At 37.5% G+C, this 70,000-nt stretch overlaps 1 protein-coding gene across 1 annotated transcript; it reads right to left on the bottom strand.

The window, feature by feature from the left end:
* Window positions 1-30,048: 30,048 nt before the first annotated feature.
* On the bottom strand, window positions 30,049-68,715 carry LOC133561219 (GTP-binding protein 1-like). Its single transcript, XM_061914547.1, has 14 exons — window positions 68,622-68,715; window positions 68,179-68,359; window positions 58,409-58,520; window positions 53,395-53,575; window positions 53,133-53,316; window positions 52,898-53,062; window positions 48,889-49,012; window positions 48,710-48,824; window positions 45,116-45,260; window positions 39,903-40,085; window positions 39,659-39,794; window positions 35,418-35,596; window positions 35,236-35,349; window positions 30,049-30,558 (listed from the first exon to the last, which is right to left on the bottom strand). The coding sequence occupies exons 2-14, from the start codon at window positions 68,353-68,355 to the stop codon at window positions 30,445-30,447; spliced, it is 1,929 nt and encodes a 642-aa protein (XP_061770531.1). The 5' UTR covers window positions 68,356-68,359; window positions 68,622-68,715; the 3' UTR covers window positions 30,049-30,444.
* Between the last annotated feature and the right edge of the window lie 1,285 nt (window positions 68,716-70,000).

The following is a 70,000-nucleotide window of genomic DNA, read 5'->3' as shown; positions in this document are numbered from 1 at the left end:
AAATCCGAGTTTGAATCCGAGCTAATGTCGCTATATCTTGCTGTGGTATTCCCATTGTTTGTTTACATTGGCAGCACTGGGTGACGTCACAGGGAAATGGCCAGTGTCTTCGCAGAGAGCGAAAATAAGGTACTTTAAAGCTTTATTTAGGGATATTCCGAGACCGGTAAAATTTTGAAAAAAAACTTCCAAAAATATAACAAGCCACTGGGAACTGATTTTTTTATTGTTTTTAACCCATTTGAAATTGTGATAATGTTCCCCTTTAAGTTTTATGTCGTTTCAATTGACTTATTCTGCAAGTCCCGCTGCTCCGAAAGGAAGTTCAATGCGAGACAAAGTATTTTACCAAGACCTGCCCCAAGAGCTTAAACCGTCCACTAATTTGAGCAAAGTTAACCTTGACAATTTTACAGCCCTTGTACTTACTAATTTGGACGGTACCACTGTGTAGATCCTGTCATACCCCCCCCCCCCACCACCTAAAATCAAGTGGCTCTATTTCACTTTCTAATATTGGAACTTCATCTATGGCTCCTGTGTGAGCCTCAGGATGACTCCTCAGTTGATTTCATTGGATTTCAAGCGAGTGAGTTCCCCAGGTTGAGCTCATTAGGTATGAACCCTCTTGCTCCCGGCGTCTTATCTCATCTCTATCAGTCCGCCGACATCGACACGGAGCCACTAAAGCAAATGTCCCCTCTTCTTTCACACTCATTTGGTGATTCCGCCAGCAGTCGATAATACAGAGTCCCCTACGGACGGACCGCCTGCTGAACGGACTGAACCGCAGAAAGAAAGACTGACAGTAATATCGATACACGTCGCCATGGACACTTACTCCATATCCATGGGAAATACGTTAGCAAAAACCTTGAATTATTTATTTTTTTTCTTGGTATGGAAGCACCGCGGTTGATTCTTTGCGTAACCCTGATTCTCGTTTCTCTGCTGGGGTTCTAGAACTGATTTTAAAATTGTACTCTTTGCTTTTTCAAACTTTGAATGGACCCCCCCCCCTCCCCCCCTCCCAAGTACAGTGGGGCCAAAAAAGTATTTAGTCAGCCACCGATTGTGCAAGTTCTCCCACTTAAAATGATGACAGAGGTCTGTAGTGTTCCTCATAGGTACACTTCAACTGTGAGAGACAGAATCCGAAAAAAATTATCCAGGAATTCCCATTGAGGGAATTTTAAAGAATTTATTTGTAAATTATGGTGGAAAATAAGTATTTGGTCAATAACAAAAATTGAACTCAATACTTTGTAATATAACCTTTGTTGGCAATAACAGAGGTCAAACGATTACTGTAGGTCTTTACCGGGTTTGCACACAGTAGCTGGTATTTTGGCCCATTCCTCTATGCGGATCGTCTCGAGAGCAGCCTTTAAATAGACCAGTTGATCTGCCGCTTCTTTTCTTTTTTTCTCCTATGTCCCCCTCCCTCCCTTGTGGAGGGGGTCCGGTCCGATGACCATGGATGAAGTACTGGCTGTCCAGAGTCGAGACCCAGGATGGACAGCTGGGGACATCTCTACGCTGCTGATCCGTCTCCGCTTGGGATGGTTTCCTGCGGACGGGGACTCTCGCTGCTGTCTTGGATCCGCTTTGAACTGAACTCTCGCGGCTGTGTTGGAGCCACTATGGATTGAACTTTCACAGTATCATGTTAGACCCGCTCGACATCCATTGCTTTCGGTCCCCTAGAGGGGGGGCGGCGGGGGGGGGGGGGGGGGGGGGGGGGGGGTTGCCCACATCTGCGGTCCTCTCCAAGGTTTCTCATAGTCAGCATTGTCACTGGCGTCCCACTGGATGTGAATTCTCCCTGCCCACTGGGTGTGAGTTTTCCTTGCCCTTTGGTGGGTTCTTCCCAGGATGTTGTAGTCGTAATGATTTGTGCAGTCCTTTGAGACATTTGTGATTTGGGGCTATATAAATAAACATTGATTGATTGATTGATGTTTTGGGGCTGTCACCGAGCAACACAGACTTTCAACTCCCTCCACAGATTGTCTATGGGGTTGAGGTCTGGAGAGTGGCTAAGCCATTCCAGGACTTTCAAATGGTTCTTACGGAGCCACTCCTTCGTTGCCCGGGCGGTGTGTTTGGGATCATTGTCATGCTGGAAGACCCAGCCACGTTTCATCTTCAAAGCTCTCACTGATGGAAGGAGGTTTTGGCTCAAAATCTCACGATACATGGCCCCATTCATTCTTTCCTTAACACGGATCAATCGTCCTGTCCCCTTAGCAGAAAAACAGCCCCAAAGCATCATGTTTCCACCCCTATGCTTCACAGTAGGTTTGGTGTTCTTGGGATGCAACTCAGTATTCTTCTTCCTCCAAACACGACGAGTTGAGCTTAAACCAAAAAGTTCTATTTTGGTTTCATCTGACCACATGACATTCTCCCATGTAGATAGATAGATAGATAGATAGATGGATAGATAGATAGTACTTTATTTATTCCGTCAGGAGAGTTCCTTCAGGAAAATTACAATTTTCAGCACAATCCCATTCAAGATCAGACAAACATTACAGGGAGACAGAACAGGATCGCTGACGGGTCTGCCGGCTTCCAGCGCCCCTTACAAAAAAGATGACATACAGGTAAACAAGGGGGGGGGGGGGGGGGGGGGTGGGGGGGGTCTTAGCCTAGGCCCTGGAGTGGGGGTGCAGACTGAGGCCAAGGGAAAAAAAAAAAAAAAAAAATCATCACCATTTGCTCTCTGGCAAACTTCAGACGGGCCCGAACATGCACTGGCTTAAGCAGGGGGACACGTCTGGCACTGCAGGATTTGAGTTTTTGATTGATTGATTGATTGATACTTTTATTAGTAGATTGCACAGTACAGTACATATTCGGTACAATTGACCACTAAATGGTAACACCCGAATAAGTTTTTCAACTTCTTTAAGTCGGGGTCCACGTTAATCAATTCATGGTCCCTGTCGGCGTAGTGTTACTGATGTTAACTTTTGTTACTTTGGTCCCAGCTCTCTGCAGGTCATTCACCAGGTCCCCCCGTGTGGTTCTGGGATTTTTGCTCACCGTTCTCATGATCATTTTTCGACCCCACGGGATGAGATCTTGCGTGGAGCTTGCCTATTGTAGATTCACTCTTTCTAGTTTGGTGCAGGTCTACAATTCTTTTCCTGGTGTCCTTCGACAGCTCTTTGGTCTTGGCCATAGTGGAGTTTGGAGTCTGACTGTTTGAGGCTGTGGACAGGTGTCTTTTATACAGATAGCGAGTTCAAACAGGTTCCATTAATACAGGTAGCGAGTGGAGGACAGAAGAGCTTCTTAAAGAAGAAGTTACAGGTCTGTGAGAGCCAGAGATCTTACTTGTTCGAAGTGAACAAATATTTATTTTCCACCATAATTTACAAATAAATTCTTTAAAATTCCTCTTTTTTCCCCACATTCTGTCTCTCACAGTTGAAGTGTACCTATGATGAAAATTACAGACCTCTGTCATCATTTTAAGTGGGAGAACTTGCACAATCGGTGGCTGACTAAATACTTTTTTGCCCCACTGTACATCAGGTTCAAACACTGATGACATCTATTAAACGAGACAAGAAGCAAGGAAATAAACAGAGACAGAACTCAATTTGGCTCAATTTGAGGAGAAAGGTCTGGTCTGTCCTCTTGCACAGTTTCTCAGCAGGCTCCGGTGAAAGATTGCCTGCCTCCTCCTTTATTTGGACTTTCTCCGACCACATGACCACAGCCGCTTGCAAAAGGGAAGTGGGCCGCAAACAGCGTTGCTTTTGGTTACAGAAGAGTTCAAAAGAAAAGGTCGTAAACGCTTCACGGAAAAGGTCGTAAAACAGTTCAAAGAAGAGGTCCGTAAAAGACTTCGGAGAGAGGTTCGTGAAACAGTTCAAAAAGACGTCGCCTGGAGGGGAGTCTGGTCCTGCTTCCTCTTCGCTTTTGTAGTCCTTGGGTCAGACTATCTTCCTGTTTGATTACAATGCATGGAATAAACAGAACACCTTCATTTTGCCCCCCCCCCCCCCCCTTAATGTAACACAAAGTTTTTGTGATAACTTAGAAACAATTATTCTAACAGACCTATGCTCCGAGGGCCCAGTTCCAACTTGTGGGGCCTAAAAAAGCGAGGCTTAAAACTACAGGAACTCTCTGTTTTTGGCCCTGAACTTTGGCCCCACTGGTAAAATTTTTTTACTCTCGTCTTAAAACCCACTTTTATTCTCTGGCTTTTAAATCCGCCTGAGTCTTTTATTGAGTAATTATTTTCTATTTATTTGTTTTATTGTTTTATTCTGTTTTATTGATGTATTTTATTATTCTTTTGTGTTTGTTTGTTTACTTGTTCCATTTCAAATGCTTGTAATTGGATTTCTTTTTATTATCTGTTTTATGTGCAGCACTCTGGATTGACTGATTGAAACTTTTATTAGTCCAGTATTTAGTCCATTTGCTTCCATTTACCCCAGAGTTACAGTAATTTGCTTTCAAAACCAAAGAAAATTTTACGATTGTTTTTTTTTTTTTTTACAGACTTACTAGTTGCGTTTGAATTTGAGATCCCTGCTCTACGTTCCAGATGTGACTTTTTTGGTGTTCTACGAAAGGATAATCTTGGTCGCCGACAGGTGCCTAGATGGCCCAGGTGGGCCTTGTTAACTAATTACCTGTCGCCTTCATTAGCAGCAGCCAGATGAGACACATTGTCAAATAACTCGGTACGTGACACTTGTTAACTGTTAGCATGCAAACATTAGCATGCTAGCAAGCTAATATTAGCATGCTATTTTATATATATATATTTTTTTCTGTTTTTTCACTTTCGCAGCACCATACACCTTACAGTCGTGTTACTTGATACGTGAGACATGGTAACTGTTAGCATGCAAATGTTTGCATTCTAGCAAGCTAATATTAGCATGCTAACTTTTTTTTTGCTGTTTTTTTTTCCACTTTCGCAGCAGTGTACAAGCTAATATTAGCATGCTATTTTATATATATATATTTTTTTCAGTTTTTTGCTGGGGTTTTTTCCACTTTCGCAGCAGCGTACAAGCTAATATTAGCATGCTATTTTATATATATATTTTTTTTCTGTTTTTTCACTTTCGCAGCACCATACACCTTACAGTTGTGTTACTTGATACGTGAGACATGGTAATTGTTAGCATGCAAATGTTTGCATCCTAGCAAGCTAATATTAGCATGCAAACTTTATTTTTGCTGTTTTTTTTTCCACTTTCGCAGCAGCGTACAGCCGTGATACGTGAGACATGCTAACTGTCAGCATGCCATCGTTAGCATGCTAGCAAGCTAATATTAGCATGCTATTTTTTATTTATTTATTTTTTTCTGTTTTTTCACTTTCGCAGCACCATACACCGTACAGTTGTGTTACTTGATACGTGAGACATGGTAACTGTTAGCATGCAAACGTTTGCATGCTAGCAAGCTAATATTAGCATGCTAACTTTTTTTTTTGCTGTTTTTTTTCAACTTTTGCAGCACCTTACAGCCGTGCTACTTGATACGTGAGACATGCTAACTGGCATCATGCCATCGTTAGCATGCTAGCAAGCTAATATTAGCATGCTATTTTTTATTTATTTATTTTTTTCTGTTTTTTCACTTTCGCAGCACCATACACCTTACAGTCGTGTTACTTGATATGTGAGACATGGTAACTGTTAGCATGCAAATGTTTGAATTCTAGCAAGCTAATATTAGCATGCTAACTTTTTTTTTGCTGTTTTTTTTCCACTTTCGCAGCACCGTACACCATACAGCCGTGCTACGTGATACGTGAGACATGCTAACTGTCAGCATGCCATCGTTAGCATGCTAGCAAGCTAATATTAGCATGCTATTTTTTATTTTTTATTTTTTTTCTGTTTTTTCACTTTCGCAGCACCATACACCTTACAGTCGTGTTACTTTATACGTGAGACATGGTAACTGTTAGCATGCAAACGTTTGCCTGCTAGCAAGCTAATATTAGCGTGCTAACTTTTTTTTTGCTGTTTTTTTTTCACTTTCGCAGTACCGTACACCTAACAGCCGTGCTACTTGATACGTGAGACATGCTAACTGTCAGCATGCCATCGTTAGCATGCTAGCAAGCTAATATTAGCATGCTATTTTTGATTTTTTTTTTTTTTCTGTTTTTTCACTTTCGCAGCACCATACACCTTACAGTCGTGTTACTTTATACATGAGACATGGTAACTGTTAGCATGCAAATGTTTGCATTCTAGCAAGCTAATATTAGCATGCTAACTTTTTTTTGCTGTTTTTTTTTTCCACTTTCGCAGCCCCGTACACCTTACAGCCGTGCTACTTGATACGTGAGACATGCTAACTGTCAGCATGCCATCGTTAGCACACATGCTAAGTGTTACATTTTGATGTGCTAATGTTTCAGGCTAGCTCTATATCTCATTTTGTGCAGCTACACCTAAAACTCACGGATTCGGACACTAGGCACCAACTTAAAAGTACAGCGGGTTCCGGCGACCCCCGGACAGGGGTCTGGGGCACAGATAGTAGGCACATCAATATTTCAAGTTTTTTGTAGTTTTTTAGTTTACATTCTCATAACCCGTACACTACAAGGGTAATGTATTCGTGTTTTGTTATACTTCCCGGTTCAGCCTGCTGAATGCCACCTCGTTGCAGGCTTGTGTTTCCTCGCCTGGTGGGGTGGGTTGGGGGTTGGGGGGGCAGTCAGCAGTTAGAAAAATAATAGCGGTGAGACGTTAGTCCATTTTCAAACATAGTGCCAATAAAAACAAAGTATCAATTTGTATAAAAACCAAAGCGGAGTCAAAATAGCAGCAATAAAAAAAAAAAAACAAAGCTATCTGGCGTCCTCGGAGAGACGATTGTACTTTGCTGTGATGTGTTCCGAAAGTTGCACAAAGTAAAGCTGGCGGACATTGCTCGAAAACTTTTCTTAAATTTATTTTGCACCCAAAAATTTTGACCACATTTAGAGAAAAACGTGCCAGAGAGAGGCTCAATAACTTGTTGTTATTGTTGTGTTTGCTTTTGTTGTTGCCTTTCTCTCTCTCGTCCCCACAATTTCCGCCTCTTGTCTTCCTTTTTTTCCTCTTTCTATCCCCTCCCGGCTGCCAGGAGAGCCCGGAATTCAGGGCATGACACTGTTATACCCTGTTATACACTGCTTTTTCTTTCCAGCAAAATGTCTTTTCTGTGTCTCTGTCTCTCTCTGGCTCCCACTCCAACCCCAAACAACATGTCTCAATCCGGCTGCTGCTAATAAAGGCGATAGGTGATTAGTTAACCAGGCCCACCTGGGCCATCTAGGCATCTGTCGGCGACCAAGATTATCCTTTCGTAGAACACCAAAAAAGTCACATCTGGAATGTAGAGCAGGGATCTCAAACTCAAACGCAACAAGTTAGTCTGTAAAAAAAAAAAAAAAAAAATCGTAAAATTTTCTGTGGTTTTAAAAGCAAATTACTGTAAATTGGAAAAAAAAATGTAAATTTTTTCTGTTAAAATTCTAGTGCCATTTTTTTTTTTTTTTACAGAGTATTACTAATATATCGAAAAATTTGGGGTATTGAGCTATCACTTTTTTTTTGCCCTAAAACCTTTGTTCGAAAAAAGGCACCACTGAAGATTTTTGCGGTAAATTCCTGGAGACAGACCTGCCAAGTTTTTTACAGTGTGACTCTTTACAGTGGACATGCCATCAATTATTATTATTGGTACTGTAGGTCACTCTGATTATGTTTTACATTTGGTAGCTACCCTTTGGGCAAGCTTCCGCAGTCACTGGGTCCATGCTGACGACTTCTGTTTTGTTTAATCAGCCGTTTTACTGCCTTGTAACAGACACTGTTTGACAGCAATTTAGGTATGTAAATAAACATTTATAAAATAATTATTTGTAAATAACCCATTTCACAACGTATACAGTATATCTGCGGCTTATAGTCCGGTGCGGCTAATATATGGAAACATTTTTAAAAAATAATACAATTTAGTGGGTGTGGCTTATCGTCTCTATAGTCTGTTAAATGTCTGTTTGGGCATCCCTGGTCTATACAGTACCGTCATCTAATGTGATAATAAAACGAGATATAACAACTGGACAGCACAGTTATCATGACCAGCTCATTTTTTTTAAAAACATATACATTTATTAATAAACAACTATTATTTAGTAACATACAAAAAAGTAGGGAAAATTGGTACAAACTTTGAGTCGCGGCATCAATTCACAATGTGAACACTCTTGTGAACAGTCGTAGAAATGATCCGGATCAGCCTCAAAATGTACTTGAAGGAAGGAAGGAAGGTTGATAAAAGTATGAATGTCTGTTTTAATAATATTAACTTACAATGGCATTCTTTTTGTTTTGTTTCTGCAGCAAGTGGGTCCATGCCGACGACTTCAGTTTTGTTTGATCAGCCGTTTTACTGCCTACACTGTTTGACAGCAATTAAGGTATGTAAATAAACATTTATAAAATATAACTAATTTCACTACGTGTGTAGTATATCTGCTGCTTATAATATATGGAAACATTTATTTTTTTCAAAAATGTAGTGGGTGTGGCTTATTGTGTCTATAGTCTGTTAAATGTCCATCCCTGGTCTATACAGTACTGTGATAAATTACAACTAGACAGCACAGTTATCACGACCAGCTCATTATTAAAAGAATATTATTTTATTATTCAACAACTAACATTAAGTAACACACGCAAAAGTACGGAAAATTGGTACAAACCTTGAGTCGCGGCATCGATTCCCAGATACCGGGAATTGGTACTGTATCGGTCCCAATGTGTACACTCTTGTCTGTGTTCATGATCTTTGCACACGTACATAAACATAAACAGTCGCCGAAATTACCCGGATCAGCCTAAAAAAACCCTCATAAACGTACGAGTTTCTGTGTCAGTATTATTATCCTACAATGGCACTATTTTTGTTTTGTGTCAGTTTCACAAATTCCTCAGTAAATTCACCAAAAAACAGTTAGCGGGTCCATGCCGATGACTTATGTTTTGTTTGATCAGCCGTTTCACTGCCTTGTCACAGACACCGTTTGACAACAATTAAGGTATGTAAATAAACATTTATAGAATATTTCTGTGTAAATAAGTCATTTCACAACATATACAGTACATCTGTGGCTACGATATGGGGGGGGATTCTACAATTTAGTGGGTGTGGCTTATCGTCTCTATAGTCTGTTAAATATCTGGGCATCCCTGGTCTATAAAGTAATGCCAATGTGATAATAAAACAAAATATAACAACTGAACAGCACAGTTATCATGACCAGCTCATTTAAAGAAATTAAAATAAAAAATATTAAACATTTAACGCACAAGTAGTAACGTAAGTAAGTAAGTGTGGAGAGGCGGAGCCGACAGAGAGGCAGGGCACGCCGGAACCCGGCTCAAGATGGCGGCGAGGAGGCAGGGATGGCGAGCGAGCGGTGAGGCGGGGCGTGCCGGGAGCGACGCCACAATCGAGATCAGGTGCACCTGAATAAAATTAATGAATCCTCTCGCACTGTTTAAAAGGGCGGCAGCGGCGAACGTCGGGGAGAGAGGCAGAGAGACTACGACAGAACGAGACGAAGCGCATGCAACCCGGAAGAGCGCGAGGGGCAGACGACGCGGGCGGCTGAAAAGCAACCCGAAAAAGACTTCTTATTGGAAAATTAAGAAAGTCAAAATTGCTCAAAGCCACGTCCTTCCTTGGTGGTCCTGGGAACCCGCACGACGGTGAGAGTCCTTCACAGTAAGTAACGCACACAAAAGTACGTAAAATTGGTACAAACTTTGAATTGCGCCATCACTTCCCAGATACCGGGAATTGGTTCTGTATCTTTGCATACGTACATAAAAGTAAACAGTCGTAGAAATGATCCGGATCAGCCTCAAAATGCACTCGAAGGACGGAAGGTCGATGAAAGAATTATGACATTTGAGAGAAGTGTTGTTTCCAGGCTCATGTCTTCACTTTTATACGTGCTTTAAGGATGACGGTTATTACTTGTCATGTGGTCGTGAAAGCAACGCACCTGCTGGAGGGAATTGTGGGGGGCGGAGTCTGGGCTAGCGGAATTAATGTCGATCTCTAGTGCGCCGCGACAGACGATGGAAAGTTACGCCCTCCCGCCGCCGCAAATCAGCCGCGCGAGCGTTAACGATCCGACGGCGACTCGTGCTCGGGACTCTCGTCAAATAGTCGGCCTGATGGAAAAAAACGAAGAGCAGAAGGATTCATCAGCCACTCTGGCACACTTGTAATAGTTGGCCGCCAATCTACACACACACACACACACACACACACACACGCACACACACGTATGTTAGACATAGATGTCAAGAGAGACATGACCGCCACTTAATGCTCCCGCCAGGCTGTGAAAAGAATCCAGCCCATGTTGGAGAAGCTTTGATGTCAAGTCCTCTCACACTTTTGGGAAACAATTACCACAAAGTTAGATATAAAGGTGACTATTATTCAGATGACAACTATCAAACAAAATCAAGTATTTTCAAAATGTAGGAATGTAAACAACACATCTGCAGTATAGAACTTCTGGTACGACCGCAGATGTTTACTACCTGCTCACATGCTCCTCCCCCCACTGATGACCTTAAATAGGCCACGCCCTCACACATCCCACACACAGGAAAAATAATTGTTCTAACCAATCTTCTACCATCAAGTAAGTCTTTAATAACTGACTGTAAACATCATGTAGTATAAATGATGCACACATGTATGTGTACATGATGTCTTACATACATATATTTAGTCATGCAATCAAACATTCAGTCATTCATACATACATACATTTATTTATACATACATTCATTTATTCATGCATACATATATTCATACATTCACACATACATACATACATACATACATTTATTCATACACACATACATACATTTATTTAGTGATTCAGTCATTCATACATACATACATTCATACATACATAAATTCATTAATAAATATATAGATGCAGTACATACAAACATATATTTAGTCATGCAATCAAAAATTCAGTCATTCATACATAAATACATTTATTCATGCATCCATACATTTATTCATGGATCCATACATTCATTCATACATACATACATTCATATATAGATGCAGTTATTCATACATACATACATACATACATACATTTATTCATTCATACATACATACATTTATTCATACATAAGTTTATTCATTCATACATACAAACATATATTTAGTCATGCAATCAACATTCAGTCATTCATACATACATACATACATTGATCATACATACATACATTTATTCATACATGCATTCATTCATACATACATACATTTATTCATATATATATACATACATTCATTCATACATACATACATACATTTATTTAGTCATTCAGTCATTCATACATACATACATAAAACATTTATTCATACATATATACATACATTTATTCATACATACATACATACATACATTTATTTAGTCATTCAGTCATTCATACATACATACATAAATTCATACATACATACATTCATTAATAAATATATAGATGCAGTTATTCATTCATACATACAAACATATATTTAGTCATGCAATCAAAAATTCAGTCATTCATACATAAATACATTTATTCATGCATCCATACATTTATTCATACATCCATACATTCATTCATACATACAGACATACATACATTCATATATAGATGCAGTTATTCATACATACATACATTTATTCATACATACATAAGTTTATTCATACATTCATACATACATACAAACATATATTTAGTCATGCAATCAAACATTCAGTCATTCATACATACATACATACATTTATTCATACATATATACATGCAGTTATTCATACATACATACATACATACATTTATTCATACACACATACCATTATGCACACATACATACATAAATACATACATACTTTATTTATACATGCATTTATTAAAACATACATTCATACATACATAAATACATTTATTCATTAATATGTACGTTTATTCAAACACATACATGTTATTCATGCATACATTCTGTCTTTCAAACATGTAATCATACATACATACGTGTATTTATTAATTCAATCAAACATTCAGTCATTCATACATAAATGTATTCATACATACATTAATACATATATATCCATGTTGTTATTCATGCATACATTCAGTCATTCAAACATGTATTCATTCATACATACATACATACGTGGATTTAGTCATTCAATCAAACATTCAGTTATTCATACAAACATACATTTATTCATACATTCATACATACATACATACATACATCTATTAATACATACATACATACATACATTCATACATACATACAAACATGTAGTTATTCATACATACATTATTCATTCATACATACATACATACATACAAACATACATACATTTATTTATACATTCATACACACATACATTTATTTATACATACATACAAACATACATTAATTCATACATACATTCATACATACAAACATTAATTCATTCATACATACATATATTTATTTATATATACATACATTTATTCAAACATACATACATCCATACATTCATTCAAACATACATACATACATTTATTCATACATACATACTTATATCTAGTCATTCAATCAATCATTCAATCATTCATACATACATAAATGTATTCATACATATAAACATATAATTAGTCATGCAATCAAACATTCAGTCATTCATACATGCATATATTTAAACATGCATCCATACATTCATTCATGCATACATACATTCATTCATACATATTTAGATGCATTTATTCATGCATCCATACATACATACATACATTCATACACACATACCTACATACATATATTTAGTCATTCAATCAAACATTCAGTCATTCATACATACATACATTTATTCATACATCCATACATACATACATTCATTCACACAGATATAAATGCAGTTATTCATACATTTATTCATACATACATACATATATTTAGTCATTCAATCAAAAATGCAGTCATACATACAGTACATACATTTATTCATACATACATACATACATACATTTATTCATTCGTACATACATACAAACATATTTTGTCATGCAATCAAACATTCAGTCATTCATACATACATTTATTCATACATACAATTATTCATACATACATACATACATACATACATACATTCATACATACACGTATTCATACATACATGCATTTATTCATTCATGTATACATGCATATATGTATTCATACGTACACACATTTGTTTATACATTGATAAATACATACATCTATGTATACGAACATACATACATTCATTCATACATACATACATTCATTCATACTTACATACATTTATTCATGCATACATACATACATACATACATTCATTCATACGTACGTACATACATGCATTCATTCATTCATACATACATCCATTCATACTCATACATACATAAATACATACATTTATTCATTCATACATACAGTAATTCATACATACATACATACATACATTTATTCATACGTACATACATGCATTCATTCATACATCCATCCATCCATTCATGCTCATACATACATAAATACATACATACATTTACTCATATATACATACATTTATTCATTCGTACATACATACAAACATATTTAGTCATGCAATCAAACATTCAGTCAGTCATACATACATACATACACACACTTATTCATACATACATGCATTTATTCATTCATGTATACATGCATCTATTTATTCATACGTACATACATTCATTTATACATTGATAAATACATACATTTATTCATACATACATTTATTCATACATTCATACATGCATACATACACTTATTAATACATACATGCATTTATTCATTCATGTATACATGCATCTATTTATTCATACGTACATACATTTATTTATACATTGATAAATACATATATTCATTCATACATACATACTTACGTACATTTATACATACATACATACATTCAGTCATTCATACATACATTTATTCATACATACATGTATTCATACATTCATACATGCATACATACACTTATTCATTCATGTATACATGCATATATTTATTCATATGTACATACTTTTATTTATACATTGATAAATACATACATTCATACATACATAGATACATTTATTCATACGTACATACATGCATTCATTCATACATACATCCATTCATACTCATACATACATACATACATACATTTATTCATACATACATACATACTTACATTCATGCACACATACATACATACTTTATTTATACATGCATTCATTAATACATACATTTATTAATACATACTTACATTTATTCATGCATACATACATTCATTCATTCATACATGTATTTTTGAATACATACATACAATATTACATACAAACATTTATTCATTAACACATACATTTATTTATACACACATAAATTCATTCATTCATACATAAATGTATTCAAACATACATTTATTCATACATATATACATGCAGTTATTCCTACATACTTACATACATACATACTTGCATACATACATACATATATACATACATTTATTCATACATACATATAGACATTCATACATACATTAATTCATACATACATTTATTCATACAAACATATGTTTAGTCATGCAATCAAACATTCAGTCATTTATACATGCATACATTTATTCATACATTTATTCATGCATCCATACATTCCTTCATACATACATACATTTATTTATACATATAAAGATGTAGTTATTCATACATACATACATTTATTCATACAAACATACATATATTTAGCCATGCATTCAAACATTCAGTTGTTCTAACATATATTTATTCATACATGCATACATTCATTTATACATAGACATACATGCAGTTATTCAAACATACATACATGTATTCATACGTACGTACATACATACATTTATTCATACATACATACATATATTTAGTCATTCAATCAAACATTTAGTCATTCATACATACATTTATTATCTATACATGCATTAATTAATACATACATTTATTCATACATCCATACATATAGTAATACTTTCATAAATTTACTCAATACATACAATTATTCATACATACATACATACGTACAAACATTTATTCATTTATATATACATGTTGTTATTCATGCATACATTCAGTCATTCAAACATATATTCATACATACATACATGTATTTAGTCATTCAATCAAACATTCAGTCACACATACATACATTTTTTCATACATACATACATTTATTCATTCATACATGTATTCATACATACATACCTTAATTCAAACATAAATTCATTCACACACACATTAATACATATATACATTCATATATACGTTCATACATATATACATTTATCCATACATACATGTTGTTATTCCTGCATACATTCAGTCATTTAAACATGTATCCATACATACATACATACAATCATACATTTATTCATACAGATATACATACATTCATACATACATACATTTATTCATACATGCATTCATTCTTACATACATTTAATTCATATATACATTTATTCATACATAGATTTATACATACATACATTATTCATACATTCAGTCATTCAAACATGCATTCATACATACATTTATACATATATTTAGTCATTCAGTCATACATACATGTATTCAACATACATATGTACATGTATTCCTACATACATCATTGATTCATACAAACATTTATTAATACATACATTTATTTATTCATACATACAAGTATTCATTTATTAATTGATATATATTAATACTTGCATACATTTGTTCCTACATACATTGATTTATTCATACATTCATTCATACACACATTACATACATTTATTAATACACACATACATATATACAGTGCATACATTTACGGCGTGGTGCAGTTGGGAGCCATGCCAGCAATCTGAGGGTTCCTGGTTCAATCCCCACCTACCAACTTCGTCACGTCCTCTGTGTCCTTGAGCAAGACTCTTCACCCTTGCTCCTGATGGGTGGTGGTTAGGGCCTCCCGCCATCAGTGTGTGAATAGGTGAATGTGGAAATGGTGTCAAAGAGCTTTAAGTTCCTTAAAAAGGTAGAAAAGCGCTACACTAGTATAACCCATTCATTTATTTATTCATACATTTATGTATTCATACGCATATAAATTATTAATTTGTACACTTATTTATTCATACATACATAAATGTATTCATTCATACATACATTTATTTATACATAGATACATTTAATCATACATACATACATATACTTATTCATACACACATTTATTCTTACATACATATATTTATTCATTCATACATACTGTGCATACTTTAATTTATACATACATGCATGTATTCATACATACAGTCTGTCATTCAAACATGCATTCATACATACATTTATACATATATTTAGTCATTCATACATACATTTATTCAACATACATATGTACATGTATTCCTACATACATACATTCATTCATTCATACAAACATTTATTAATACATACATACATTTAATCATTCAATAAAACATTCAGTCATATATACATACATACATTCATTCATACATATATACATGTATTCACACACACATTTATACATACATTTATTTATTCAAACATACATTATTTATTCATACATATATACATGTATTATACATACATTCATACATACTAACATACATTTATTCATTCATACATGTGTTCATACATATACGCATTAATTCATACATACTTACATTTATTCATACATACTTACATACATTATAATCATTGACATACACATACATACATTTATTCATTCACACATACATTTATTCATATACATATATACATGAATACATTCTCACATAAACTCAGTCATATATTGTCATACATTTATGCGTGCTTACATACTTGCATTTATTCGTACATAAATACATACATACACACAGTCTCACATACATTCAAACATACATACATGCATTTATTCATACATAAATGCATACATTCTGTCATAAATATACATACATAAATGTTTTCATACACAGATTATTTAATAAATGTATTATTACAGTATATACATATTAGCCAAATACATTCAACACACAATGAATTTGACGCGGTAGACTATACTCTCTATGGTTATTGTCAATAATAAACATACATATAAACACATACATACAAACATACATACATACAAACATTCATATAAACATACATGTATACATATAAACATACATACATAAAATACACTTACATATAAACGTACATACATAAAATACACTTACATATAAACGTACATACATACTGTGGAGAGGCGGAGCCGACAGAGCGGCAGGGCACTTTGGACCCCTGCCCAAGAAGGCCAGGCACGATCTAGTTCAGGTGTGTGGATCGCGCACCTGTACACAATCAGTGAATCTCCTCTCGCTGCATAAAAGGGCAGCAGCAGAGGAGGGTGGAGGCAGAAGGAGTTGGAGAGTCCGTAGCAGCGTCTGAAGAGTGGAAGCAACAGAGAGAGCAAGACACGAGAGACAGAGAGCGAGCAGCAGAGGGATACGGGAGACGCCGCCGAAGAGCGACATGACCGCAGACGAGCTGGATTGAAAAATAAAACAAGTCAAACCTGCTCAAAAGCAATGTCTTTCCTTGGTGGTCCATGCAACCCGCACGACGACAGCGAGTCGTTCACACATACGTATAAACATACATACATTCAAACATACATATAAACATAAAAACATACATAAACATACATACATACATACATAAATATATACATACATATAAACAAATATATACACAAACATACATATAAACATAGGAACACAAATACATTTAAATATAAAAACATGCATATAAACATACAAAATACATACATATAGACATACATACAATCATACTTATATACATATAAACATACATACATGAATATATACATAAATATAAACATACATACAAAGATACTTGTATACATATATATATATATATATATATATGTGTGTATATATACAAGCATACATATAAACGTACATACATATAACCATACAAACATATGTACATACATACATACAAACACATATATACATACATATGTACTTACATACATATAAACATATATACAAAAATACATATATACATACAAACATACATACGTACATATAAACATACAAATAAATATACATACATGCATACATGGAACCATACAAATATATATACATACATAAATATTAAATACATACATATAAACATAAATACATACATACAAACATATAAACATACATAATTACATACAAACATACATACATAAATATATACATACATATAAACAAATATATATACAAACATACATACATACATATAAACATAGGAACATAGATACATATAAATATAAAAACATGCATATAAACATACAAAATACATACATACAATCATATGTATGTTTGTATGTATTTACGTATGTAAATAGATAAACATACATGTAAACATACATACATACATACACTTTTACATAAATACATACACATCCATAGTTATATACATACATACATACATATATATATATATATATATATATATAAACATACAAATAAGAATACATACATATACACATACAAACATACATACATACATGCGTACATATAACCATACAAACATATTTATACATACATACACATTCATACATATAAAAATACATTCATATGTACAAAAATATAAACATACATACATACTGTACAAATAAACATACACACCAACATACATACATATAAACATACATACATACATATAAACATGCATACATATAAAATACATACAAACATACATATATTTATACAAACATATAAACATACATATATATACACACTTACATAAAAACCTATGAACATACAAACATACATAAGTATATACATACATATAAAAATACATATATACATACAAACATACATACATATACACATACAAAAATACATACATATAGACAAACATACATAAATATATACATACATATAACATACAACCTTACATAAATATAAACATACATACATACAAATAAACATACACATTTACATATAAACATACAAATAAACACATACAAATATATGTATGTATAACCATACATACATACATTCAAACTTGTATACATACATACACATAAATACATATGAACATATATACAAACACATATATACATACATATAAACATGCATACATATAAACATACATACTTATGTACATACATACATACATATAATTATATATACATACATACATACATGTAAATACACAAACATACATATAAACATACATGCATACACATACATACATACAAACATATAAACATACAAACAAACATACATGAATATGTACATACAAACATGCATACATACATATAAACATACATACATATAAATATACAAACATACATACAAACAAAAATACATATATGCATACATACACACATACAAAAATACATATAAACATACATACATATAACATTTAAACATACATACTGTACATGCATACATATAACCATACATACATATACACATACATACATATGTATAAAAATACATACAAACCTATAAATATACATACATACATATAAACATACATACATACATATATATATACACATACAAATATGCATTCAATAAACATGCAAACATACATACTTATAAACATACATACAATCATACTTGTATAAATACATATATACATATAAACATACAATCATACTTGTATACATACATACAAACATACATATAAACACATGTTTATACAAACATACATATAACCATACAAACATATGTACATACATACATATAGACATAAATACACATACAAACATACATATAAACATACATACACATAAACATACATACATACATACATATAAACACATACATACAAACATACATACGTACATACAAACCTATAAACATACATACTAACATAGTTATATACATACATACAAACATACATACATATAACCATTTTAACATATATACACACATACATTCAAACATACATACATACATTTAAACATACATACTGTACATGCATACATATAACCATATGTACATATATACATACATACATATGTATAAAAATACATATAAACATAATATATACATACATACAAACCTATAAACATACATACGTATAAACACATACAAACATATATATAAACACATACATATAAAGTTACATACACATAAACATACATACATATAAACACACATACATACATACAAACCTATAAACATACATACATACATACATATAAACATACATACCAACATACATACATATAAACATACATATAAACACATACAAACATACATACATACATATACACATACATATAAATACACAAACATACATACATACATATAAACATACATACAAACACATACATATAAACATACAAACATACATACATACATATAAACATACATACATACATATAAACACATACATAAACATACATACATAAACATACATACATATAAACACATACATATAAACATACATACATACATACATATAAACACATACATAAACATACATACATATAAAACATACATATAAACATACAAACATAGTAGAGATGTAATAACATGCTACAGTTGATATTACTTTTTTAACTTTTCAAAATCCGCCAACACTAATAACTGCACTTTGATCAACTCACCGACCGACATGCTGACATGAAAACAAGAGCCATTAACGTCCTTCCCCATTGAGAAAGCACATACCACAAACTAAACTTATACAAAGACATTACTGCCTGGGCACCCACTGTGACAAACTTTGTCCTCATTCAGTCATACATATTCATTCATTCACACACTTTCATGCCTTACGGGTTCTAATTTGGGGGTGGGGGGGGGGGGGGGGATGGTGAAAGAGGCGGGGGACAAGTTGCCTGCAAGAAGGGTCAGCTGGGCTGTAACGGCGGCCATGAAGAAGCTCTTTTCACGCCTGCTAGAAGAACGCCACCTTGCCTTTGAGGTCTCTTTATTTATTCATGCCCATCCTCCGCTGGCGTTTACGCTCGTCAGCAAACTTTGCTAGCATCACACTGATGAATCCTGAACACGGCCCGCTACTGTCCACTCAGCACTTTCTCACTGTGTGTGTGTGTGTGTGTGTGTGTGTGTGTGTGTGTGTTCTGGCAATTCTGACTTAATGGGGACATCGCTCTGTTTACACACTCACCTTTAGGGGACTTCAGACGGTATGGGGACCTAAAAAAAAATATGTCCCCTAAAGGGAAAACCTTTTTAAATGATAGCCAGATCCATTCTGAAGATGCCTAAGTGATTTTCAAAATGTGTGTGAATTATACAAAATGATTTAAATTTGGTCCCCATGAACCATATTAACTCTTTTTCCCCAGGGTCCCCAGTAAGACTGAACCACACATTACTTCATCAATCCAGAGATTTAAAGACGTGTATGAGCTAACTGGGCAGTGGACATTTTACCTCCTTTTTTTTTATGCCTCCACAACCTGTAGAAAACGGTGGTCCCCACAAATCATGAACAAAAACTTGGTGCCCATTCCAAATGATAACCAGTATGTGTGTGTGTGTGTTCATTCTGGCAATTCTGACTTAATGGGGACATCGCTCTGTTTACACACTCACCTTTAGGGGACTTCAGACGGTATGGGGACCACAAAAAAAACCCGTCCCCTAAAGGGAAACCTTTTTAAATGATATTCAGATCCATTCCGAAGATGCCTAAGTGATTTTCAAAATTTGTGTGAATTATACAAAATGATATAAATTTGGTCCACATGAACCATATTAACTCTTTTTACCCAGAGTCTCCAGTAAGACTGAACAGCACATTACTTCATCAATCCAGAGATTTAAAGACGTGTATGAGCTAACTGGGCAGTGGCCATTTTACCAACTTTTTTTTATGCCTCCACAACCTGTAGAAAGGGTGGTCCCCACAACTCATGAACAAAAACTTGGTCCCCATTCCAAATAATAACCAGTATGTGTGTGTGTGTGTGTTCATTCTTGCAGTTCTGACTTAATGGGGACATCGCTCTGTTTACACACTCACCTTCAGGGGACTTCAGACGGAATGGAGACCTAAAAAAAAATCCATCCCCTAAAGGGAAACCTTTTTAAATGATAGTCAGATCCATTCTGAAGATGCCTAAGTGATTTTCAAAATGTGTGTGAATTATACAAAATGATTTAAATTTGGTCCCCATGAACCATATTAACTCTTTTTCCCCAGGGTCTCCAATAAGACTGAACAGCACATTACTTCATCAATCCAGAGATTTAAAGACGTGTATGAGCTAACTGGGCAGTGGCCATTTTACCTCCTTTTTTTTATGCCTCCACAAAGGGTGGTCCCCACAAGTCATGAACAAAAACTTGGTCCCCATTCCAAATAATAACAAGTATGTGTCTGTGTGCGTGTGTTCGTTATGGCAATTCTGACTTAATGGGGACATAGTTCTGTTTACACACTCACCTTTAGGGGACTTCAGACGGTATGGGGACCACAAAAAAAACCCCTCTCACACCATTAGAAAGTCCCACTCTCACATTCACCCTCCAGTGGAATAAAAACATATTGTTTCCTCTTTATATTGTTCTATTCATTAAGTGCCACCGTGCCCGTGGGGGTCCACTGGGCCAGATGTAGAACTATTTGTGTGGGATTAGGACACACTTAAGCCACTGGACCCTTACACAACCATGCCACCTGCTGGCCAACTAGCATATCACACACACACAACACCAAGTGCCGTTACTAATAATTCAGAGTCAAATAGAGATGGGAATTGGGAGCATATCAAGGGATTCTCCTTTAGGTGAATAACTAAAGCGCTAATAGCCACATTTTTTGTTTACTTCGATTAGTTGTTTAATATTCTCGGCTCTTTGAAAAAACATTGTTTCAGTTGGAGTTTGTGGAAAGTTGATTACATTTGATGCACCTGTAAAATATATATATATATATATATATATATATACATATATATATATATATATATATGTGTGTATATACATATATATATATATATGTATGTATATACATATATATATATACATACCTTTGCCACTTTAAAGTCTGCTATTGACATGTCAACTATTATTATTATATTTGTATTTTATGTAAGAGAGAGTCGACCATTTATCAAATGTATTTATTGATTTTGACCAATAATACAAAGTCGACCATTTATCAAATATATTTATTTGTTTGTACAGTACATAAATACATGTTTCAAATGTATGTGTACAAAGGACACAGAGTGGATCACCAATCACAGCAAACACCTGTTGCAACTTTCCTTGTTTTTCTATCAGTTGGCGCCCCCCAGTGGTGATGTGAGGCAACGACAAGAATATGACGAGTATGGACAACAACATTAAAACACTCGCATGCCGAGCAGCTAAAAACAGGAACTGCCTTGTTTGTTCAGATCCTGTTCGTCTCTACTCCACCCGGGACTCGAACCTGGGTCTTCCAGCATGAGAGAAACGAGCGTTTGACATGGTGGCCAGCACTGCTCTTGAGGTGGTCAGGGACCCTAACCGAGGAGTAACTCTACTCTAAACCTTCAAACCCTGACTTCCAAGAGTAAACCCAAACCATAACCCAAATTAAATATAGAAAGTCCAAAACACAAACCCTAAGATGCAAACCAAAACTGCTACACCTTAAAACCAGACAGTCAAATATCACATGGACAAAGATAAGACCTTTTGGAGTAAAGTTCTCTTAATATATATATATATATATATATATATATATACACACACACACACACATGCGAATATTTATATATATATACGTGCATATATTTAAACATATATACACGGATATATATATATATATATATATACACATATATTCACACGCATACACACATACAGTATATATTTATAATTATATATATACACGTGTATATATACACACATATATATGTTAAAATATGTGTATGTATATATACATATATACACATATACACACATATATATATATATATATATATATACATACGTGTGTATATATATATATATATATATATACATATATATATATTTATACATACATGTAAATATATATATACGCGTATATATTTAAACATGTATATATATATACACACACATGTATTCACACGCATACACACATACAGTATATATTTTTATATATATATATATACACGTGTATATATACACACATATAAATGTCAAAATATGTGTATGTATACATATATACACATATACACATATATATTGTATAAATATATGTATATATACAAATATATATATATGTATATATATACACATACATACACATAAATATGTACACATTTATAAATATATGTGTGTGTAAATATGTGTATATACATATATACACATTTATACACATATATATATATACATATATATACACATGTATATATATACAAATACATATACACACACACACATTTATATACACACACACATATATATACACACACACACATATATATGTGTATATGTATGTATACATACACATATATATATACATACACATATATATATATATATATATATATATATATATATATATATATATATATATATATATATATATATATATATATATATATATATATACACACACACACACACACACACACAAAAAGTGTATGAAAAATAATGTTAGCACAGTGGCTAACATGCTAACGCTGCATTCATAAGGAGAAGACAATCCTGCATGAAAAGGTTGAGGGAGTACAAACAGGAACAAAAACAAACAACCAGCAGATCAACTTGTCATCATTCAGCAGTTCATTAAATGTTATTCATAGACTGAGGAACTTTTTATCCACGTCTTTGTTTACCAGCTCATCCAGGCGACTGATTGGATTCGCCGTCGCACCAATCACACTCACAACAACAACACTGTGTGGGTCTCACTCTCTCACTTCATCATTGAATATTGACTCTATATTCCACTTCCTGTCTCTCTTCCTCGGGTCTTAGTCCTCAGTCCCACTAAGAAGCAGGACTGGGCTTTATTCAGGACTTAGACCCGCCCGGCTCCTGGTCTGGGAGGTGTCCCGGTCCAATATATCTCATACCATGTCCCAGACAAGCAACCTGGCATCTTTCCTCATACTTCAGTCAAGTCCTTTACAAGTAATACGCTAGCAGCTACACCGCAGCTAAGCACACAATAGCAGACAAGCTAGACATAGGTAATGATCATTGAACACTATTCCACATTTGCCTCTATAAACACGTTCTAAATCATCACAGTTGCATATTTCTAACACGTTAGAAAGTATCCAGTAACAAGCGTGTCCGCATCAATCAATAATTGTGACTACTAGGTGCCGCCATGAAAACAATTACCACTCCACTTCCTCTTTAAGAAAGCTAAGTCCACCGTAGACAGTAAATAATAAACAGGTTAGTGTTTTTAATACCTATTTGATTATTTCACTTTTCTAACGTTCCACACCACTAAATAATACAAGTATGTATGATATCCATCCATCCATTTTCTACCTATTGTCCCTTTCGGGGTCGCTGGAGCCTATCTTATCGGATAATAGTATCGTATCGGAAGGTAAATCCATTGAATCGGGACACGTGTAGTTAAAAGTTAGGGTTTGTTTGTGGTAGAAACCTTTGAACCCGTATCAGGGGCCCCGTTGGGACCTAAACATGTCTGAAACTTTTCCCGGGGGCCAATTTTCTCATGGTGTTTTTTCCAAGTTGAGACCGTTTCTGTTTTTTTTACATAATACCAGACATTAATAAAACGCGATTTAGGACAAATATGCGACCCCAAAAGGGACAAGCCGTAGAAAAAATGGATGGATGCTTTAAATAGGGACGGGTACCGAACCCAGTACTTTATTTTATTTGACACCATACGGAATTCGCACCTGACGATCACTCCAGCGGCACTGAGAGCGCACTGGGCCAAAGCACCCCTGGGTAACGTTGCAATTTCCATACAGACTCCAAAAAAAAAAAACGCTCCCGACGTTAAGTCAAGTAAGGCTCCGCTTTTCGAAAAATGCCTCCGCTATTGACATGCTACTGATTAGCATTAGCGATTTCACACGGCGATTTCCAACAAAACGCCTTCCTAAAGTGTTTGTGAAAACTACAACTAAGATGCACATTACAATCCAAACAGGACAATACTTACATAATTAAGACTTTGTAGGGCGCAACAAAAACCGCACTGATTAGCCACCACAAACCATACACTACTTTTGCCAATGTTATTGCAACCAAATACTTGCAAATGAGACTGATCATAAACAAATACAAAAACTGGACAGCAATTATAATCATCTTTAAATTTAAATTAGATTTTATTATCAAAAACAATGATTTATTTTTTAAAAAAAGTAGCAAAACACGCTATGGTTGAGTAGCGGTATGGAATCCCATATACCGTATCAGTTCACATGTGCAAGTTGCAATCAAACAGCACAACACTTACAGAATTAACACTTTTTAGGGCGCAACAAAAGACCGCACTGATTAGCCACCACACCACAAACCATACACTACTGCAACTTAATGACGTTCTTGCAAATGAGACCGATAATAAACAGATGTAAAAACTGGACCGTAGTTATAATCAGCTCCTATCTAAATGAGATTTTAGATATATTATAACAGCACAATACTTACAGTATAAACACTTTTCGGGACGCAACAAAAGACGGAAGTGATTAGCCAACACACCACAACCCATACACTACTGCCACCTAATGTCTTGCCAGTGTTATTGCAACTTAATGACATACTTGCAAATGAGACCGATAATAAACAGATATAAAAACTGGAGAGCGGGAATAATCGGCTCATATTTAATTGAGATTTTATTATCAAAAACAATGATTTATTAACAAAAGTAGCAAAATACGTTACGGTTTAGTATCGGTACAGAATTCCAGGTACCGTATCAGTCCACATGTGCACGTTACATTTAAACAGCAGAATACTTACAGTACTATCACTTTTTAGGGCGCAACAAAAGACTGAACTGATGAGTCAACACACCACAAACCGTACACTACTGCCACCTAATGTTGTGCCAATCTTATTGCAACTTAACACTGGCAAATGAGACTGATCATAAACAAATACAAAAACTGGACAGCATTTATAATCAGCTTTAAATTTATATTTGATTTTATTATCCAAAACAATGATTTATTGAAAAAAAAAGTAGCAAAATACGTTATGTTGAGTAGCGCTATGGAATCCCAGGTACCGTATCAGTTCACATGTGCAAGTTGCAATCAAACAGCACAATACTTACAGTATTAACACTTTTTAGGGCGCAACAAAAGACTGAACTGTTTAGCCAACACACCACAAACCATTAACTACTCTTACCAATGTTATTCCAACCTAATACTTGCAAATGAGACTGATAATAAACAAATATAGAAACAGGACAGCAGTTATAATCAGCTCATATCTAAATGAAATTTTATTATCAAGAACAATTACTTATTTTAATTTTTAAAAAAGTAGCAAAATACGTTACGGTCGAGTACCGGTATGGGATCCCAGGTACCGTATCAGTCCAAATGTGCACGTTACAATCAAAACAGCACAATACTTATAGTATTAACACTTTTTAGGGCGCAACAAAAGACTGAACTGATGAGCCAACACACCACAAACCATACACTACTCTTGCCAACGTTATTGCAACCTAATACTTGCAAATGAGACTGATAATAAACAAATATAAAATATTGGATAGCAGTTATAATCAGCTCATATTTAAATGAGGTTTTGTTATCTACAAAAATGTGTTATTTTAAAAAAGGTAGCAAAATATGTTATTGTCGAGTACCGGTATTGAATCCCAGGTACTGTATCAGTCCAAATGTGCACGTTACAATCAAAACAGCACAATATTTATAGTATTAACACTTTTTAGGGCGCAACAAAAGACTGAACTGTTTAGCCAACACACCACAAACCATACACTACTCTTGCCAACGTTATTGCAACCTAATACTTGCAAATGAGACTGATAATAAACAAATGTAAAATATTGGATAGCAGTTATAATCAGCTCATATTTAAATGATGTTTTGTTATCAAGAAAAATTTGTTATTTTTAAAAAAGTCGCAAAATATGTTACGGTCGAGTACCGGTATTGAATCCTCAGTTCAAATATGCACGTTACAATCAAACAGCACAATACTTACAGTATTAACACTTTTTAGGGCGCAACAAAAGACTGACCTGATGAGTCAACACACCACAAACCATACACTATTCTTGCCAATGTTATTCCAACCTAATACTTGCAAACGAGACTGATAATAAACAAATATAAAAACAGGACAGCAGTTATAATCAGCTCATATTTAAATTAAATTTTATTATCAAAAACAATTATTTTAATTGGAAAAAAAGTAGCAAAATACGTTACGGTCAAGTACCGGTATGGCATCCCAGGTACCGTATCAGTCCAAATGTGCACGTAACAATCAAAACAGCACAATATTTACAGTATTAACACATTTTAGGGCGCAACAAAAGACTGAACTGTTTAGCCAACACACCACAAACCACACACTACTTTTGCGAATGTTATTGCAACCTAATACTTGCAAATGAGACTGATAATAAACAAATATAAAATATTGGATAGCAGTTATAATCAGCTCATATTTAAATGAGGTTTTGTTATCTACAAAAATGTGTTATTTAAAAAAAAGTAGCAAAATATGTTACGGTCGAGTACCGGTATGGTATCCCACGTACTGTGTCAGTCCAAATGTGCACGTTACAATCAAAACAGCACAATACTTATAGTATTAACACTTTTTAGGGCGCAACAAAAGACTGAACTGTTTAGCCAACACACCACAAACCATACACTACTCTTGCCAATGTTATTGCAACCTAATACTTGCAAATGACACTGATGATAAACAAATGTAAAATATTGGATAGCAGTTATAATCAGCTCATATTTAAATGAGGTTTTGTTATAAAGAAAAATTAGTTATTTTAAAAAAAGTAACAAAATATGTTACGGTCGAGTACCGGTATTGAATCCTCAGTTGAAATATGCGCATTACAATCAAACAGCACAATACTTACAGTATTAACATTTTTAGGGCGCAACAAAAGACTGAACTGTTTAGCCAACACACCACAAACCATACACTACTCTTGCCAACGTTATTGCAACCTAATACTTGCAAATGAGACTGATAATAAACAAATGTAAAATACTGGATAGCAGTTATAATCAGCTCATATTTAAATGAGGTTTTGTTATCTACAAAAATGTGTTATTTTAAAAATAGTAGCAAAATATGTTACGGTCGAGTACCGGTATTGAATCCTCAGTTCAAATATGCACGTTACAATCAAACAGCACAATACTTACAGTATTAACACTTTTTAGGGCGCAACAAAAGACTGACCTGATGAGTCAACACACCACAAACCATACACTACTCTTGCCAACGTTATTGCAAACTAATACTTGCAAATGAGACTGATAATAAACAAATATAAAATATTGGATAGCAGTTATAATCAGCTCATATTTAAATGATGTTTTGTTATCAAGAAAAATTATTTATTTTTAAAAAAGTTGCAAAATATGTCACGGTCAAGTACCGGTATTGAATCCTCAGTTCAAATATGCGCATTACAATCAAACAGCACAATACTTACAGTATTAACACTTTTTAGGGCGCAACAAAAGACTGAACTGATGAGCCAACACACCACAAACCATACACTACTGCCACCTAATGTCTTGCCAATGTTATTGCAACTTGCAAATGAGTGATAATAAACAGACATAAAAACTGGCCAGCAGTTATAATCAGCTAATATTTTTTAAAATTTGGTTTTTTTATCCACACAAAAGTAGCAAAATATGTCATGATTGAGTAGCGTATCGGTCCAAAAGTGCATGTTCCACGTCCCTAACGAGCGACGGCCGTCAATAAAAACATTGACGTGGCAAGTTTTTGCAGCAGCTTTATTGAAAAAGGATTCCCATCACAAGCGTTTAATTTAAACGGCGTGATTGGCACCTCAACACACACAACATTCTTCTTCCCTTGTCGTGAAGAGAGAAACTAAAATACAGATTGTCCCGGCTTGTGTTTTCTCGCACTCGCCAGGCAGCGGTCGAGCTTTGCCGGCGCGTCAGTCGGCTCTTTTTAAAAAAAAAAGAGGGTGAGGTTCCGTTCTACTAAACACTGTGGAGGCATCGTTCTTGTTTGGCGGCGACACCGAGCGAGCAAACGTCAGCCTGAACCTTTGACCACGTTCTAGAACCACTTTGCCGAGTTTTGTGAGCGAGAGAGAACGGAGGCGAACACTTGCAAGAAAAAAAAAAGGGTCTGGGCTCACTTCAAACGGCGCTCGCCGATGCCGGGACCGCTGGCGGCGTGTTGGTGGCGTTGGCGCCGCCCTTCCCTCGGTGTCGCTGGCCGCCTCGTCGCCGTCCTCCGCCTCCGGACTTGAGCTGCAGGGAAAGTCATCATCACGTCTTAGTGTCTTCATTCTGGGCTTAGCAATACAAAAATATCCCATTCTTTTTCTAATGACACTTTTACAAGACTAAAAGTAGAGATTGGTTCCATTTTTTCCCTCATAGCGGGCCTTCAATTTTGTTACATGGTGTAATGATAAGTCTGACAAGTAGATGGCAGTCACACATAAGAGATACGTGTCGACTGCAATATGACTCAAGCAAACACCAAAACGTTACATGTTCCATTGAAAATATAGAACATGTACACAGTGCTCAAAATTACATCAAAATGTTTAATTACAACTTTGGTAAGCTATGAAGCCGCACCGCTTGATGGATTGTGCTGTGCTTCAACATAGGTGTGTTATTATGGTGTGCGTATAAGGTGAGACGCATTATCTGGCGTTTTGTTTCGCAATATTATGCAAAAGCGACTTTTTTACCTTCTGGTACCTGCTGATCTGTATTTGGGATCTGCATGAGTCCCGAGAATTTGCTCGCGTCCGCTTTTGTAGTCGTAGTTGATAAGCTATCTTCTTGTTATGTGACATTCATCCTCCTCTGTTGCCATTTCTAATATAAAGTAGTGTCAAGTTCTAACTTTTATCCGCCAGTAAACTCACAATGAAAGCACTAAAACATACCGGTGTGGTGAGTTTACATTATCCACCCAAGGAACTTTAGCTATTAGAGAGTTCCTGTCGGACTGTTTTTCACGGGACACATTATTGGCATAGATGAGGAGATACTGCCCCGTTATTGATCGAAGTAAAGTCTGAATGTAATTAAAACAGTTAGCGCCATCTTTTGACACTTCTTCCACTCCCGTCCTTGCACGCTACACCGTCAACAAAGATAATTAGGGATGCACCGAAATGAAAATTTGTGGCCGAAGCCGAAACCGAATAAAATTTGAGCGCTTGGCCGGAGGCCGAATACCAAATACCGAATAATAAATGCAGTTTTTCACAACTTTTTTATACTGCATAAATAGCCTAGAATACATTTTTAGACATCTTTTTCAAATAAAGTAAATTTGTATTGAATATTGTCTATCTGTGTTGGCCCTGCGATGAGGTGGCGACTTGTCCAGGGTGTACCCCGCCTTCCGCCCGATTGTAGCTGAGATAGGCGCCAGCGCTCCCCGCGACCCCGAAAGGGAATAAGCGGTAGAAAATGGATGGATGGATGGATATTGACATTTTTTTAATATTCCAGTAGCCTTTGCCTTTCAAAAAAAGCACAGTTTTTCATTTATATTAGGCCTTCAAACAAAACATGCAATCCAAAAAAAAATAATAAAGTGCATTAAAGTGGATAAACCCGCAACAAATGAATTATTGTCCTTTTGGCAAAAGTCTGCTTAGCCACAGTAGATATGCCAATAATGTAAACAGAAGGCTCAAGTAAATCTCAATTAAGTGTGTGATTGTAACCTCATACACTTATACAGGTAGCCTACACAACAGGCTAATAATGTAAACAGAAGGCTCAAGTAAATCTCAATTAAGTGTGTGCTTGTAACCTCATACTCTTATACAGGTACACAACACATCCCAGGCCAGAACAGATTTGTCAATAACAGTACTTCAGCTTCAGAATAAAAAAAAGGAAACTAACTATGTATAAAACAATTTGAATTTAACACTGCACGTTGGTTGATTGCGTCACCGCGTCAAAAAATTCCGTCTTTGCGTCACACGCCACTATTCGGCCTTGCTTTTGACTCATTCCACCGAAGGCCTAATGTGGCTTTTTTTGCCATATTCGGCCGAATATATTCGGTTACCAATTAATCGGTGCATCCCTAAAGATAATAATAATAATAATGGATTAGATTTATATCGCGCTTTTCTATTGTTAAATACTCAAAGCGCTCACAAAGAAGTGGGAACCCATCGTTCATTCACACCTGGTGGTGGTAAGCTACGGTAAGAGCCGACTTATTACCACATCTGACGGAAGCGTGGCTGCCAGTTTGCGCCTACGGCCCCTCCGACCACCACCTATCATTAATTTACCAGTGTGAGCGGCACCAGGTGCAAGAGTGAAGTGTCCTGCCCAAGGACACAACGGCAGCGATTTGGATGTCAATAGGTGGGAAGCGAACCTGCAACCCTCAGGTTTCTGGCACGGCTGCTCTACCCACTACGCCATGCCGCCCCAAAGATGACGAGGAGAAGACGCTGCCGAAGGTGAGCCTCGCAAATAAGACCCGCCCACAAAACGGCGCATCCTGAAGCGATTGTCAGAAAGCGGCTTGAAGATGATCCGTCAAACGTCATCTATGCTAGTGTTTTTCAACCACTGTGCCACGGCAATTCACCTATTTGGGCTAAAAAATTTTTTTGCAAACCAGTATTTATAATCTGCAAACGATGAGTGTTGTCTAGAGCTCGGCTGAGTAACCATGTAATACTCTTCCATATCAGTAGGTGGCAGCTTTTATATAATTGCTTTGAAGATGTCGGAAACAGCGGGAGGCAGGGTGCAGGTAAAAAGGTGTCTAATGCTTAAACTGAAAATAAATACAAGCTGAGTGCCCTTAAGAAAAGGCATTGAAGCTTAGGGAAGGCTATGCAGAACTAAACTAAAACTGAACTGGCTAGAAAGTAAACAAAAACAGAATGCTGGATGATAGCAAATGGCGTCCACAAAGTACATCCGAACGTGACATGGCAATCAACAATGTCCCCACAAAGAAAGATAAAAAATACTGAAATATTTTTGATTGCTAAAACAAAGTAGATGCGGGAAATATCGCTCAAAGGAAGACATGAAACTGCTACGGGAAAATACCGAAAAAATAGGATCGCAAGACAAGAACAAACACTACACACAGGAAAAGAGCAAAAAATACCAAATAAGTCAGGGTGAGACAAGAGCTATATTGATGCATGCTTGGTTATGGTTTATAGTCATATCCAAAAATTGCAACAACGACTTTTTACTGTCAAATAACTTTAGTTTCTTAGTGATTACCGCTGGTGGTGTGCCTCTGCATTTATTCAACGCAAAAACATGTGGTTGAAAAACACTGATCTATGCAACATTTTGACCAAAGAACCACCATTACAGGAAGTCTTTTACATTTAGAAAAAAAAATCATAGTAATACGACTCCTTAATCACATAATTACACAGCATCCTTGACATCTGTGTTGCTGAATCTTTTGCAATTTGTTCAATTAATAATGGAGACGTCAAAGAAGAAAGATGTAGGTGGGAAGCGGTGTACTGCGGCCGGCTGTAGCAACACAAACACAGCCTCTGTTTCTTTGTTTTCCTTGCCCTTATGTGGGCCTACCGAGGATGTCGTAGTGGTTTGTGCAGCCCTTTGAGACACTAGTGATTTAGGGCTATATAAGTAAACATTGATTGATTGATTTGTTTACATTCCCTAAAGATGACAGTGAAGCTTTACTACGGAACAGAGCGGTCAAGCGAACATGGTTCTCTACTGAGAAATTTGTGGTAATAAGTCGGCTCTTACCGTAGACTCGTGTCGTTCCTCCTGCAGCTGTGACTCTCTTGCCTCCTCCGTGGCTTCCCTCAGAGACACCGGCGGTCACCGCACCCCTCCGACTTTCCGGTACGACTTTATAATCTCACTAAAACACTAGTAACACAATAAGCAGGTAAGGAATTTTCCAGAATGATCCTAGTAAATGTGTCTAATAACATCTGCATCGCTCCCACTGCCCTCTCTTTTTTTTCTAGTCCTTCACTCTCACTATCTTCATCCACGAATCTTTCATCCTCGCTCAAATTAATGGGGAAATTGTCGCTTTCTCGGTCCGAATCGCTCCCACTGCCCTCTCCTTTTTTTCAAGTCCTTCACTCTCACTATCTTCATCCACGGATCTTTCATCCTCGCTCAAATTAATGGGGAAATCGTCGCTTTCTCGGTCCGAATCGCTCTGGCTGCTGGTGGCCATGATTGTAAACAATGTGAGGATGTGAGGAGCTCCACAACCCGTGACATCACGCGCACATCGTCTGCTACTTCCGGTACTGGCAAGGCTTTTTTATTAGCGACCAAAAGTTGCGAACTTTATCGTGGATGTTCTCTACTAAATCCTTTCAGCAAAAATATGGCGATATCGCGAAATGATCAAGTATGACACATGACCGTTTAAATAATGCGCCTTATAGTCCGGTGCGCCTTTTGTATGAAAACACTCATCGCCAGTGCGCCTTTTAATCCGGTGCGCCCTATGGTCCGGAAAATACGTTACGGGGGCGGCATAGCTCAGTTGGTAGAGTGGCCGTGTCTGCAACTTGAGGGTTGCAGGTTCGATTCCCGCTTCCGCCATCCTAGTTACTGCCGTTGTGTCCTTGGGCAAGACACTTTACCCACCTGCTCCCAGTGCCACCCACACTGGTTTAAATGTAACTTAGATATTGGGTTTCACTATGTAAAGCGCTTCGAGTCACTAGAGAAAAGCGCTATATAAATATAATTCACTAATTCACTTCACATGGTCCTCATCAAACAAGCAGAGTTGCAAAATCTCCAGACTCATCCGGCATTTTTTACACTTTTCCGTACAACCGGGTGTTACTTTTTTAGAGGATTAAAGCCAAATGGAGGTTAAATGCCAACATCTGTCGGCGTTATGAAGAGTATCGTGCATGACATCCATTTCAGGCGACAGCTGGTGCTCACCGTGAGTGACGCCGCGTTGGGGCTGAGCGGCCGGCCCTCCTCGGCGCTCTTCTTGCCGGCCAGCATCTTGGCCTGCTGCGCCCTGGCCGCCTGGGTGTTGACGGACTGCAGCAGCTGCAAAACAGGTTTTCTTAAATATGGATATATCTTAATCTTTCACAGAGATTGGAGGGAGACGCTACCTTCATGATGGTGCCCACAGCTTTGGTGCGCCCCTCTCTGAACACCAGCTTCTGGTCGCAGTGCAAGTACTCGGGCGTCTTGATGAAGCGGAAGTGGACCGAGGCCTTGTCGCCGGTCCTCAGGCAGTCTTTGTTCATGGTCAGGATGGTGGCGGTCTGACGGATACTTCCACAGTGGACTGGCGAGCACGCAAACACCTCGTTAAGTTTGGTTGCAGTTTCACTAATTCCTCAGTGTATTTATTCAACAAAATATTAAAATCTGGCCGGGATCTTCAGCTCTCGCTGGATCGGTTCGCAGCCGAGTGTGAAGCGAGCGGAATGAGAATCAGCACCTCCAAGTCCGAGTCCATGGTTCTCGCCCGGAAAAGGGTGGAGTGCCATCTCCGGGGTTGGGGAGGAGACCCTGCCCCAAGTGGAGGAGTTCAAGTACCTAGGAGTCTTGTTCACGAGTGAGGGAAGAGTTGATCGGTGCGGCGTCTTCAGTAATGCGGACGTTGTATCGATCCGTTGTGGTGAAGAAGGAGCTGAGCCGGAAGGCAAAGCTCTCAATTTACCGATCAATCTACGTTCCCATCCTCACCTATGGGCATGAGCTTTGGGTCATGACCGAAAGGATAAGATCACGGGTACAAGCGGCCGAAATGAGTTTCCAGGTCTCTCCCTTAGAGATAGGGTGAGAAGCTCTGCCATCCGGGAGGAACTCAAAGTAAAGCCGCTGCTCCTTCACATGGAGAGGAGCCAGATGAGGTGGCTCGGGCATCTGGTCAGGATGCCACCCGAACGCCTCCCTAGGGAGGTGTTTAGGGCACGTCCAGCCAGTAGGAGGCCACGGGGAAGACCCAGGACACGTTGGGAAGACTGGCCTGGGAACGCCTCGGGATCCCCCGGGAAGAGCTAGACGAAGTGGCTGGTGAGAGGGAAGTCTGGGCTTCCCTGCTTAGGCTGCTGCCCCCGCGACCCGACCTCGGATAAGCGGAAGATGATGGATGGATTAAAATGGACTTGTTAGGAATTCTGTATCCTTTCTTTTTAAAAAAAACATAAATGCATCCTCATGGTTTATGCAAATGATACGATGATGCCACGCCCCCACATGTACATTGTATAAAAGTGGCTTCATTGTGTCATTCATCTACAAGATGCAATAAATGAGGTTTTATGGAGCTAAATCAGGTCCACAAGTGTTCTACTTGAAAACATTCACTTTGAAACTGAAAGTTCAAGTTTTGATGATGAATTTTGAAAAATGCATCATCCATCCATCCATCCATTTTTCCACCGTGTGTCCCTCTCGAGGTCGCAGAAGCTTATTGATAATCCAAAATTAAAAGACGTGCACACTATTTTTTTTTTTCAGGCTGTTTATAATTACTTTGAATTAATTCCTAATTATATAATTTATGAGTTATAGTTCTATATGTTTATTATAAGTCTGGAAAAGAAGGTGAAACTGTAAAAAAAAAAAAATATATATATATAAATATATATATATATATTTATTAGGGGTGGGCAAATTAATGCGTTAATTACGAGTTAATTCATCAATCTATTAACGCCGACAATTATTTTATCGTACATTTGCGTATGTTGTTTACATGCTTTTATTTTGTTAACACCTTTTCTTAACAAGACGGCGTCGCCCGGATTGGCTTTGGCGTGGAGGGGCTCTTGGTAAAGATGGAACATTTGGCAAAAATACCGGACCATTTCATGGCTGGCTTACAGCGTGGTCACTCCGGGATCACTTACGGCCGCCAGACAATTCTGGATGTGGATAGATCGGGCCGTTTTGGACTGAATGAGGCGTGCTTGCTAGACCGGCTAGCTAGCATGGGAATACTTTGCCGGCTACATCCAGCGGCCTGTGAAGCAGCGGAGTATATGTGTTGTCTGTCTATTTATGAATAATGCAGACGAGGAGTGTTGGCTGAGTTCTTAACGTTTGCTTTCAGAGCGTGCATATCACAACATACAAGATGCCGTCATGGCGACACACAACCTATACCGGGCTACCGCGCATGCTCGTCACTCCTGTTGCATGCTGGGTAGGGTAGTTCTTTATTTCCCTGGCTCATAACATCACAATATAGTACCATGTATATGATGCGTTCAGTTTATCAAAACACCAAGCAAACAATCGGAAAATTCCCATCATATCAATTCCTAGATATGGTCATAATTATTTTAAGTGCACTACGCAGAATAAACACAACATTATTAATATTGCTACTACAGATAATTTGATCAAAAATTCCCTAAAACAGCCCACTACCTAATATATAGGTTATTTTAAACATAAGACCCTCATAAAAAAAAATGTTTCTGCTGTTACCTCAGAAATTGCCTGTTCAGATGTTATGATTGTGGCTCAGAGATTTGTATGTAGATTATATTTATTTTCCATAACAAACAGGATAACTTAAATACCCTGGCAGTGGAAATAAGCTTTAAATGTTTGTATTTACATTTTTGGAGTTGATTTTCATAAAATATGCTATTTAACTGCTACTGTTTAACAAGGACTGATTTAAATTGTGTTTGCACAACAAATGTTTTGGCGCTTTTGTTCATGTGGGAGAATATTCCAATAAAGGTGCACTACACACTACTTTTGAATTCATTATTGGGCTTTGTGTATACAATGCAGTTAATCGCGATTAATCTGAGAAATAGTGTGATTAACTGTGATTAAAATTTTTAATCGTTACCCAGCCCTAATATATATATATATATTAATCTGAAAAAACAGAGGCTTAAATATCAAAATATGAGTGTGAAAAATACAAATCAAATCCATTAAAAGTGTGAATAAAAATAATATTCAACCTGACATTAATGTGTGCACTTGTTTATATTTTGAAAGACACGGATGGATTTTTAGAAAATCAACATCAAAGCTTGAACTTGAGTCACTTCAAAAACAAAATAATAATTTTATTCCTCATAAAAGTTAAATAAGTTTTTGTTTTTTCTTTTATTCTCTTCGAAAGGCTATTTTGAGCTCTTTTAAACAAAATACACAATTGTATTATCGCAAACATCAAAATTAATTGATTTATTCTATTTATAAACAAAATAGATTGTTCTAATTTAATTCTCTTTAATTTTTTTCATTTTATTACCTTCAAAAAAACATATATATATATATATATAGTTTCTCATAAAACCTGAATCAATTGTTATTCTTTTTAAAAAAAAATGTATCTTTAAAAACAACACTTACATTCTCTTACAAATCAAAATACAGAAATTGTATTCATTATATACACAAAATACTTGTTCATTTAATTTTCCGTAAAAACAGAATAATTGCTTGATTGTTCTATCTTTCAAAAACAAAAAAACAGTCTCATTTTCTTTTCCTTTAAAATATATTAATTGTTGTGATTTTGTTACCTTTAAATAAATATATCCAGTCTCAATTTATTCATTTTAAAAACAAGTGTTTTTTTCATAAAAAAATTATTTCAGGTTTAAAAAAAACAAACTATTGTATGCTCTTTGAAAACAAAATAATTATATTCCCTTACAAATCAAAATACATTGTATTCATTTTCATACACAAAATAATGTATTTTCATTTTATTTAAAAACCCATTGAGGTGGCGACTTGTCCAGGGTGTACCCCGCCTTCCGCCCGATTGTAGCTGAGATAGGCGCCAGCGCCCCCCGCGACCCCAAAAAGGGAATAAGCGGTAGAAAATGGATGGATGGATGTTTTTTTCTTTTATTTAAAAAAAAAAGAAAAACTGTCATTTTATTTTCTTTACAAAAATAATTGTTCCTATTTTGATCGCTTTTTATAATCATTTGTTCTCATTCTATTAACTTTATAAACAAAATTACATTTGGTTCCCCATAAAAGCTAATTAAATGGGCTTTTTATTCTCATTTAAAAAAAGTTATTTTATTCTTTTTAAGAACAAAATTAGTGCGACTTTCTTTTCTTTAAAAACGGAATAAATTTGTTTTGAGAGTGAATAAAATAAAAACCAGTATGTTTTTATTCTATTCACTTTGAAAACCAAATAATTCTCATTTTATTCCTCATAAAAGCTAAATACAAATGTTCTTCTCTTTTTTAAACAGTTATTTAAAATGACAAAAAATAATGATTTTATATATTTTTTTACAGTATTTGATTCTGTCTTTAAACAAAATAATTTGCTGTTATTTAGTTGTACTTGTTAACGTTTGTCTCCTATTGGTCAGAGGGTGTTGAAGGTGTGGGCACTGACCCATGGCCTGGTAGCGCGGGGATATGGTGGTTGGGTGGTGGAGCACCAGGATCTCCGCCTCAAACTCCCAGGTGGCCTGCGGCGCCAGCTTCGGGGAGACCATCACCATTCCTTTCCTGATGTACGAGCGTTTGATCTGGGAGGAGCAGAATCAGAACCTCAACACTGGCTCCTCCCACAACACCACCCACTGGGAGTGGCATGCATGACGAAAGTGACGACCGAGTTGAAAAGCGCCGCTCACCTTCTTGAGGGCGAAGGACGCCGTCTGTCCGCCGCGCACCTCCTTGACGGACATCCTCTTGCGGTGGATGGACTTGACGGCGATGGGGATGAAGGTGCCCAGGGGGTCGGGCCCCAGGAGCAGCGTGTCGTTGAGACGGATCATCCCTCGTAACGTTGTCCCCGACACCACCGTGCCGACGCCCTGGTGAGACGCGGAAGTCAGGCTGGTCGTAAATAAGAACATGCTTTCGCTTTTCCACCTTCAAACGCGATATCGGCGCCGATATTTGGAACTTTAATATAAATATATCTGTATCTACCTTTTTTATGTTCAACAAATTACATCAGCAGATACAATATATACGTTTATACCACCAATTTTTAGTATTGTAATTTCCGGACTATACGCCACTAGTTTTTTCCTACGCTTTGCACTGTGCGGCTTGTGTTATGGACTTTTCTTCGCCGACGGCCAGGATGCAAATATTTTTCAAAAAACACAAGCGACGACGCTGAAAATGCGTGTTATTGTTTGTGCTATGGCGCCTTCTTGTGGACGGTCTTGCTCACTGCAGGTGCTACAAGGTTAAAGTTAATACCAGTGATTGTCACACACACACTAGGTGTGGTGAAATTTGTCCTCAGCCGATACAATATATACGTTTATACCACCAATTTTTAGTATTTCAAATAAATAAGTATTGTAATTCCCGGACTATACGCCACTAGTTTTTTCCTACGCTTTGCACTGTGCGGCTTGTGTTATGGACTTTTCTTCGCCGACGGCCAGGATGCAAATATTTTTCAAAAAACACAAGCGGCGACGCTGAAAAGGCGTGTTATTGTTTGTGCTGTGGCGCCCTCTTGTGGACGGTCTTGCTCACTGCAGGTGCTACAAGGTTAAAGTTAATACCAGTGATTGTCACACACACACTAGGTGTGGTGAAATTTGTCCTCAGCCGATACAATATATACGTTTATACCACCAATTTTTAGTATTTAAAATAAATAAGTATTGTAATTTCCGGACTATACGCCACTAGTTTTTTCCTACGCTTTTCACTGTGCGGCTTGTGTTATGGACTTTTCTTCGCCGACGGCCAGGATGCAAATATTTTTCAAAAAACACAAGCGGCGACGCTGAAAAGGCGTGTTATTGTTTGTGCTGTGGCGCCCTCTTGTGGACGGTCTTGCTCACTGCAGGTGCTACAAGGTTAAAGTTAATACCAGTGATTGTCACACACACACACTAGGTGTGGTGAAATTTGTCCTCAGCCGATACAATATATATGTTTATACCACCAATTTTTAGTATTTAAAATAAATAAATAATGTAATTTCCTGACTATGCGCCACTAGTTTTTTCCTACGCTTTGCACTGTGCGGCTTGTGTTATGGACTTTTCTTCGCCGACGGCCAGGATGCAAATATTTTTCAAAAAACACAAGCGACGACACTGAAAATGCGTGTTATTGTTTCTGCTATGGCGCCCTCTTGTGGACGGTCTTGCTCACTGCAGGTGCCACAAGGTTAAAGTTAATACCAGTGATTGTCACACACACACACTAGGTGTGGTGAAATTTGTCCTCTGCATTCGATCCATCCCCTTGAAGGGAGCAGTGAGCAGCAGCAGTGGCCACGCCCGGAAATCATTTTTGGTGTTTAAACCCCCTATTCCAACCTTTGATGCTGAGTGCCAAGCAGAGAGGTAACGGGTCCCATTTTTATAGTCTTTGGTATGACTCAGCCGGGGTTTGAACCCACAACCTATACTCTAACCACTAGGCCACTGAGCAGGTAAACGTCAACTACTGTGGACGTTTCATCAGAAAAATGCCTCTTCTGGTTCTATTCCTTTAAGACAGGGGTCGGCAACCCAAAATTTTGAAAGAGCCATATTGGACCAAAAATACAAAAACAAATCTTTGGTATGACTCAGCCGGGGTTTGAACTCACAACCTATACTCTAACCACTAGGCCACTAAGCGGGTAAACGTCAACTAATGTGGACGTTTCATCAGAAAAATGCCTCCTCTGGTTCTATTCCTTTAAGACAGGGGTCGGCAACCCAAAATGTTGAAAGAGCCATATTGGACCAAATATACAAAAACAAATCCATCTGGATCTGCAAAAAATTAAAAGCCATATTACATACAGATAGTGTGTCATGAGATATAAATTGAATTATGAGGACTTAAAGGAAACTAAATGAGCTCAAATATAGCTACAAATGAGACATAGTGATGCAATATGTACATACAGCTAGCCTAAATAGCATGTTAGCATCGATTAGCTTGCAGTCATGCAGTGACCAAATATGTCTGGTTAGTACTCTACAAAAGTCAATAACATCAACAAAACTGCACAACGTTATAAGTTTGCTGGACAAAATAAAACAGAAAAAGTAGTGGCATAAATCACGTCTTAGAAAGTCGGAGAAAGTTATGCATGTAAACAAACTAGGGTGAGTTCAAAGACCGCCAAAATCAATAGGACAAAACGGCGCTCGCCAAATACTTGAATAAGTGAAGCATGTTTGAAATAACAGCGTGTTTTATAGCAATTAGGGAGGTTTGTGTCATAATTTGTCCTCCTACAGAAACCAAATTAAAACAAAAAATATGTTTTTTTCCCCTCATCATTTCCATTTTTCATATATTTTTGAAAAAGCTCCAGAGAGCCACAGGGCGGCGCTAAAGAGCCGCTTGCGGCTCCAGAGCCGCGGGTTGCCGACCCCTGCTTTAAGACTTAGTTTACTTAACTACAAAGTAAACATCAGCTTTCAGGCTGCACTGTCCATAAATGTATAATTCTGTGCTTGCTACTCGTTTCTAGCATGTGCAGATAGTTAAACGCATGAAGAAACAGAAGCTCCAGAAGTTTTGTTTGGGATTGATAATCCTTCCTTTGAATACATCGCCTTCTTTATTTTCTTTTTCATTTAGCATTGTAGGACTTGACATATAAACATAAAATATACATTACAAAAGTGTATCGTCCGTTTTGTATTTGACATCTGTATCGGCCCTTAGAAAAAATGTATCTGTCGATGTCTAATCATCTGTATCTGCCCTTGAAAAAAAATTATCTATCGATGTCTAATCATCTGTATCGGCCCTTAAAAAAATAATTATCGGTCGATGTCTAATCATCTGTATCGGCCCTTAAAAATATATATATATATGTCGATGTTTAATCATCTGTATCGGCCCTTAAAAAAATGATCTGTCTGTCTAATCATCTGTATCGGCCCTTTAAAAAAAATCATCTGTCGATGTCTAATCATCTGCATTGGCCCTCAAAAAAAAAATCATCTGTCGATGTCTTATCATCTGTATCTGCCCTTTAAAAAAATGATCTGTCGATGTCTAATCATCTGTATCTGCCCTTGAAAAAAATTATCTGTCGATGTCTAATCATCTGCATCGGCCCTTAAAAAAATTATCTGTCGATGTCTAATCATCTGTATCGGCCCTTAAAATAAATTATCTGTCGATGTCTAATCATCTGTATCGGCCCTTTAAAAAATAATTATCTATCGATGTCTAATTATCTGTATCGGCCCTTAAAAAAATTATCTGTCGATGTCCAATCATCTGTATCGGCCCTTAAAAAAATTATCTGTCGATGTCCGATCATCTGTATCGGCCCTTAAAAAAAATCATCTGTCAATGTCTAATCATCTGTATCGGCCCTTAAAAAAAACCATCTGTCGATGTCTAATCATCTGTATCGGCCCTTAAAAAAATTATCTGTCGATGTCTAATCATCTGTATCGGACCTTAAAAAAATTATCTGTCGATGTCTAATCATCAGTATCGGCCCTTAAAAAAATATATATGTCGATGTTTAATCATCTGTATCGGCCCTTAAAAAAATTATCTGTCGATGTCTAATCATCTGTATCGGCCCTTAAAAAAAATTATCTGTCGAAGTCTAATCATCCATATCGGCCCTTTAAAAATATATCTGTCTATGTCTAATCATCTGTATCGGCCCTTAAAAAAATATCTGTCTATGTCTAATCATCTGTATCGGCCCTTAAAAACAATTATCTGTCGATGTCTAGTCATCTGTATCGGCCCTTAAAAAAAAATCTGTCTATGTCTAATCATCTGTATCGGCCCTTAAAAACAATTATCTGTCGATGTCTAGTCATCTGTATCGGCCCTTAAAAAAATGATCTGTCTATGTGTAATCATCTGTATCGGCCCTTAAAAAAAAATCTGTCTATGTCTAATCATCTGTATCTGCCCTTAAAATAAATTATCTGTCGATGTCTAATCATCTGCATAGGCCCTTAAAAAAATAATTATCTGTCGATGTCTAATCATCTGTATCGGCCCTTAAAAACAATTATCTGTCGATGTCTAGTCATCTGTATCGGCCCTTAAAAAAATATCTGTCCATGTCTAATCATCTGTATCGGCCCTTAAAAAAAAAAAAATCTGTCGATGTCTAATCGTCTGTATTGGCCCTTAAAAAAATATCTGTCTATGTCTAATCATCTGTATCTGCCCTTAAAATAATTTATCTGTCTATGTCTAATCATCTGTATCTGCCCTTAAAATAAATTATCTGTCGATGTCTAATCATCGGTATCGGCCCTTAAAAAAATTATCTGTCGATGTCTAGTCATCTGTATCAGCCCTTAAAATAAATTATCTGTCGATGTCTAATCATTTGCATAGGCCCTTAAAAAAATAATTATCTGTCGATGTCTAATCATCTGTATCGGCCCTTAAAAAAAAATCATCTGTCGATGTCTAATCATCTGTATCGGCCCTTAAAAACAATTATCTGTCGATGTCTAGTCATCTTAAAAAAATATCTGTCTATGTCTAATCATCTGTATCGGCCCTTAAAAAAAAAAAAATCTGTCGATGTCTAATTGTCTGTATCGGCTCTTAAAAAAAAAAAATAATCTGTCAATGTCTAATAATCTGTATCGGCCCTTAAAAAAAAGGATCTGTCGATGTCTAATCATCTGTATCGGCCCTTAAAAAAAATCATCTGTCGATGTCTAATCATCTGTATCGGCCCTTAAAAAAAATTATCCGTTGATGTCCAATCATCTGTATCAGCCGTTAAAAAAATGATCTGTCAACGTCTAATCATCTGTATCGGCCCTTAAAAAAATGATTATCTGTCGATATCCAATCATCTGTATCGACCCTTAAAAAAAAACGTATCGGTCTATCTGTAATGTGGACCCCATCTTCCGGTACGTACCGGAACAGAGTACGTGTCGTCTATTTGGAACTCTGCGGGCTCGTCGTCGTTGAAGTTGGTTCTGGAGGAGAGGAGGTTGAGGAACATCTTCAGGAGCTCCATGTTCTCTCCCGTCACGTTTGAAATCTGGAATATGGGACACATCCTGTAGGGGCCGAGATGAAAATGATATCACACAGCGGTCGCTTAATAACCGCTGTTATCGTATTCACACACTTTCACTCGCCGCCTGTCGCCTCTCGCCCACAAACATTAGAACACAGCTACTCTGCCAGAGCATAAGAAGATGGAGCAGACAGTATATAGAGTGAGTAGTTTTGGAAGTATTAAAGTCATGTGACATCGCAACCATCACTAATCACAAAAATGTACAGTAAGTCAAAAAGTTAATAAATTCTTCCTAGCTTTTCCTTCATTTTCATGGTATTTTTACTCACTTTTTGCCTATGCGTCATGGCCAATTATGCACATTTGACGATGACATCACTGCCACACTGACGACCACAACTTGTCTAAAACCGTTTTAAACAAATAAAAGAATATATGTGGCAGAAAATAGATGGAATTGGAATTGGATGGAATTACGAGAGGGACAATTTGGGAAATTTTCACGAGGATTTATTCCAGTTTGTCCCTGAGAGGGAAGCAAACATGAGGGCAACATTTTCACACTCACTTAAAAAAACACTTTTCTTCCTCCAAAAATGCTAATGGATCATTTGAATGATAAGAATGTTTTGACTCGGTTCACTCTGTCATCTGTCCTGTACAAACTTGAACTGCAGTTTACATTTATCACTCAACTATTTTAAGTATATCACAATATCATATTGTGTCCTCCCTTCAGTATCGGAATACATATTGTATCATGAGTATAGTGCCATGATACGGTGATACACACTGGATCAAGACACCTATTGTATCGTGATGCATACTGTATCGCCATACGTATTGAATCAGGATACGTATTGCATCGTGATACGGATCGTATCATGATAAATACAGTATCGTATTGTGATACATATTGTATCGTCATGCGTATTGTATCAGGATACGCATTGCACCTTGATACGGATTGTATCGTAATACGTACAGTACTTTATTGTATCGTGATACGTACAGTATCATACTGTACTGTGATACATATTGTATTGTATCATGATGCGTATTGTATTACGATACGTAAGGTATCATGATGCGTGTTGTACTGTGATACATATTGTATCATGATGCGTATTGTATTACGGTAAGCATGGTATCGTGATGCGTATTGTACTGTGATACATATTGTATCATGATGCGTATTGTATTACAGTACACATGGTATCGTGATGCGTATTGTACTGTAATACATATTGTATCATGATGCATATTGTATTACGGTACGTATGGTATCGTGATGCGTATTGTATTGTGATACATATGTATTGTATCATGATGCGTATTGTATTACGGTGCGTATGGTATCGTGATGCGGATTGTATTGTGATACATATGTACTGTATCATGATGCGTATTGTATTACGGTACGTATGGTATCGTGATGCGTATTGTATTGTGATACATACATATTGTATCATGATGCGTATTGTATTACGGTACGTATGGTATCGTGTTGCGTATTGTATTGTGATACATACATATTGTATCATGATGCGTATTGTATTACGGTACGTATGGTATCGTAATGCGTATTGTATTGTGATACATACATATTGTATCATGATGCGTATTGTATTACGGTACGTATGGTATCGTGATGCGCACTGAATCGTAATGCGCATTGTATCGTGATACGCATTGCATCGTGACACGGATGTATCGTGTTATATCGCGATGCATATAGTATCGTGATACATATGTACTGTATCCTGATGCGCATTGTACTGTGATACATATGTACTGTATCGTGGTGCATAGTGCATCGCAATACGTACTGTATTATGATACATAGTGTATCATATTGCGATGCGTACTGTATCGTGATGCGTACTCTTTCACGACGCATACTGTGTGTGATACATACACATTATATCGTGATGAGTATTGTATCGTGATGCGCACTGAATCGTAATGTATCATAATGCGCACTAAATCGTGATACGCATTGCATCGTGATACGGATTGTATTGTATTATATCGCAATGCGTACTGTACCGCGAGGAGTACTGTATCGCAATGCATATTGTATCGAGACGCGTGCTGTATCATGAAGGGTACTTACTGTATCATGATGCGCACTGTATCGCGATGCATACTGTGTCGCGATGCGTATTGTATCGTGATGTGTATTGTATCGAGAAGCGTGCTTTGTCATGAAGGGTACTGTATCGTGATGTGTACTGTATCGCGATGCGTATTGTATCGAGACGTGTGCTGTATCATGAAGGGTACTTACTGTATCGTGATGCGTACTGTATCACGATGCGTATTGTATCGAGATGTGTATTGTATCGAGACGCGTGCTTTATCATGAAGGGTACTGTATCGTGATGCGTACTGTATCGCGATGCGTATTGTATCGCGATGCGTATTGTATCGAGACGCGTGCTGTATCATTAAGGGTACTTACTGTATCGTGATGCGTACTGTATCACGATGCGTATTGTATCGAGATGGGAATTGTATCGAGACGCGTGCTTTATCATGAAGGGTACTGTATCGTGATGTGTATTGTATCGAGACGCGTGCTTTATAATGAAGGGTACTGTATCGTGATGCGTACTGTATCGCAATGCGTATTGTATCGAGACGCGTGCTGTATCATGAAGGGTACTTACTGTATCGTGATGCGTACTGTATCGCGATGCGTATTGTATGGAGACATGTGCTGTATTATGAAGGGTACTTACTGTATCGTGATGCGTACTGTATTGCGATGCGTACTGTATCGCTATACGTACTGTATCAAGATGTGTATTGTATCGAGACGTGTGCTTTATAATGAAGGGTACTGTATCGTGATGTGTACTGTATCGCGATGCGTATTGTATTGAGACGCGTGCTGTATCATGAAGGGTACTTACTGTATCGTGATGCGTACTGTATCACGATGCGTATTGTATCGAGATGGGAATTGTATCGAGACGCGTGCTTTATCATGAAGGGTACTGTATCGTGATGTGTATTGTATCGAGACGCGTGCTTTATAATGAAGGGTACTGTATCGTGATGCGTACTGTATCGCGATGCGTATTGTATCGAGACGCGTGCTGTATCATGAAGGGTACTTACTGTATCGTGATGCGTACTGTATCGCGATGCGTATTGTATGGAGACATGTGCTGTATTATGAAGGGTACTTACTGTATCGTGATGCGTACTGTATTGCGATGCGTACTGTATCGCGTGGGGTACTGTATCGCGTGGGGTATTGTATCGCATGGGGTACTGTATCGCGATGCGTACTGTATAATGAGGGGTAATGTATCGTGATACATATTGCATGGTGATACGGATGATATTGTCATACATTTTGCATCATGGTACGTACCGTATCGTGATACTTACTGCCAAGGCTCAGCTAATGCTAATCACCGGGCTAACCTGACAGAAGGCAACAGAAACAGTTTCCACGACAAAGCGCCCTCTCACCTCTCCGAGCTGAAGTTGGACGCCGTGACGATGACGTCGTCTTTGTTCTGCACCAAGACTGGTATTTTCCTGCAGCCCGGAGACTTCAACAACCTCTGTAGTAACTTGAGGGTTTCTGGGCAGAGGAGACAGGAAGACGGTCAGGTGTGTTTTTGGACGAGGCGTGACGAGGCGAGCACCTTGCAGGACGTTGGCGGGACACATGTCTATCTTGGTGACAACCACAAACACCGGGACGTTCAGAGCCAGAGCAAGACCCAGGTGCTCCTTGGTCATGCCCACGATGCCCGCGTTACTGCCAACCTGGAAGGGAACAACAAGGCGGCACATTCTTGGTTTGGAATTAAAAGAAGATCAGGAGGTCCACTGAGACCAAAAAAAAAGGAGTTTTCACCCGAAAATATTTTACTTGAAAATTTTGACTTTACTGCCATCTTGGGTCCTGCCAGGAAACTCCCAGACTGGAAAGTTCTGTGACAGGCTCCTCCCACACATTATTTGTTTATATTCCCTTTTCTTTTTAAAAGGTAATAAAACAATTATTTTGTTTTTATGAGAAGAAATAAGTGATTTTGATTTAATGGGATGACAAATATTCTGTTCTTAAAAAGAATAAAATGTAAACAATTGTTTAGTTCTTTACGGAAAAGATAGGACTAAATTGTTTAGTTTATAATGAAAATAAAATAATGTATTTTGTTTTTAAAGACAATAAAATGAGAACAATTATTCTGTTTTTAAAGTGAATAAAATTAAATCAGTTATTCTTTATCTAAGGAGAAAAAAAAGTATTCTGTTTTTAAGAATACATTGAGAATTTTATTTAAATAATTTTTTTAATGGAATAAAATGAGGACAATTTTTCTGTTTTAAAGAGAATAAAATGAAAACAATTGTTTATTTTTTTACGGAGGAAAATAGAAAAGTATTCTGTTTTTAAGGAGAATACATTGAGATTTTTTTTTTAAGGGAATAAAATGAGGACAATTGTTCTGTTTTAAAGAACAATTGAGAATTTAATTTAAATAATTTTTTTAATGGAATAAAATGAGGACAATTTTTCAGTTTTAAAGAGAATAAAATGAAAACAGTTGTTTATTTTTTTACGGAGGAAAATAGAAAAGTATTCTGTTTTTAAGGAGAATACATTTAGAATATATTTTTTAAGGGAATAAAATGAAGACAATTGTTCTGTTTTAAAGAGAATAAAATTTAAAAATACTTTAGTTTTTACAGAAAATTAAAGGAAATTAAATCAAATTGTTTAGTTCATCATAAAAATAACACAATTGATTTTGATTTTAAAGAGAATAAAATATATTTTTTTGTTTTTAAAGTGAATAAAATGAAAACAGTTATTCTGTTTTAAGGAGAATAAAATGAAAACAATTCTTCCGTTTTTAAGTGAATAAAAGAACAGTTGTTTTGTTTTTACAGAAAATGTAATTAAATTAACAACTTATTTAGTTTATAATTTAAAAAAAAAAAGTGATTTAAAAAAATAAAATAATGTCTGTTTTAAAGAATACATTGAGAATATTATTTAAATTATTTTTTAATGGAATAAAATGAGGACAATTTTTCAGTTTTAAAGAGAATACAATTAAAACAATTTTTTATTTTTTCACGGAGGAAAATAGAAAAGTATTCTGTTTTTAAGCAGAATACATTTAGAATATATTTTTTAAGGGAATAAAATGAGGACAATTGTTCTGTTTTAAAGAGAATAAAATGTAACAATACTTTAGTTTTTACAGAAAATTAAAGGAAATTAAATCAAATTTAGTTCATCATAAGAATAACACAATTGATTTAGATTTTAAAGAGAATAAAATATATTTTTTTGTTTTTAAAGTGAATAAAATGAAAACAGTTATTCTGTTTTAAGGAGAATAAAATGAAAACAATTCTTCAGTTTTTAAGTGAATAAAAGAACAGTTGTTTTGTTTTTACAGAAAATGTAATTAAATTAACAACTTATTTAGTTTATGATTAAAAACATTTTATTTAAAAAATAAAATAATGTAGTCTGTTTTAAAGACAACAATATGAAAAAAGTTATGGTCTTAAAGAGAAAATGAGAACAATTATTCTGTTTTTGAAGTGAATACAATTGAAACAATGTTTTTCATTTTAGAGAAAATAAAATAATTTATTTTGCTATTAAAGAGATAACATGAAAATCGTTATTGTGGTTTAATGAGAATAACATAAGAACAATTATTGTTTTTACAGAAAATCTGATCTAAATTAATTAATTATTTTGTTTATAATTAAAATAAAGTACTTCATTTTTATTTTAAAGAGGATAAAATAATGTAGTCGGTTTTAAAGAGAACAATATGAAAAAAGTTATGGTCTTAAAGAGAAAATGAGAAAAATTATTCTGTTTTTAATGTGAATAAAATTGAAACAATGTTTTTCATTTTAGAGAAAATAAAATAATTCATTTTGCTCTTAAAGAGAATAAAATAAAATAAATTTAAATAGAAAAAAATATATTTTGCTTTTATGAGGAATACAATTGCTTTCAAAGTGTATGAAATGAAAAAAATATTAATTTGTTTTAAAAGTGAATAAAATGAGAAAATATTTATTTTGTTTTTAAAGGGGAACATTATCACAATTTCAAAAGGGTTAAAAACAATAAAATTCAGTTCCCAGTGGCTTGTTGTATTTTTAGAATTTTTTTTCTAAATTTTACCGGTCCCGGAATATCCCTAAAAAAACCTTTAAAGTGCTTGATTTTCGCTATTTGCGATGCCACTATCCATTTCCCTGTGACGTCATACAGTGCGGCCAATGTAAACAAACAATGGGAATACCACAGCAAGATATAGCGACATTAGCTCGGATTCAGACTCGGATTTCAGCGGCTTAAGCGATTCAACAGATTACGCATGTATTGAAACGGATGGTTGGAGTACGAAAATATTGAAGAAGAAACTGAAGCTATTGAGTGAATAGCTATTGACGCTATTCATAGCCATAGCAAGGCCGAATAGCTGCGTTAGCATCGCTGGTAAAATGTGCGGACCAAACGATCAGGACTTTCGCATCTTGAGACACTGGAGCAACTTAAATCCGTCGATTGGTAAGTGTTTGTTTCGCATTAAATGTGGGTGGAAGGAAACGTAATATAGTTGCAAATGCATCTGCAGGTTATCCATACATCTCTGTGCCACGTCTGCTTTAGCACCGCCGGTAAATAGCATGTTAGCATCGATTAGCGTAGCATGTTAGCATCGATTAGCTGGCAGTCAACATCAACAAAACTCACCTTTGTGAATTTGTTGACTTTATAGTTGCAAATGCATCTGCAGGTTATCCATACATCTCTGTGCCATGTCTGCTTTAGCACCGCCGGTAAATAGCATGTTAGCATCGATTAGCATAGCATGTTAGCATCGATTAGCTGGCAGTCACGCCGCAACCAAATATGTCTAATTAGCACATAAGTCAACATCAACAAAACTCCCCCTTGTGATTTCGTTGACTTTATCGTTGCAAATGCATCTGCAGGTTATCCATACATCTCTGTGCCATGTCTGTCATCGCCGATAAAATGTGGAGACACTTTGGTACATTCAATGGGGGTCTGGCGGCAGACACTTTGGCATCTTGGGGCCAGTGGTGCAACTTGAATCCCTCCCTGTTAGTGTTGTTACACCCTCCGACAACACACCGACGAGGCATGATGTCTCCAAGGTTCCAAAAAATAGTCGAAAAAACGGAAAATAACAGAGCTGTAATGTGTTGAAAATGAAAATGGCGGGTGTGTTACCTCGGTGACGTCACATTCTGACGATAAACAGAAAGGCGTTTAATTCGCCAAAATTCACCCATTTAGAGTTCGGAAATCGGTTAAAAAAATATATGGTCTTTTTTCTGCACCATCAAGGTATATATTGACGCCTACATAGGTCTGCTGATAATGTTCCCCTTTAATGTATATAAAATTAGAATAGAACAATATTTTTTTTGTTTTTAAGGAGGATACAATGAGAATAAATAACTTAATTTTTTTAAAGGGGATACACTTAGAACAATTATGCAGAGTGAATATAATGAGTTAAAACAATCAGTGAGATTGTAAAGAGGACAACATGTATTAGATTTGATCAATTAAATCAAACAATGACTTAGTAAAGAGAACACAAGGACTAGAATGATTAAAGGGGGTCTGACCATCAGCATGCAGAAGTCTGGCAGGTGTCCGGTCATGCCAAACACGGTGGTCTTCAGGTACTTCTCGTGTCCCGCCAGGTCGATGAAGGTGATCACCTTGGAGGACTTCTCACAGATCTTGGTCCAGTCCAAGCCTCCGCCGTGACTGTCGGGCTTGTTGACTACCTGGAGAAACGACGAGGACGATGAGGATGTGAGGACGGACGCAGGTGACTTCCTGTGAGGTGCTGCCCACCTGCCCCTCGTGGTCAAAACCCAGGATGTCGTTCCCCACGCTGCTGGTCCTGCCGCTCTCCATCTCGTGTTTGTGCCGGAAGAGCTTCTGGCGGGCAAAGCCTCGACCGTTGTCCAGCTCGCCGTGGGTCAGAACGCCCAGCAGGGTGCTCTTGCCGGCGTCCACGTTGCCGACCACCGCCACCCTGGAGCAAAACACAAAAGAATGAATCATAGTAGGCAGAGGATGAAGTCTTATGATCCTCACGTGTCCCAAGGCGTACCTGACCTCCAGGAAGTCCTGCTCGCCCACACGCCGGCGGATCAGGTAGTCGCAGATCTTACCGCCCGCCTCCGTCCTCTCTCTCAGCGGGATGAGGTCCGCCTCGATCTGCTCGCACAGCGACCTCACCGTGGCGATGGACGCCTCCATGTCCGTGTCGTTCAGACCGTAGTCGCCGCCGTCTGAACACAGAGATAAAGATCAGCCCTTTGAAGTTGTCGATACGCCAACGCAGTGCTTAATTAACCCAATCAGCAGATGCCCCGCGATCACAGTTCCAAACATAGATGCCTTCCACATCTGCTCTTCAAAGTATGGACAAGACAAAGAGGCCAGCGGGGACAAACAGGGAGGAGAGTGCCAAAAAGTAAGTGTTATAGATTTATTTGTAAATTTGAACAGTTTGATTTGAAAGATTCTGCTCAATGGTCAAATGTTATTGAATATTACTGCCACAAAAATGTAAACTTTGAAAAAGGATGACTAACTCTTGTAATGTCTGGAAGTTGTCATTCAGCTTTAGGACACTTTGCACTTTGGAAACTATTTTTTTTTTGTATTTAATTTTGCTTTCTCCATTAAATTTAATTTTATATTACTCTATTTGCATTTATGTACTTAATTTTTTTCTATTAAATACAATTATTTTAAATATATTTTTCTGTTTGTTTATTTATTAAAAACATGTATTTATTTTTTATTAAAAATATATATTTTTTAATTTAAACTATTTGTTATACTTTTTTTTCTATATATTATTTTTTATATTTTTCTCCAGAGACTTCCATCCATCCATTTTCTACCACTTATTCCCTTTGGGGTCGCTGGTGCCTATCTCAGCTACAATCGGGCAGAAGGCGGCGTACACCCTGGACAAGTCACTCTATCATCACAGGGCCAACACAGATAAACAGACAACATCCAACCATTTTCTACCGCTTATTCCCTTTGGGGTCGCGGGGGGCGCTGGTGCCTATCTCAGCTACAATCGGGCAGAAGGCGGCGTCCACCCTGGACAAGTCGCCACCTCATCGCTGGGCCAACACAGATAAACAGACAACCTTCACACTTCCATCCATCCATTTTCTACCGCTTATTCCCTTTTGGGGTCGCGGGGGGCGCTGGCGCCTATCTCAGCTACAATCGGGCGGAAGGCGGGGTACACCCTGGACACTTATTAAATTATATTTTTTATATTTATATACAGAATGGGGCATTTTACCAAATTACTGCAAAGTGCTGTCACTTAAACAAAAAAGGGGTTAAAGGCCTACTGAAATGAGATGTTCTTATTTAAACGGGGATAGCAGGTCCTTTCTATGTGTCATACTTGATCATTTTGCGATATTGCCATATTTTTGCTGAAAGGATTTAGTAGAGAACATCCACGAGAAAGTTCGCAACTTTTGGTCGCTAATAAAAAAGCCCTGCTTTTACCGGAAGTAGCAGACGATGACGTCACGGGTTGTCGGGCTCCTCACATCGTTTTTAATGTGAGCCTCCAGCATCAAGAGCTATTCGGACCGAGAAAGCGACAATTTCCCCATTAATTTGAGCGAGGATGAAAGATTTGTGGATGAGGATATTGATAGTGAAGGACTAGAAAAAAAATTTAAATAAAAAATAAAGTTAAAAAAAAAAAGGCGATTGCATTAGGAGCGATTCAGATGTTTTTAGACACATTTACTAGGATAATTCTGAGAAATCCCTTATCTTTCTATTGTGTTGCTAGTGTTTTAGTGAGTTAAATAGTACCTGATAGTCAGAGGCAGCTGCATGGATGGCGCAAGCTCCGCTGATCTCCAGAAAGAGGCGACTTTTTACCACAATTTTCACACCGAAAAGTGCCGGTTGACAAGTGGTCGGGATCCATGTTCGCTTGACCGCTCTGATCCATAGTAAAGCTTCACCTCCGGGAATTTTAAACAAGGAAACGCCGTGTGTTTGTGTGGTTAAAGGCTAAAGCTTCCCACCTCCATCTTTCTACTTGGACTTCTCCATTATTAATTGAACTAATTGCAAAAGATTCAGCAACACAGATGTCCAAAATACTGTGTAATTGCGCGATGAAAAGAGTCGACTTTTAGCCGCAAGTGGTGCTGGCTAATATGTGCCCTCCAACCAATAACGTCACGCGCACGCGTGTTCATTCTACGACGTTTTCAACAGGAAAATCCGCGGGAAATTTAAAATTGTAATTTAGTAAACTAAAAAGGCCGTATTGGCATGTGTTGCAATGTTAATATTTCATCATTGATATATAAACTATCAGACTGCGTTGTCAATAGTAGTGGCTTTCAGTAGGCCTTTAATAAAACAATTAGGCGCAGTCAAGGCGCTGAGGGGTTCCGGTTTGGTAACCGCAGGATTAGGTCTCTGCTTTTTGCAGATGATGTGGTCCTGATGGTTTCATCTGACCAGGATCTTCAGCTCTCGCTGGATCGGTTCGCAGCCGAGTGTGAAGCGACCGGAATGAGAATCAGCACCTCCAAATCCGAGTCCATGGTTCTCGCCCAGAAAAGGGTGGAATGCCATCTCCGGGTTGGGGAGGAGACCCTGCCCCAAGTGGAGGAGTTCAAGTACCTAGGAGTCTTGTTCACGAGTGAGGGAAGAGTGGATCGTGAGATCGACAGGCGGATCGGTGCGGCGTCTTCAGTAATGCGGACGTTGTATCGATCCGTTTTGGTGAAGAAGGAGCTGAGCCGGAAGGCAAAGCTCTCAATTTACCGGTCGATCTACGTTCCCATCCTCACCTATGGTCATGAGCTTTGGGTCATGACCGAAAGGATAAGATCACGGGTACAAGTGGCCGAAATGAGTTTCCTCCGCCGTGTGGCGGGGCTCTCACTTAGAGATAGGGTGAGAAGCTCTGCCATCCGGGAGGAACTCAAAGTAAAGCCGCTGCTCCTTCACATCTCGAGGAGCCAGATGAGGTGGTTCGGGCATCTGGCACCCGAACGCCTCCCTAGGGAGGTGTTTAGGGCACGTCCAACCGGTAGGAGGCCACGGGGAAGACCCAGGACACGTTGGGAAGACTATGTCTCCCGGCTGGCCTGGGATCGCCTCGGGATCCCCCGGGAAGAGCTAGACAAAGTGGCTGGTGAGAGGGAAGTCTGGGCTTCCCTGCTTAGGCTGCGACCCGACCTCGGATAAGCGGAAGATGATGGATGGATGGATGGTATTCAGACATGGATTTTTACTGAGATTCTATTCAGAATCACATTATTAATCCCCGAGGGGAAATTACAATTTTATTATTCTAAAATTCTATTATGATCTGTTTAAACCCAGGGCTTCAATTGAGATAATGATTAGAAAAATACATGTCAAATTATATTTAAGAAATAAGTGTCTCCAATCATGACCCCTAAATTTCAATTTATGAAAATACTGCTTAAAACATTTTTCAAATTTGTTTCAATGGTATAACTTAAATCATCTTTATGACTTAATACAAACAAAGGTTTAAATACATAGATTTTTTGTTGGTTTAATTTTCAAATGAATAAACCGTGCTCCAAAAAAATCATCCGATCGTTGTTGTGTAGCAAGTTTACGAGGGCTGCAACGATTAATCGATTTGATATATATTATTTTGCTTTTAGTAATCGTTTAATGAGTGTAACTAATACAAATTAATAAAATTCAAACTACATAAAAGAAGGAAAAACAACATCAATCAAAAGTAAAAGATGGTGAAAAGGTACATTGATCATTTGTTTGTGTTTTAATTATTCTTCTGTTTAGTATTTCCTGTTTTTAGTTCCTGTGAGCGCTCTTATTTTGTCTGTTTCCTGTTTTTTTCCCCTGAGCGCTGTTTCCCCTCAGCTGCGGCTGATTGGCACCTGGCCACACCTGGTGTCAATCAGCCCGCTCCTATTTGTACCTGCTTTGTCTTCCAGTCAGTGCTGGATTATTGTCGATGTCGCTCTTGTCGTTGCTACCTGTCGTGTCGTATCTTGTCTTGTCAATGCAGCAATGCGGTAAGCTATATTTGATTGCATTTTTTTTAGCTTACTGCCTTTTGTTCCCTGCTTCCAAGTTTGTTTTCGTATTACATGTACAACGTCTGTTTCCTGCTCAATACCTGCTAGCTTCCACGCTAGAAATCTTTGTTTTTGCTACCTTCCATGCTAAGCTCCGTTTATTTTCTACCTCCCAAGCTAGCTCTCTTTGTTTGTTATGCACCTCGTGCGTGCATTTTGTTGTACCCCTTGGGTTTGTTTTTGTTTTAGTGTTTTTATTAAATCATGTTTTCTCTCTGCATCTTGGGGTTTGTCACAAACTAACTCTGACAAAATGGGAGTTAAATATAAGATACACTTGAATAAATAAAAGGTAAATGGCAGGTAAAATGAGATGCATTAATGGTAAATTTAAGTTCAGTTAAAGGTAAAGGAAATTAAAATAAGTTAAATCGAAGATACACTAATTTAAATAAGGTAAAACGAGGTCAAAGAACATAAATAGAACGTAAAATAATTTAATGAAGGTTATAGCAAGCAGAAAAACTTTGTTCAACTGTTTTCCCTAAAATATAAGGTGTATTTTGTTTCATTACTCAATTAATCGAACAAATGTATCATTATATTAATAAAACAATCGACAGCCACGTCCCTAATGTTTACCTTTTGTGAATGACTGAAACAGAAGAAAGGCGCAACATTGTGTGTTCATTGGAGGACGTTTGGATGTCACCTGGCTGTCCAGCTTTGCACAAGTAAACAGGGCTGCTCGTATCGCACATGATATCACACAGTATCGCACATGATATCACACATTTTCCATGCAAACACATACCATTGCTTAAATCAGAGAAATGGCATCGGGACACTTCTATTTTTGATATTATTAAAAGAAGGGCAACATGTTACAAAGACCAACAGGACCATAACCCTGACATCTGTGGAATATTTTCTTGTATTAATGCGTCTATCTATATGGGATCAGGGAACCCGTGTGATTGGCTCGGACAACACACAGCATTGGACGGTTAGCTCAAAGCCATTTCCTACCTGAGCCCATTCCGACCACATAGATGGTTTCTCCGCAGCCCTCGTCTAGTCGCTCCCGAAGGTGTCGCATCAGGGCGTCGTACTGTTCCCCCGTAGGACTCACCAGGAGCAGCTGCGTGGACGAAGATGAGGTTTGGATCAGCGGTGTGGATTATTCTCAACCAGTCCCAAGTCCCATCCCAGGGAGGAGGATCAAACTTCTAACCAGATTCAATTCCAGGGGGGAATTTAACCAAACTGCAATGCCATGAAGTACAAACCCCGTTTCCATATGAGTTGGGAAATTATGTTAGATGTGAATATAAACGGAATACAATGATTTGCAAATCCTTTTCAACCCATATTCAGTTGAATATGCTACGAAGACAACATATTTGATGTTCAAACTCATAAACTTTATTTTATTGCAATTAATCATTAACTTTAGAATTTGATGCCAGCAACACGTGACAAAGAAGTTGGGAAAGGTGGCAATAAATAGTGAAAAAATTGAAGAATGCTCATCAAACACTTATTTGGAACATCCCACAGGTGTGCAGGCTAATTGGGAACAGGTGGGTGCCATGATTGGGTATAAAAACAGCTTCCCAAAAAAATGCTCAGTCTTTCACAAGAAAGGATGGGGCGAGGTACACCCCTTTGTCCACAACTGCGTGAGCAAATAGTCAAACAGTTTAAGAACGACGTTTCTCAAAGTGCAATTGCAAGAAATTCAGGGATTTCAACATCTACGGTACATAATATCATCAAAAGGTTCAGAGAATCTGGAGAAATCACTCCACGTGGACGGAAACCAACATTGAATGACCGTGACCTTCGATCCCTCAGACGGCACTTTATCAAAAACCGACATCAATCTCTAAAGGATATCACCACATGGGCTCAGGAACACTTCAGAAAACCACTGTCATTGAATACAGTTCAGTGTTACATCTGTAAGTGCAAGTTAAAGCTCTACTATGCAAAGCGAAAGCTATTTATCAACAACATCCAGAAACGCCGCCGGCTTCTCTGGGCCAGAGATCATCTAAGATGGACTGATGCAAAGTGGAAAAGTGTTCTGTGGTCTGACGAGTCCACATTTCAAATTGTTTTTGGAAATATTCGACATCGTGTCATCCGGACTAAAGGGGAAGCGAACCCTCCAGTCTGTTATCTACACAAAGTTCAAAAGCCAGCATCTGTGATGGTATGGGGGTGCATTAGTGCACAAGGCATGGGTAACTTCCACATCTGTGAAGGCACCATTAATGCTGAAAGGTACATACAGGTTTTGGAACAACATATGCTGCCACCCAAGCGCCATCTTTTTCATGGACGCCCCTGCTTATTTCAGCAAGACAATGCCAAGCCACATTCATCACGTGTTACAACAGCGTGGCTTCATAGAAAAAGGAGTGCGGGTACTTTCCTGGCCCACCTGCAGTCCAGACCTGTCTCTAATCGAAAATGTGTGGCGTATTATAAAAGCGTAAAATACGACAGCAGAGTTGAACGACTGAAGCTCTACAGAAAACCAAAATGGGAAAGAATTCCACTTTCAAAGCTTTAACAATTAGCTTCCTCAGTTTCCAAACCTTCATTGAGTGTTGTTAAACGAAAAGGTGATGTAACACAGTGGTGAACATGCCCTTTCCCAACTACTTTGGCACGTGTTGCAGCCATGAAATTCTAAGTTAATTATTATTTGCAATAAAAATAAAATGTATGAGTTTGAACATCAAATATCTTGTCTTTGTAGTGCATTCCATTGAAAATGGGTTGAAATTGATTTGCAAATCATTGTATTCCTTTTATATTTACATCTAAAACAATTTCCCAACTCATATGGAAACGGGGTTTGTACAAGTTCTGCGACTATGAAGCTCAAATGCTGCATGCTAACAGCTAGCACGTATAAACTACCAACTTATAAGACTGTAAATATAGCTAAAAAAATTAGCATGCTAACACAATATTTCCACACTTAGCAAAACATGGCTAATAGTAACTCAAAGGAGAGAAAAATTATGTCAGTGGTTTGGTTTTGCGGCAATCGACGTGGAATCAATCAATCAATCAATCAATGTTTACTTATTTAGCCCTAAATCACGAGTGTCTCAAAGGGCTGCAAAAAGCACAACACAAACCGTTATGACATCCTTGGTAGGCCCACATAAGGGCAAGGGAAACTCACACCCAGTGGGATGTCGGTGACAATGATGACTATGAGAACCTTGGAGAGGACGAAAGCAATGGATGTCGAGCGGGTCTAACATAACAGTGAGAGTCCAGTCCATAGTGGATCTAACATAATAGTGAGAGTCCAGTCCATAGTGGATCCAACATAATAGTGAGAGTCCAGTTCATAGTGGATCTAACATAATACAGAGAGTCCAGTTCATAGTGGATCTAACATAATAGTGAGAGTCCAGTCCATAGTGGATCTAACATAATAGTGTGAGTCCAGTCCATAGTGGATCTAACATAATAGTGAGAGTCCAGTCCATAGTGGATCTAACATAATAGTGAGAGTCCAGTCCATAGTGGATCCAACATAATAGTGTGAGTCCAGTCCATAGTGGATCTAACATAATAGTGAGAGTCCAGTCCATAGTGGATCTAACATAATAGTGAGAGTCCAGTCCATAGTGGATCCAACATAATAGTGAGAGTCCAGTCCATAGTGGATCTAACATAATAGTGAGAGTCCAGTTCATAGTGGATCTAACATAATAATGAGAGTCCAGTCCATAGTGGATCTAACAAAATAGTGAGAGTCCAGTCCATAGTGGATCTAACATAATAGTGAGAGTCCAGTCCATAGTGGATCTAACATAATAGTGAGAGTCCAGTCCATAGTGGATCTAACATAATAGTAAGAGTCCAGTCCATAGTGGATCTAACATAATAGTGAGAGTCCAGTTCATAGTGGATCTAACATAATAGTGAGAGTCCAGTCCATAGTGGATCTAACATAATAGTGAGAGTCAAGTCCATAGTGGATCTAACATAATAGTGAGAGTCCAGTTCATAGTGGATCTAACATAATAATGAGAGTCCAGTTCATAGTGGATCTAACATAATAGTGAGAGTCCAGTCCATAGTGGATTTAACATAATAGTGAGAGTCCAGTTCATAGTGGATCTAACATAATAGTGAGAGTCCAGTTCATAGTGGATCTAACATAATAATGAGAGTCCAATTCATAGTGGATCTAACATAATAGTGAGAGTCCAGTCCATAGTGGATCTAACATAATAGTGAGAGTCCAGTCCATAGTGGATCTAACATAATAGTGAGAGTCCAGTCCATAGTGGATCTAACATAATAGTGTGAGTCCAGTCCATAGTGGATCTAACATAATAGTGAGAGTCCAGTTCATAGTGGATCCAACATAATAGTGAGAGTCCAGTTCATAGTGGATCTAACATAATAGTGAGAGTCCAGTCCATAGTGAGGCCAGCCGGAGACTATCCCAAGCGGAGGCGGATCAGCAGGGCAGGGATGTGCCAAGGAATAAATGATTGCACGCTGCAAAGTTTGTTTCAAAAATGTAGCAACACAACAAACTCGTTCCAACAACTGAAATGCAACTCTTTACAAAAACAGCAAAAAAAACCAACAAAAAACTCCTGCTAAAACGCAGATTACTGCGGGGGAATTTACACAGTTGGCATGTGTGATAAGAAAGAAGCAGAGTGGAAAACGAGAGCTAAAGCGGTCTCTCTGCAAGTCACTAATACAGCGCTGAAGCCTGCTTTTATCCATCCATTCAAACTAGAGAAACCTCTCAATGCTCCATTTGTATTTACACAAGTATTTTAATCAAGACAGAAGATTTAAGTGTGTTCTGTATGCAGATCAAAAGGTTGGAGTGGATTTAGACTTAGACAAACTTTATTGATCCACAAAGGAAAATTGTTCCCCACATAGCTCAGTTACAAAGGATGGCAAGGGTAAGGATGGAAAGAATAATGCAGGTATAAAGTAGACTAAAAATGTACCATAGTAGCAATATAAAATATAACATACATGTAATATTAACATATGATGTATACATTATACTATATATGCGCCAGAGTGCCTGTGCATCGGTTGGGGACATCCCTGCGCTGCTGACCCGTCTTTGCTCGGGATAGTCTCCTGCTGGCCTCACTATGGACTGGACTCTCACTATTATGTTAGATCCACTATGGACTGGACTCTCACTATTATGTTAGATCCACTATGGACTGGACTCTCACTATTATGCTAGATCCACTACTGACTGGAATCTCACCATTATGTTAGAGCCACTATGGACTGGACTCTCACCATTATGTTAGATCCACTATGGACTGGACTCTCACTATTATGTTAGATCCACTATGGACTGGACTCTCACTATTATGTTAGATCCACTATAGACTGTCCACTATGGACTGGACTCTCACAATATTATGTTAGATCCACTATGGCATGGGTGTCAAACTCTGGCCCGTGGGCCAAATTTGGCCCGCCGTGTAATTTCACTTGGCCCTTGAGGCAATATCAAATTAACATTAGAGCTGGCCCGCTGCTATAACACCACATTCACCGCTAATCTTACTTGCCAACCCTCCCGATTTTCCCGGGAGACTCCCGAAGTTCAGTGCCCCCCCCGAATTTCTTCCGGGACAACAATATTTGGGGTGGGCTTTAAAGGCACTGCCTTTGGCGTTCTCTACAACCTGTCTCCACGTCCGCTTTTCCTCCATACAAACAGCGTGCCGGTCCAGTCACATAATATATGCGGCTAATACACACACACACACACAAGTGAATGCAAGGCATACTTGGTCAACAGCCATACAGGTCACACTGAGGGTGGCCGTATAAACAACTTTAACACTGTTACAAATATGCGCCACACTGTGAACCCACACCAAACAAGAATGACACATTTCGGGAGAACATCCGCACCGTAACACAACATAAACACAACAGAACAAATACCCACAACGCCTTGCAGCACTAACTCTTCCGGGACACTACAATACACACCCCCCGCTATCACCAAACCCCGTCCACCTCAACCCCACCGCCAAAAAGAGGCATTCAATTTTTATTAAAATTTTATTTGATATGCCATTGATATTTTTTAATTATTATTATTATTTGAAACTTGATTTTGCATGTCACTATAAAGTTATATAAACCTTGCTTGTTCAATATTCAATGCAAAACTTGTTTGGGTCCCTATTAAAAGGTAAATTTGTTCCACCTCGGCCCGCGGCTTTGTTCGGGATTTAAATTTTGGCCCACTCTGTATTTGAGTTTGACACCCCTGCACTATGGACTGGACTCTCACAATATTATGTTAGAGGCACTATGGACTGGACTCTGACAATATTATGTTAGAGGCACTGTGGACTGGACTCTCACTATTATGTTAGATCCACTATAGACTGTCCACTATGGACTGGACTCTCACAATATTATGTTAGAGGCACTATGGACTGGACTCTGACAATATTATGTTAGAGCCACTATGGACTGGACTCTCACAATATTATGTTAGAGGCACTATGGACTGGACTCTCACTATTATGTTAGATCCACTATAGACTGTCCACTATGGACTGGACTCTCACAATATTATGTTAGAGGCACTATGGACTGGACTCTGACAATATTATGTTAGAGCCACTATGGACTGGACTCTCACAATATTATGCCAGACCCACTCAACGTCCATTTCACTGGTCACCCCTAGGGGGGGTTACCCACATTTGCGGTCCTCTCCAAGGTTTCTCATAGTCATTCACATCAACGTCCCACTGGGTTGTGAGTTTTTCCTTGCCCTTATGTGGGCGCTGATCCGCAGATGTCGTTGTGGCTTGTGCAGCCCTTTGAGACACTTGTGATTTAGGGCTACATAAATAAACATCGATATATGTATATATAATATATACAATATATAAAAAATCTATCACATTTATTTGCATGCAATGAGATACTACATTTTTGTTTGCAGACAAAAGTTTTACTTTCCATTGGAGGCTCTATATTAAATAATATATGAGATTCCCCACGACCCCAAAAGGGACAAGCGGTTGAAAATGGATGGATGAATTTCCAGGTCATTATATCATCTTTTGTTACACCCAAAATCAAATCAAAGTGAAACTTGTTATGAATTTGTGTTCATTGGTTTTGATTAAAAATTAAGGAAAAAAATGTGAAAAATGTAATGGAATTTTTCATTTAAAAAAACAATAATCGTGAATTGAATTTTTGTGAAAAAAAATCTAACATTTTTTAAGCCATATCGCTCAGATCTTCGTCAACGGCACAGCAGTGGAGATGGTAAGCAGCACCAAGTTCCTGAGGGTGCAGGGAACGGACAATATGACCTGGTCCCTCCACACCGGAGCTCTTATAAAAAGAGCTCAGCAGCGCATGCTCTTTTTGCGTCGGATGAAACGAGCACAGCTCCTGCCCCCACTATTCTCACCACATTCTACAGAGGCACTATAGAGAGCCTACAGACCAACTACATCTCTTTCTGGACTAGAACCTACAGTGCCCCAGACTGGAAGTCTCTGCAGAAAAATGGTGAGGACAGCGAAAAAGACCATCGGGGCTCCTCTTCTTTCTATCTAGGAGATCGCAAAAAAGCCACCGCCTGACCAGGGCTCAGAAAATCTGCAGAGACTCCTCCCACCCTCACCAAGGACTGTTTTCACTGCCGGACTCTAGAAAGAGGTTCCGCAGAACCTCCAGGATCTGTAACAGCTTCTTCCCTCAGGCCGTAAAACTCTTGAACGCATCATAACAATCCCCTCAACTCACCCCAAAAACGGATTAACTCGCTGGAGACAATATAACATATATCCATAAACATGGATGCACCTGCAAAAGTGCAATATGTTTATCTGTACAGTAATCTATTTATTTATAACTGCACCTTACTGCTTTTTTTATCCTGCACTACCACGAGCTAATGCAACAAAATGTCGTTCTTATCTGTACTGTAAAGTTCAAATTTGAATGACAATAAAAGGAAGTCAAAGTCTAAATCTCTATTTACAGTACAGCAGTGTTTTTCAACCACCAGTGTGCCGCGCGATATTGTCTGGTGTGCAGTGGGAAATTATGCAAAAAATATTTTTGCATAAAAACAATATTTTTTTGCAAATCAATAATTATAATCTACAAATACTGTGCCGTTCCTTAGTGTCCGTGCTTTGTAGAACTCGTCTGTAGAGCTGTGATCCCAATATGCAGACCACAGCGTGCAGGTAAAAAAGGTATGCCAAAAATAAACAAAAAGGGAAAGGAAAAGGCAATGAAGCATAGGGATGGCTATGTAAAACTGGGCTACAAAGTAAACAGAAACAGAATGCTGGACGACAGCAAAAACTTACGGCGTCCACAGAGTACACCCGTACATGACATGGCAAGCAACAATGTCCACACGAAGAAGAATAGCAAGAACTTCAATAGCCTTGCTTGCTAACACAAAGCAGGTGCGGGGAGTAGCGTTTAAAAGGAAGACATGTAACTATTACAGGAAAACACCAAAAATAACAACTACTAAAGCACGACACACAGGATAACACCCAAAAAACTCAAAATAAGGCACGAGGTGGACCTGGTGAAGTTTAATTTTTTTTAACGTTTTCTGCTGGTGGTGTGTCTCCGGATTTTTAAAGGGGAACATTATCAGCAGACCTATGTAAGCATCAAAATATACCTTGATGGTGCAGAAAAAAGACCATATATTTTTTTTAACCGATTTCCGAACTCTAAATGGGTGAATTTTGGCGAATTAAACGCCTTTCTGTTTATCGCTCTGGAGGCGATGACGTCAGAATGTGACGTCGCCGAGGTAACACAGCCGCCATTTTCATGTTCAACCCATTGTAAACATTGGGTCTCAGCTCTGTTATTTTCGTTTTTTTCGACTATTTCGTCGGTGTGTTGTCGGAGGGTGTAACAACACTAACAGGGAGGGATTCAAGTTGCACCACTGGCCCCAAGATGCCAAAGTGTCTGCCGCCAGACCCCCATTGAATGTACCAAAGTGGCTCCACATTTTACCGGAGATGACAGACATGGCACAGAGATGTATGGATAACCTGCAGATGCATTTGCAACGATAAAGTCAACGAAATCACAAAGGTGAGTTTTGTTGATGTTGACTTATGTGCTAATCAGACATATTTGGTCGCGGCGTAACTCTCAGCTAATCGATGCTAACATGCTACGCTAATCGACGCTAACATGCTATTTACCGGCGGTGCTAAAGCAGACATGGCACAGAGATGTATGGATAACCTGCAGATGCATTTGTAACGATAAAGTCACAGAAATCACAAAGGTGAGTTTTGTTGATGTTGACTGCCAGCTAATCGATGCTAACATGCTACGCTAATTGACGCTAACATGCTATTTACCGGCGGTGCTAAAGCAGACATGGCACAGAGATGTATGGATAACCTGCAGATGCATTTGCAACTATATTACGTTTCCTTCCACCCACATTTAATGCAAAACAAACACTTACCAATCGACGGATTTAAGTTGCTCCAGTGTCACAAGATGCGAAAGTCCTGATCGTTTGGTCCGCACATTTTACCGGCGATACTAACGCAGCTATTCGACTATGCTATGGCTATGAATAGCGTCAATAGCTATTCGCTCAATAGCTTCAGTTTCTTCTTCAATACTTTTGTCCTCTAACCATCCGTTTCAATACATGCGTAATCTGTTGAATCGCTTAAGCCGCTGAAATCCAAGTCTGAATCCGAGCGAATGTCGCTATATCTTGCTGTGCTATTCGGCATTGTTTGTTTACATTGGCAGCACTGTGTGACGTCACAGGGAAATGGATAGTGGCATCGCAAATAGCGAAGATCGAGCACTTTAAAGCTTTTTTTAGAGATATTCGGAGACCGGTAAAATTTTGAAAAAAAAAATCAAAAAATACAACATGCCACCGGGAACTGATTTTTATTGTTTTTAACCCTTTTGAAATTGTGATAATATCCATCCCATCCATTTTCTACCGCTTATTCCATTTCGGGGTCGCGGGGGGCGCTGGCACCTATCTCAGCTACAATCGGGCAGAAGGCGGGGTACACCCTGGACAAGTCGCCTCCTCATCACAGGGCCAACTCAGATAGACAGACAACATTCACACTCACATTCACACACTAGGGCCAATTTAGTGTTGCCAATCAACCTATCCCCAGGTGCATGTCTTTGGAAGTGGGAGGAAGCCGGAGTACCTGGAGGGAACCCACGCATTCACGGGGAGAACATGCAAACTCCACATAGAAAGATCCCAAGCCTGGATTTGAACCCAGGACTGCAGGACCTTCATATTGTGAGGCAGACGCACGAACCCCTCTGCCAACGTGAAACCCGAAATTGTGATAATATTCCCCTTTAAATGGAAAAAAAAAGTGCCTTGCCTCAAAAAAGGTTGAAAAACAACACCAGAGTACAGTATTGGATACAAGTAGGGGGCGTGGCCACAAATAAAAACATGGCAGAAGTATTTTACCTTCGAACAAGCAAACTATTTTTAGAAGTTATAACAATTTCAAATACTTTTAAAACACGTTAATCCATACAATATTTGTATGAATATTACTAAAAAAAAAAACCGTCATGTTCCACAAATGCTGTTCCTTACAATAACGCAGACGAGGTATACGTGTCACTGTCTCATATTTCACCGCAAACACAACATGTTTTTTCTTCTTTTAAAACAACTTTTTAAGCAGTTTTAGGGACATCACAACCAACAAAAAGCCCACCTTGTTGCTCAAGTCCAAAAGACCGCCGGACTCGCCGTTGGTCCCCTCGCCGTCCTCGAAGACCTCTTCCCCGCATGAACCGTCCGCGCAACCCCGGTCCGGGGCGAACATGCAAGCCGGCACCGTGCACTCGGCGCCCGGGCCGAACGTCGCTCCTGACCCGGCCGACGACGCCATGTTTCTGCGGGCGGAAACACACGCAACGAGGACAACGTTAGCTTAGCTTTTAGCTTTAGCCGCTAGCTACAGGCGTGAAGTTCAGTTAAAAATCGGGTTAGCCGGGTAGCTCAATGCTACATAAACAGTCGTCAAAGTTACTTAACGCTTGTGATAAAAGTATCGGCTTACAACTTATCAGGTGCCTAAATTAAGAATGACAACAATTATTGCACCAGCTTATTCATTTTAAAATATAAAAAATTATAAAAAAAAGTACTAGCCACCTGGTTTCGGTAACTTGTTTACTAGCGGCGGTGGATCCGCTTTTTTTCCCATCGTAGAATACTCACCGGCTATTGGCTACTTTGCTTTTCGTTACGCCCACTTTGAGCCATGTTTATCCAATGAGCTGTCCTGATTAGGAACACCGTCGCGGAATACTCACCGGCTATTGGCTACTTTAGTTTCCATCACGCCCACTTTGTGCCATGTTTATCCAATGAGCTGTCCTGTCGACAAAGAAGCGGGGAAAACAAACATTGATGTCTTATAAACCAAGAGCTACTTCTTGGGTACTGATTAATGCAAAGGGCTACCAGTTTGATACACACTTAAATAAAGAAATGGCCAATTTGCTCAATTTACCTTAAAAAAAATATATATATATATATATATATATATATTTTTTTTTTCAGGGTGTACCCCACCTTCCGCCCGATTGTAGCTGAGATAGGCGCCAGCGCCCCCCGCGACCCCGAAAGGGAGTAAGCGGTAGAAGAATGGATGGATGGATATACATATATATATATATATATATATATATAAATATATATATATATATATATATTATATATAGAAAATATAAACGGGTATTTCTTTCTGTCATTCTGTCGTACATTTTTTTTCCTTTTACGGCAGGTTTTTTGTAGAGAATAAATGATGAAAAAAACACTTAATTGAACAGTTTAAAAGAGGAGAAAACACGAAAAAAATGAAAATTACATTTTGTTACATAGTTTATCTTCAATTTCAACTCTTTAAAATTCAAAATTTAACCGAAAAAAAATGAAGAGGAAAACGAGCTAGTTTGAATCTTTTTGAAAAAATTAAAAAAAGAATTTATTGAACGTCAATAGTAATTTTTCCTGATTAAGATTAATTGTAGAATTTTGATGACATGTTTTAAATAGGTTAAAATCCAATCTGCACTTTGTTAGAATATATAACAAATTGGACCAAGCCATATTTCTAACAAAGACAAATCATTATTTCTTCTAGATTTTCCAGAACAAAAATTTTAAAAGAAATTCAAAAGACTTTGAAATAAGATTTAAATTTGATTCTACAGATTTTCTAGATTTGCCAGAATATTTTTTTTGAATTTTAATCATAATAAGTTTGAAGAAATATTTCACAAATATTCTTCGTCAAAAAAACAGAAGCTAAAACGTAGAATTAAATTAAAATGTATTTATTACTCTTTACAATAAAAAAATACTTTAACATTGATTTAAATTGTCAGGAAAGAAGAGGAAGGAATTTAAAAGGTAAAAAGGTATATGTGTTTAAAATCCTAAAATCATTTTTAAGAGATAGGGTGAGAAGTTCTGCCATCCGGGAGGAACTCAAAGTAAAGCCGCTGCTCCTTCACATCGAGAGGAGC

This window comes from Nerophis ophidion, linkage group LG01, assembly GCF_033978795.1.
Source record: "Nerophis ophidion isolate RoL-2023_Sa linkage group LG01, RoL_Noph_v1.0, whole genome shotgun sequence".
Taxonomy (NCBI): domain Eukaryota; kingdom Metazoa; phylum Chordata; class Actinopteri; order Syngnathiformes; family Syngnathidae; genus Nerophis; species Nerophis ophidion.
The sequence above is the reverse complement of the archived record's forward strand: the minus strand, read 5'-3'. Positions and strand labels throughout refer to the sequence as shown.

Bases quoted from the DNA above. Each gene is read 5' to 3' on its own strand.
- LOC133561219 (XM_061914547.1), bottom strand. From the start codon at position 68,355: ATGGCGTCGTCGGCCGGGTCAGGAGCGACGTTCGGCCCGGGCGCCGAG. The intron at 39,795-39,902 runs GTGAGCGGCGCT...TGCTCCTCCCAG, and splicing joins CGTCCTTCGCCCTCAAGAAG to ATCAAACGCTCGTACATCAG. The intron at 35,350-35,417 runs GTAGCGTCTCCC...CCTGTTTTGCAG, and splicing joins CTGTGGGCACCATCATGAAG to CTGCTGCAGTCCGTCAACAC.